The sequence below is a fragment of the Musca autumnalis genome, unplaced genomic scaffold (assembly GCF_047663935.1).
Source record: "Musca autumnalis isolate F117 unplaced genomic scaffold, ASM4766393v1 scaffold_5, whole genome shotgun sequence".
In the NCBI taxonomy this organism is placed as follows: domain Eukaryota; kingdom Metazoa; phylum Arthropoda; class Insecta; order Diptera; family Muscidae; genus Musca; species Musca autumnalis.
The window spans coordinates 146,137,495-146,209,583 of NW_027412088.1; positions in this window are offsets into that span (position 1 = coordinate 146,137,495).

A 72,089-nucleotide genomic window follows, 5' to 3' on the forward strand; every position below is an offset into this window, starting at 1 on the left:
ATTGTGCGGAGTTTCGAACTTCTTCGCCTTCATTCTGGTGTTCCCTTGGTGTGGCTCCAAATATCAAATCACCAGGCAACTTCAATTTACTTCCGAATTCAGCCCCGGGAGCAAGGGTGACATTCATTTATGTAACAACCTCGACAAACATCTCACATTCATGTTAAAGCCTGATGCTGAAGACACCTTTATATAATTACGATAATACATTATAGTCGTAAGTGTTCATTTTTATGTGTAAAAATATCCTTTATGTTATTTATTAGTCTCAATAAACTAAATTAAATTAAATTCCGAACAAAACTTTAGCTGGAGTACGAGATGTCGAATCATGAATCACAGCAAGAATTTCGGTATATGCTCATCCCAGTCTTTTTGGCCGCTGTCCACTACTTTCCGTAAATGTTCCTCCAGAGTGCGGCTAAACCTTTCCACTGTGACGACGTATTTTCACTTTGAAGCTGGGGTAGGTTCAGCGGGGCCAGGGTCGTCACAAAAATTTATTTGTTATAGGGCATTAAAGAGAGGAAAGGCACACAGTTGATTTTTCTTTAAAACGTTATAAACAATCCTTTATTTATTATTAAAAAATACACTTTACACAACACTGTATTGAGCATTATTATGACGATGAATACTTGGCAGCGATTTGGTACGGTAGCGGCCCGATGAATGTTGATAGCAGAACAATTGGCAGCGGCTTTGGCACGGCAGCGGCCCGATGAATGCTGCGGGAGAGGAATGTTGACGACAGGATAGTTGGTGATGGCTGTTGCGACGGACTCGGCACGGCGATGACCAAAGGACGTTGGCGTCAACGTGGCACCACACCGGTGGATATATGTATCTAAAGCCAGAGGCACGGTAATCCCCCTCCTGACTCCCAACACACCGACACAAAATATGTCTAAAGCCAAGGGCACGTTATAAACCCCACTTGACTCTAAACACAACACTACACAATATGCCTAAAGCCAAGGGCACGTTATAAACCCCACTTGACTCTCAACAACAACACTACACAATATGCCTAAAGCCAAGGGCACGTTATAAACCCCACTTGACTCTAAACAGCAACACTACACAATATGCCTAAAGCCAAGGGCACGTTATAAACCCCACTTGACTCTAAACAACAACACTACACAATATGCCTAAAGCCAAGGGCACGTTATAAACCCCACTTGACTCTCAACAACAACACTACACAATATGCCTAAAGCCAAGGGCACGTTATAAACCCCACTTGACTCTGAACAACAACACAATATGCCTAAAGCCAAGGGCACGTTATAAACCCCACTTGACTCTAAACAACAACACTACACAATATGCCTAAAGCCAAGGGCACGTTATAAACCCCACTTGACTCTAAACAACAACACTACGCAATAAGTCTAAAGCCAAGGGCACGTTATAAACCCCACTTGACTCTAAACAGCAACACTACACAATATGCCTAAAGCCAAGGGCACGTTATAAACCCCACTTGACTCTAAACAACAACACTACACAATATGCCTAAAGCCAAGGGCACGTTATAAACCCCACTTGACTCTAAACAACAACACAACTATTTTCTGTTTAGCCGAGGGCAACGTTATAAACCCCACTCAACTCCACAGAACTACTACTAAACTACTTCTACATTTGCCAAGGGAACGTTGTAAACCCCACTTAGCACACCAGCCATCAACAGACGACTGCCCCGACTGTCTGTTTGCAGCCTCCTTTTATACCTGTTGGGGGCAGGCCCACACACACACACAGCACAGCAACACAACTAATTGTGTGATGACGTTTGGTAATTCCGGTAATTGCCGCCAGGGTTACCCATGTTTGTTTTGCTGTTGGTTAGTGCCTCGCATTGCCACTAGGTGATCCATTTTTCCGTTAATTCAAATAATTTAAGTATTTTATTATTTCAATGGAAATACGAAATAAATAAAATACTGATTGTAGTCAAAAACGAGGCTACGACTTTTGATCGTTACAGTACCTCCCGTTTTCCCTCTGATGTTTCTGTTTTTCCAATGTAGCTATCTCTTGGCTGTTGGTATGTCAACGGCAGGAAGCCGGAATAAACCACTATGCTATTCTCGCCTCCACAATTGATACGTCATTTCGTCTGAAGTGAATTGGGTGAAATGTCAGAGGTCTTGGCAGAGGATCGGCGGAAGGTCATAACGTTGCTGTTATCTGAGACAATTATTATTTCCTCACGGTATCTTTGGAAGACGGGGAACAATGGACCCTATGGATGTGGTTTTATAGTCCTTGATGATGTGATGATCGTGGTGTATATGATACTGGGCGGTACTGTGACAAATTTCAGATGCTATTACGGTCAATCAATTTATTCGAAATATTTTTTTAAGCTATTAATATGAGCCACCCGCGTTTCGTTTCTGTTCATCCGAAGTACCACAATGACCGGTGATGTGTAACATTCCACGATAAATGGCCCTCCATATTTTGGCGCTAGTTTTGCAGCAAAATTTTCCGGTGTCGGTTGAGAAAATCTCCTTCAATTCCTGCGCTCGCTCTTCCGGTTGGACTGCTCGTGCTCCGGTGTCGGTCGTAACTTGATCGTATAACGCTTGCGGTAATCTGGGCTCTCTTCCCTGAGTTAAAAAAGCGGGGGAATATCCAGTCGATTCGGAGGCACTCGTATTAATTGCCAACATTATTTCCGGCAATGCGTCGTCCCATTTATTGTGCTGTTGTTGTGACACTTGCGCGATCATGGTTTTGACGGTTCTATTAGTCCTTTCGGTTGGGTTCTCTTGTGGAGTATATGGTGCTGTTAGATGGTGTTCTATACCCATCTCCCTCAAGAACTTTTTGAAGTGCCGGCTGGTAAATTGCGCCCCATTGTCGGTGATTATTCGCTTTGGAACACCATACCTGGAAATTATCCTCTCTCTACAACCTTTAATAAGTCCGTCCGTAGTGGCCTTTCGAAGAGGAATAAGTTCCGTCCATTTTGAGAATCGGTCCATTATAACCAGCAGCATAGAATTTCCGTGTTTGGACCGCGGAAGGGGTCCAACAAAGTCAGCGCATATGGTTGCCCAAGGTTCTTCCGGGACGCGCGTAAGCATTTCCCCTGGTGGTTTCTGCTGACTGACCTTATATTTTTGGCACAATTCACATTTTTTCACGTATCGCTTTATGTCCTGGAACATTCCAGGCCAAAAATAACGATTCGCCACCTTATGAATAGTTTTCCTAAACTGTCGTGGTTTTCTTTGAGCACTTGTTCTCGGGATGCCGTTGGTACGCACAGTTTCCATGGAGTACAGTCTTCTTCGTTCACTTGTCGAGGTAAATGTCGATACACTTGTTCGGCTATAACCGCATAATCGGGATACTTCTTGGGGTTCTTTGCAATTGCTTCTTTTAATTTTTTATCCATGGGCATGCGTTCTGTGCGGTATTTTACAAGGTAACTAACTCAAAAATTTGCAACGGCTGCCTCGAGAGCGCATCTGCTACAATGTTGTGTTTTCCCTTGCGATACTTTACTACGAAATTGTATTGTTGTAGCTCAAGGGCCCAACGTGCTAATCTTCCTGACGGACTCTCTATGGAATTTAACCATTTCAGAGCGAGGTGATCTGTTATCACCGTGAATTCGTAGCCTTCTATGTATGGCCGCATTTGACGAATGTCCCAAATAATGGCTAGGCACTCTTTTTCGGTTGCCGAGTAGTTCTTCTCCGCTCCGTTCAGGTGTCTACTAGCATAAGCTATCACCCGTTCCTCGCCATCCAATTCTTGCGTGAGAACCGCTCCTAAACCATAGGCGCTCGCATCCGTCTGCAGGGTAAATGCTACCCTGAAATCAGGACAGGCAAGTACCGGTGCCTCGGTTAGCCTGGTTTTTAATTGAACAAATGCCTCCTGTTGTTCGTTCCCCCATTTAAAATGTTTTCCCTTCTTTAGCAGGCTTGTTAACGGCTGTGAGATGGTTGCAAACTGTGGAACAAATCTTCTATACCACGAGGCCACTCCTAGGAATCGACGTACTTCTTTGACCGACGTTGGAGGTTTCATTTCGGCGATGGCTGCAACTTTATCTGGATCCGTTTTTATCCCTGCGCTACTCACAACATGGCCTAAGTATTTTGTTTCTTTCTTAAAAAATTCGCACTTGTCCACGTTTATTTTTAGCTTCGCTGCCCGCAGTCTTCGGAAAACCTCTCGCAAATTGTCCATATGCTCTTCAAAAGTTCTCCCTATGACGATTATGTCGTCTAAATATGCAAAGGCATGTGGCTCCATTTCTGGCCCAATTACGCTGTCTAGAGCTCGTTGGAAGGTAGCGGGTGCTGAATGCAAACCAAATGGCATGACCTTCCATTGGTATAGTCCTTTACCTGCCACTGCAAATGCAGTATATTTGCGGCTCTACACGGCCAGCGGAATTTGCCAGTACCCATCTTTAAGATCTACACTGCTCACATACTTCGCATTTCTCAGACGATTTAATATCGTATCCACGCGAGGCAAAGGATACGCATCTGGTACTGATCTCTTATTTAACTGTTCGGAAATCCATACACGTGCGCCAATCTCCATTTTTCTTTCGCACCAGCGTTATGGGGAAGCTGTACGGGCTTTTTGATGGTTCTACACATCCTCGTTCTATTAGGTTGTTTACCTCTGCGTCTATAATGGATTGCATGGCTGGATTTCGAGGAGCATACCTTAATTTAATGGGGCGGTCATCCGTCATGATGATTTTGTGTTCTGCAATGTGGGAGAGTCCTTGAATATTTTTGAAAAATGGTAGTTCTCGTGCAAGGAAATTTTTCACCAGTCTCTTTTTTTCGGAACATAATTTTTCATAAATCACGGTGCATTCTGGTTCGCATGTAGCAGGTTCTCCTACCTCAGCCCGATCTTCAGTAACCATGGTACAGTACTCAATTTGCTGTGTCGGTGTCGATAATTCGACGCTGAGTCCTGCACAGGTCAGCTGAGTCGAAAATCTCTTCAGGAATTCCAATCCCAGAATTATTTCATCCTTAAATTGTGGCATTATTAAGAATGGTACATCAGTGCAGTGGTTACCAAAAGAAACCTGGAGTATTGTCGATTTGGAGATATTGACGGTCGTACCATCAGACAACCTTACACTTGTTTGATGTCGCATATAATCCAGATCCTTCTTTAATCTCTCCGCATTCTCCTTTGTTATAAAACAGCTCGTGGCTCCGGTGTCGATCGTGGCTTTAACTTCACGTTCTTCGATGAGTACAGTTGCCGTTAGCCGAAGCTCCTCGCAGGTAAGCGATGTTCCATTGCTATCCGCTGGTTGTTCACCCTGCGTTGAGTTGTGTTTTTGTTCCCCATTACTGCTTTTTGTACCATAAAACATTGTTTTAGGATGGTCTACGCTTCTCCTGAAGCTTTCCTGAGGACTATTCGGTTCATCAATTGCTGAATTCGGGATACTCTCCAAGTCATCTGCCAGCTGGAGTAATGGTAATGTGGTTGAGAATTTCGATAAATACGTTCTAACTTTTGTTCTTCAGTCATTTCAGCATGATGCATCAGACTTTGTATTTCCAAAACGTACTCTTTAAAAGGTTATCGTGGTCTTTGGATCCTCTTTCTAATTTCAGCATCAAGTTTTTCAAAATACCTTGAAGGCAAAAAGAAATTTAGAAAATCGATTTTAAATATCTGCCATGAGTTCCAATGACTATTATTATTCCTTAGCCAGATCAATGCCTTGCCTTGTAGTAGTTCGGGCATAAACTTTATTAGTTGATCTAAATCCACGTTGTACATGCGTGTAAGCTCTTCCAGACGTTCCACAAACTCGATAGTATCCTTACCCCAGTCGAACTTAATGTTCCATCTATGTATTAGATCCAGAATTTGTTGTGAATACTGAATCGCATCCACACACCCGCTTCTTGACGGCTGCGCTTGAATTGGAGTTCTTTCGTGATATCCCTTAGTGAAATTCACTGCGGTAGACACTGAATAATGTATTCTTTCTGTTTTTACAGGTGATAACACTATTGAATTGTTTGAAGCTACCGTGAGCTTCGCCGGTTTAGGTTGTGATTTCTCCCATTTTTTTAATATTTCTTCTTCATGATCAATGTTTAACAATCTTGCCCATCGCTTACGCAAGTCGTCCAATTTTCCCGTTGGGTCCGGTTGAAATTCCGTAAGATACGCGAAGATACGCCACAACACTCGCAACATATTTCGTTTTTTTTTTTTTTTTGTTTACTATACACAAATATGGTTCATTAATATCTTTAAATTTTTTATTTTTCCGATTGCTGTGACAATATGTTTTAACAATCACTTATACGGTTATATGTTTCTGGTATTTTTAAAAGGAATATTTGTCACCACATTTTAACGATTGTCAACGATTTTAATATATTTTTTATGATTTTTTCACCTTTCTCTCTTTTTTAATGTCCCTGCTCGGGCGCCATTGTGACGACGTATTTTCACTTTGAAGCTGGGGTAGGTTCAGCGGGGCCAGGGTCGTCACAAAAATTTATTTGTTATAGGGCATTAGAGAGAGGAAAGGCACACAGTTGATTTTTCTTTAAAACGTTATAAACAATCCTTTATTTATTATTAAAAAATACACTTTACACAACACTGTATTGAGCATTATTATGACGATGAATACTTGGCAGCGATTTGGTACGGTAGCGGCCCGATGGGGGTGGATGGCAGAATAGATGGCGACGGCTGTGGTACGGTAGCGGTCCGATGAATGTTGATAGCAGAACAATTGGCAGCGGATTTGGCACAGCAGCGGCCCGATGAATGCTGCGGGAGAGGAATGTTGACGACAGGATAGTTGGTGATGGCTGTTGCGACGGACTCGGCACGGCGATGACCAAAGGACGTTAGCGTCAACGTGGCACCACACCGGTGGAAATAGGTATCTAAAGCCAGAGGCACGGTAATCCCCCTCCTGACTCCCAACACACCGACACAAAATATGTCTAAAGCCAAGGGCACGTTATAAACCCCACTTGACTCTAAACACAACACTACACAATATGCCTAAAGCCAAGGGCACGTTATAAACCCCACTTGACTCTAAACAACAACACTACGCAATAAGTCTAAAGCCAAGGGCACGTTATAAACCCCACTTGACTCTAAACAGCAACACTACACAATATGCCTAAAGCCAAGGGCACGTTATAAACCCCACTTGACTCTAAACAACAACACTACACAATATGCATAAAGCCAAGGGAACGTTATAAACCCCACTTGACTCTCAACAACAACACTACACAATATGCCTAAAGCCAAGGGCACGTTATAAACCCCACTTGACTCTGAACAACAACACAATATGCCTAAAGCCAAGGGCACGTTATAAACCCCACTTGACTCTAAACAACAACACTACACAATATGCCTAAAGCCAAGGGCACGTTATAAACCCCACTTGACTCTAAACAACAACACTACGCAATAAGTCTAAAGCCAAGGGCACGTTATAAACCCCACTTGACTCTAAACAGCAACACTACATAATATGCCTAAAGCCAAGGGCACGTTATAAACCCCACTTGACTCTAAACAACACTACACAATATGCCTAAAGCCAAGGGCACGTTATAAACCCCACTTGACTCTAAACAACAACACAACTATTTTCTGTTTAGCCGAGGGCAACGTTATAAACCCCACTCAACTCCACAGAACTACTACTAAACTACTTCTACATTTGCCAAGGGAACGTTGTAAACCCCACTTAGCACACCAGCCATCAACAGACGACTGCCCCGACTGTCTGTTTGCAGCCTCCTTTTATACCTGTTGGGGGCAGGCCCACACACACACACAGCACAGCAACACAACTAATTGTGTGATGACGTTTGGTAATTCCGGTAATTGCCGCCAGGGTTACCCATGTTTGTTTTGCTGTTGGTTAGTGCCTCGCATTGCCACTAGGTGATCCATTTTTCCGTTAATTCAAATAATTTAAGTATTTTATTATTTCAATGGAAATACGAAATAAATAAAATACTGATTGAGTCAAAAACGAGGCTACGACTTTTGATCGTTACACCACCATGCCGTCGGATTGGGGATGCAGAAGTGTCGTTCTGGTCTTCTTAATTCCGTATGAGTCCCACATTTCCTTGAATTCGATTCAAATGTCTACCTTGGTCGGAGTGTATCTCGGATGGAACACCATTGCGACATATCCAATTTTGGCTGAAAATGTTTACAATTGTCTTGGCTTCTTGATTTGGGATGGCATAAACCTCCGGCCATTTGCTAAAGTAGTCCATAACCACTAATACATAACGGTTCCCAGAGTCGCTTATTGGGAACGGTCCAGCCACATCCATTGCGGCATGTAGCCGCAACTCTTTCGTGTTGGACCTTTGGCTTCCATGCACCTCTCGAAATTGGGTATCCATTCCGCAATGGTTTTTTTCATACGGCCCAATAAAATCGCTGTTTTATCCTTATATCTATCCTTATATCTCCTTAACTTTAGAATTTGGGACCACAATCAGGTACCGGTTGGTTTTACCATCCTCGTTTGCAATCTACGATATAGGCAACCATCTTTTAGGAGTAGACTATTCCACTGAGCCCAATAGAATTTCAAAAGAGGGCTTTCGGTCGCTATATCTTTCTGAATAGGTCGTTGGTCTGCCCTCTTTGCCGAAATTATCTTATACAGAACAGGATCTTTTCGTTGTTCCGTTGCCCAATCTTGGTCGGATTCAATCTGCAGCAGCCGAATGTCGACGATACTCTCCTTGTTCTCAGCCTTTGAGCAATGTCTGAATTCAAAATTGCATAGTCGACGGAACAGCCACCAGCATTTCCATGTTTTCCACCCTTCCTGTGCTCGGAGCTGAAGTCGTAACGTTGAAGCCTCTCTATCCATAGTGCTAATTGAGCTTCCGGATTTTTGAACTGGAGTAACCATCGGAGAGCTGAGTGGTCTGTCCTAAGAAGAAAATGCTGCCCAAATAGGTACTTATGGTAATGATTGATGCACTCTATAACTGCCAGCAGCTCTTCTTCTCAGGCTTTGATAACGTTCGGCTGTAGTATCCATTTACCTTTTCTTGGCCGTCGATTTGCTGCGATAGTACACCGCCGATACCATAAGCGATAGCATCCGTATCCAGAACAAATTTTTGCTAGAGACCGCCATTGACGCCAAACGCTGTTTTCTCTTTATCTTTTTCGGCGATCTCCACTTGCCAATAGCCACTCTGCAAGTCGAGAGTAGAGTAGATAAATGACGTTCCGGCTAAGGTATCCACTATGTCGTCAATCCTTGGGAGCGTAAGCTGTCTTTCTTGGTGACATCATTTAATTTCCTATAGTCAACGCAGAACCGGGTGCCTCCGTCTTTCTTCTTGACCAGCACCCACTGGGGAGCACCGTGGACTTGATGATGGTTCTATCACGCCACTCTCATCCATTCCGGCTATCAGCTTCTGGACCTCGCTTCTTTTGGCCAGTGGCACACTTCTTGGAGTCTGTCGGCTGTATTTACTTATGCTTCACCACTGATGTTCTCCCTTGATGTTCTTTCTTGAACGCAAAATCAGATACATGCTTCTAGAAGAGCTGTTTGGTCTTTTTCTACTCGGAAGGTGATAAGTTGCGTATCCAATCTTTGATGTATGCTTCCAGCTGCTTCTTTTCCATTGCAGACGACTTTTCAGTTTGATTCTTTAACTTAAATACAGCTTCGGTTGGAGTACATTGTCCAACTTCGGAAAACTGGCTAATTTGAATTACGCCCTCATCATTGCTTCTTACCAAGGCGTGTGCTATTAAGATGTTGCTGCTTCTGATTTTTGCTGGTTCGACCACCTACAAATTGTCCGCTCCACAATCTCCATCCATTGGCACTAATATTATTGCTTCGGTATTTGGTGGTATTATTTCTGGATGATTAGTAGTCAGACGACTAATATCTGTACTTTTATCATATCCCACAATTAAAGGAATTTCGACGTTAGACCAGGTCATCACACCATTTTTCATGTCCACATTTTTTTTTTTTTTGTTTCGAACGTTCCCACGCCTCACTTTCCCATCCCTGCCGACCGAGGGGGCGACCTCCCTTTTACGTAGGGATCGCGTACACACCATCATCCGCATGAGAGGGAAATTGAAAACCAGCTACAGAATTTACTTCATCAGCTAGTTAGTTACTTACTAATACATTTTATATACTATTCATTCAAAAATAAAATTATGTTAGATTTTATAAGGTCAAGGCTCATGCCAAAGTCTACATTACAATACATGGAATTAAAATCTACACACATTTTGTTAATAGGATCTCCCATAGAGTAATTCGTGCGGTGGAAATCTCTAAATAAGGGTTGATAGTTTCTAATTGTTCTACAAGGAACATTTATTCTAATAGATGATATTAAGAAATCCGAGGGAATATTACCCATTAAAATTTTATGCACCATCATAGTGTTTAACATTGTGCGTCTACTTTTTAATGTAGGTAATCGAATTAATTTTAACCTGCTTGTATATGAAGGCAAGACAAAATCGCTATTCCAATGTAAACCTCTCAGTGCAAAAAGCAAAAATTGTTTCTGCACTGATTCAATTTTATCAGAATACATTGCGTATTGAGGGTCCCATACAACAGAACCATATTCTAATATAGGTCTTACAAGTGACGTAAATAGTTGTTTTGTTATATAGGGATCTGAAAATTCTTTGGCCCATCTTTTTATAAATCCTAAAACTCCATGCGCTTTATTAACAATAGACATTACATGATTATTAAATTTTAATTTTCGATCCATCAAAAGGCCAAGATCAACAAATGATGCTACAGTTAATAATTGAGAACCGTTAATATTGTATTGCCTTATTAAAGAAGAAGATCTGGAAAAACACATCTGTTTACATTTTTTTAAGTTTAAGTCCATACAGTTGATTTTACACCATTGAAAAAGGCTATTTAAATCACTCTGGAGAAGATCAGCTTGCTTTTCCGATTTATGAGTAATGAATAGCTTGACATCATCAGCGTACATTAGCAATCTAGAATGCATTATTGAGTTTGGCAAGTCATTTATAAATAAAAGAAAAAGAACCGGTCCGAGGTGACTTCCTTGCGGAACACCCGATGGCACGTCAATCGATTTTGAGACACATCTATCAAACAAAACTGTTTGTGATCTATTTTGTAAATAAGAAGATATCCATCTTACTAAATTAGTATTAAAGCCCATATAATCTAATTTATACAACAAAAGCCTATGGTTAACCCTATCAAATGCTTTGCTGAAATCTGTATATATTGTGTCAGTTTGATTATGCCGAACAAATCCTTTTATTACATTCGATGTGAATTCTATAAGGTTTGTTATGGTCGAAAGACCACTACGAAAACCATGCTGATATGGACTTAGCATGGGTTGAATTTTATGGGAAATTACAGAAGTAATTAATTTTTCGAACAATTTAGGAATTGCACTTAATTTTGCAATTCCTCTATAATTGGATACATTAGTCAGACTGCCTGACTTATGTAAAGGTACAATATAAGACTTTTTCCATATTGCGGGGAAATGACCGAATTTAAGGGAATAGTTAAACAATAGAGTTAAAGGGGTTGACAATGCAACTGAACAATGCTTCAGAATTAAACTAGGTATTCCATCGGGACCTGGACTTTTAATGGGTTTTAAACATCGCAGACTTTTGGAAACGTCTTGGTATTGTAAGAAAGGCATGTAAATTTCATCAATCTGAGATAATTTATCAGGATATGTATCTCTAATTTGGCAAGATGCACTTGAATAAGTTGTAGCAAAAAATTCTGCAAAACATTCAGCAATATCTGTGTTTTTAGTAAATTCTTGATTATTGAATTTCAATAAAGAGGGCTTAGAAGGTGTTTTTCTTTTTAAATTAACAAAGTCATAGAAGGACTTAGGATTGGACTTAAAATTTTCTTTAATCTTGTTAAGGTACTCATTATATAATCTACGAGATTCTAGCGTATACTTAGACCTAGCTACAGAATAATTGGCGTAGTCAATTGAAGAACCTGACTTTTTATATTTACGAAAAATTTTACTTTTGGAATTTTTTATAGTTGATAACTCAGGAGTAATCCATGGAAATTTATAAGAATTTGTGACTTTAATAGTTGGAATACATTCAAGCATAAATTTATTTATTATCTCATAGAATTTGTTAATTTTAATATCAAGATCAATATCACTGCTGCAAAGACATACCGATGTCCAGTTAACAGAAGAAATAAGAGAATTGAGTTTCCGAAAATCTGTTTTTTTATAATTAAGGACAGTTTTTAACACTTTGGACTGATTTTCCCCAAAGGAATGATTATGGGTCATGGTTATACATAATGAGGGATGATGAATATCTTCAGGAATAGAAATTGGTGGAATTCTAATTATTTCAAAATATTGAGTAACATTTACAAATGCTAAATCAAGGATTCTATCGTAACTATTCAGTATATCGTTTATTTGATGAAGATTGAGGTCACAAAATCGACTAACAATTTCGAATGTATCTTGATTAGCATTCGCCCGGGATGTTAGTGGTGTTAGATCTTCAGAATCTGGTAATAAGAGCCATTTAACAGAGGGCATATTAAAATCGCCCAGAACCAAAATTCGATCGGTTTCATTTATATTTCCAACGATTGAACTGATTGCGGATATATGTTTTTTATATATGTCAAGTTGAGAAGAAGGAGGAATATAGGAACAAGTTATAAATAATTTAAAATTGCCTAGTTCAATGGATATACTTAAAAATTCAATATCAGGAATATTATTTATTTCAATTAAATTAGTGGAATAAGAGGAGTCAACTGCAATAAGGACTCCACCACCTTTTTTAGCAACACGATCATTTCTGAATATTTGATATTTCGGACATAAAACTTCACTATTTAATACAGCTTTTTTTAACCAAGTTTCAGATAAAACAATTACATCATAATTAAAACCGAAGCTATCAGTATATAAGCGGGTTAATTTTGTATTTAAACCCCTTACATTCTGATAGCATATTGAAATAGATTTTTTTAGTTTTTTGTAGCTGTTCGCGGAGGCAAATGTGCTAACTTGTCGTTTCTTTCCACAAATTCTTTTATAAAAGCATTTACAGGCCAAAATTCTCTCGATATAATTTGATTAAATATTGACTGATTAGTAACAATCCTGAAAGAAGATCTACTTTCCGAAAATGCTGAACGAAGCTTGTAACATTTAAGAAAGTAATCTCCTTGAATACTTGATCTTATATAATCATAAATTTCGTCAGCCGTTGTTTCGGGAGGGAACCTTGACGCAAATACCATTTTCATAGCTGGAGGCATAGATAATGATCTTTGCACAGGTTGTTGGGTATGGCCTACATTGGCAGATGAGCCCCTTGAAGAGACAACAGGCAAGGATGTTGCCAACTCCTGAATACCTTGAGCAGATTGTGAGGTCTTTTCAAGACTAGCACCACCAGTACTCATTAACTCAGGAGATGCTACAACCTCCTTTAACTGCTTGCTTACTTCCAAAGGCTTATCCATCACAACATTGGCGTATAACTGAGCACGACCAGATTCAGTTGTATCAGAAATATTAACTGGATCCGATTGTACTACAGTATCCCGAGAAACACTAGGTTTACGACTAGAAACAGTTTTACCTGTACTCTTTTTCGTCGACCTTTTGCGTTTCTGCCCGATAACCGATGGTGACGATGCAAATTCGTCCAAATCCGGATATTTGCTAAACAAATTTGAAACTTTATCAAAACGGGAACAAATTATGGAAAGTTCCCCTTTAATTGAAACTAGTTCGGAATGTAGATTCTTTGCAAAATTGTAAAAATCAGCAGAGATTTTTCTACAATTGGGACAGCACCAACGAATTCCATCATTTTCTTTAATTATGTCAGTAACTATTACTCTCATACGAGCACACTTACAATGCCATTGATCTAAACAAAACCAACATGTAACACAAACTTCACTATCATCACGAATATTACATATTTCGTATGAACAGACCATGTTAACTATATTTCAGTTTACTAATAAGTTAAAATTTTTTGGAGATTTTGTAGCTGAATTTCTTAATCCTTTAATTAAAAAAAAACAATCTTTGGCAACTCTGTTTTGATATGATAACCAAGCTGTTACAACAACACAATAAGCTAATGTAACAGAATATATGCACAAAACGAAATAGCCAATTAGACAAATTCAACACAAAAAAGCAGCTTATTAGCACAAATGTAATTAATAACACTTCACCAATTAGCACAATATTTAGACAATAAGTTATTTAATAATTTTAATAAACTTTTAATAACGTATACACGCTAATTTAATTAAAAATTGAATTTTTTTAAAAAATGCACAGAGCACACAAAAATTTGACACTACAGCGAACAGGGTTGCCAGAAATTTTTGATTTGATTGACACCAAAGGCAATCATGAAATCTGCGCCAATTATGACTTTGTCTACTATATCGGCCACGATAAACTCAGAACTTGCTGATTTATTCAGGGTGATCTTTCCAGATCCGATCTAATGATGGACTTTGATGCGCCAGTATTTATGGTAACGGTACGTTTATCACCGTTGATGTAACCAGTGGTTGTAAGGTTGTGATTTTCCTGCTGAACTATCGCAATGAAGATTGTGGGACCATCATCGATAGGAGCCAGTTCATGCCCCGGTGGACTCGATTTAGTTTAACGGCGATTCATTAGACGAATGTGGGGTATCCTTTTTGCTGTCATTTGATGGAGGTGGCGAAGATGAACTGGACCGTTTGCGATTTGCTCTACATTCTCGTGCAAGATGTCCCGTTGCACTCTTCCTCTTAATTCCATCAGGTAGATGTTTTGTTTATGTTCGGCACCGTATTTATGTTCGAGTGCGGCCATAATATCAGCATAGTTATCTTTAGATTTAACAGGGATACTCTGTATTTTATTAGCAGCTCCGTCTTTCAATGCAAGAAGAAGTGATACAGGTTTGTCGTTGTCCTTCCGTGAATTTCTACAGGCCAAAGTCTTAAACTGAACACAGGTGATTTGAGGTTTAAAGTGTTATCAAATTCATATGAATCGATATCCATACCGAGGCGCTCGAAATCTTCCAAACGACGCTTTTGTAATTCAGCACTCCTCCGAAACTGCTTGACCTTATTTGTTGAAATTTGGTATGTGGAGTTTTTAGGTCTGAGAATAGGCCAAATCCAAGATATTTTTGAATGTATTGTTTAAAAGTTGCTTGCAATACTATGGTAATAACGGAATTGATCCTGAATGGTCATCTCGGAAGTATGACCAAATGTATGTACAAATTATTCAAATTTGTCAAAGCAAAAACGCCATTTAAACATAAGTTCTATTTATTGCGACTCATTTTATCGGCTTATTTTCACCTCAACAGGGGATTTTATAGTGATATACGCCAACAAATTGCCGATGACAAATTTTAAAATTGAAATACGCACAATATTTAGTACATATTTCAATTTCATATTTGTCACTGAATCTTGTCGGCGTAAAATCCCAAAATACTTTTAGGTTAATGAATCCTGTTGAACATGACAAACCACTCTATTTCCAATAATGTCAAAATGCTATTGAAAATGTAATTTTCAAAAGATTCATTCTCTATCACTCTCACCATTCATTCTACCGTTTGCATTCACACAAATTTTTCTGAACATGCTAAATCCGAATATTTTATATTTTTCAAAGTGAATTCTAAAATGTTTGCAATTCCCATTGCAAATTGAAGTTGGTTGACCAAAAACGAGATGTATTGGAGAGTGAATGAATATGTTTGGAAAAACTAACTGGTAACAGAAACGATACCGTCAGACATACTGGCGGGTATAGGGTAAATGCACATTTGTCCACAGCAAGATAAATACAACCATACATACATATGTATATACATATATCTGTTAGTTCATTATTTTGTATTGATGATCTAAATGATATTGGTTATCAAAAGAATGAAAATGCGTGAATGCCAGTGTGTTTGTGGCACGACTTCAAACAGAATATATGTACGTATATCTTGAAAATTTCATATGTGTGCGTCTGGATTGATTTTTATCTATTGGTTATTTTAGATGTTTCAGAAAACGAGAATGTAATTTGGCTGTTACTCAATATTGCAGAGAATTAAAAATTTGTTTTAATTCAAATGCGTTATGGACATGAGTATTAATTAGACAAACAGAAACAAATACAGTATAGTCTCGATAATCCGGGCAACGTGGTAATCCGGACACTAGAATTGTTTACATTGTAGACTCGGTAATCTGGACATCTCACATTTGGCGTACCTTGATAATCCGGACATTAATATTTTTTCCAATCTTGAGCATTATATTCTTATTTATTTCATTGACGTTTTCGTTCTTAGCAATAGCAATTGGTGTATAAAAATGAAAAATTAAGTTTTTCGAAGTTTTCGGTCCACATCTCGTCTTTCTGACTAGCCACTGTTGACTCAGTTATACAGTCAATATGGAATTAACTATTTGAATCTGTCGAATGCTGTTTCTGCTGTTTGAAACCTAGTGTTTGGTAGCCAAATTCCCTTAAAAATCGATATTGGGTGTTCCTTTCCTCTAAAGGAATTAGTTCATTAGACCTCCGATTAGTGAGAGAGTCCCTTAGAACTGTACCTAGAAATGTTTAAATTATTTAAAGTGTTGGGATTAATAGGGTCGGTAATATTAAATGGACAATTATGAATGAAAAGTTTAAATAAAATATGACAGCACTCTTCCTATAGACAGAACTTAACGACCACTGTTTTGGTCGCTAACTTACTGAACAATATCGTTAATTACCGAAATTATAAGCAACTTAAGTTTATCGATTTTTTCGGTAACGCAAAAAGTGAGTTGGAGAATCGTACTTCTTGTATAGAAATTTCAATAAATTACTTAAAAAACGAGTGACTCCTTTTATTTTCATTCTTTGATATACAAAATCACCAGCAACTACGGATTGTTGTATTGTATTCTTGTAATTATATAACCATGGTAGAATAATTTTAATTGTACCATGTTATATAACCAATAGATTTAAATTCTTGTAAATATACAACCAATAGATTTAAATTCCATTGTCTTAGTCCAGGACTATACCATTTATATAAAACATTTCGATGAGAAGGTAATGTCGGTTGCTGATGTTCATAGAAATGGCTAAAATATATTCACCATAGTGAGATGAGTGCATTTGAACTCTGAATTTATATATCAAGTCGTAAGAGGCTCATGTCCCAGGGACACTGAAAATCAATATGTGTACATGGGCAACAATGTTAATTTCTGATTAGGTAGGCGGATGTTTGAATAGCGAGGAAAAAGCAAATCGGCATAAGATTTCAAATTAGTATTGGGAATATTGGTGTTGATCGTTGTGACGAAATATAAAATGACAGTTTAGGCAATAAGCATTACTAATGATCAGATACTACTGCTGTTATCGGTCCATTTTTTAACGAATAAAGATGAAAATACTGAAAACGCTATAAATATGCATCATGTAGGCAGAAAATGTGAAATTGCAGATGTAGCTCTCCAATAATTCCAATTAGAATTCCAAACCTACTTTTGCACAAAAATCTCAATTTACCGTAACTGATAATAATCAATGGTATAAATGAGAGATTTTGAATTGTGGAGGTCGAAAGACCAATAGAACATTTTTTCCAAATACTTATGCCACGCAATGAAATTTTAGTTCTGTCAAAATAGACATTGAAATAGCAAAAATTTCCAAAAAGCTGATTTTTGGTGGAGAGTTTTATTTTGCCATTAAAAGCAACGTTCTAGAAGTCCCCACCAATCCCATGCGTGCAAAAAATTTATTCGTGGTCAAAAGTCAAATTTTGGACTTTTTTGGTCATATCTCGAAAACAATAGAATTTTCAGAATCTTACATATAAATGCTTTTGTATCTAACATATAAGTGCTCAAAAACATAATACCCTGTACGAGAGCGTAGAAAAGATATGCAATTAGATATTTATACTTGTCTTGATAATTATGAATATTCTTAGCTTATATGCGCATATGATGAATAATTAAACTGATAGAATCGCTATACATATTTCAAGAACGGAGAATATTTTAATGTATAAGAATCATCTTGATTAAAAGAACAGTTTATTCAATATCTATAATGGAGTATTTTTTCCTTCAAATTAACCGAAACTAATCACAAAGGTGAATGGAGTAAGGAGGGATACAGGGAAAACTACTCTTAAAAACCCGCCGAGTAGACTACCTCAATTGTGGTATGAAAATATGTGCGTGTTATCTATTGTGTCTCAAGAATAGTTGAAATCGTAGGGAGCACTTTTGTAGAAAAAAAGTACAATCTAAAAGGTTTACTTAAATCACTTTTTGATAAAACCACAGTTTTCGAAATAAGTTTAAAATAATCGTGCAGTGTAGAATACCTCAGATGTGGCGTGGACATATTTGGTATTGTTTGACTCATATCTCAAGAACGGCAAATCTTAGGGAGAAACCGTAAAAATCATTCTTTAAAAATGTTTATAGTCTATAACATTTTTTTAACCACTTTTTACTACAACCTACAGTTTCCGAAACAAATGTAAAATAATCGCGTCATGTTAATTTCTTCTTAGGTGACGCGGTAACAAGTGTATTGTTTGACTCGTATCTAAAGAAAGGTACCTCATATATGTTGTGACCTAAATCTTTTTGTTTTTTTGGGCATTTCTTGATGAAAACTATGGTTTTTGAAATAATAAAAAAATTGCGACAAGCAAACTACCGCATTGATGGCGTAAAATTCTATATTTCGTGGCTCATATCTAGGGAACCATAGCTACGTTGTCGATCGAAGACCAATTTCATAGAAAATTTTAAAATCTAGATCTTTTTCTTTGGCATAGCCTTTAAAGTCCTACAGTTCCTGAGACATGATCAAAAAGCAAAAAAAGTCCAAAATTTGATCTTTGTATACCAAAACATGGGCCGAACTTGACAATTTTTACGGACGCTACTCGTAGAGTGTTTACACAGACGGGCATGGCTAGATCGAATCAGAATGTTATCCTGATTAAGAATATATATGCTATATAGGTCCGTCACAAACGGAAAAACAAGCATAATTTACCTACCCTCCATACTAGTGGAGGGTATAAAAACGAATAAAATAATTATACGAAAACAACTTACTTACTTACTTACTTAGTTGGCCCATTACAGAACATTTGTTCTATAGACCGAACTAAGAAAAGATCTCCATTCCTCTCTGTTTTTCGCTTGACTTTTTGGAATACCGCGCCTTTCCATTTCTTCATCCACTTGTTTGCTCCATCGAAGCTTAGGCCTGCCGATTCTGCGTGCATCGCCATGTGGCATGTATTCATACGCCTTTTTAGCGGGTTCATCATCGCTCATTCTCATGATATGGCCTAGCCAACGCAATCGTTGCATCTCGATACGTTTAACTATATGCATGTCTTTGTATAGCTTATATAGCTCGTGGTTCATACGACGTCGATATTCACCGTCAACGCAAATCGGCCCGTAGATCTTTCGAAGAATTTTCCTCTCAAACACACCAAGCACTGCCTTATCTGCTTGCGCAAGTACCCATGCTTCGGAGCCATACATTAGCACGGGTAGTATCAGCGTTTTGTATAGTGTTATTTTTGTTTGACGAGATGTGGCTTTGTTTTTAAATTGCTTACTTAATCCATAGTAGCATCTGTTGGCCAATAAAATTCTTCTTCTTATTTCACAACTGATGTTGTTTGTTGTGTTTATGGCAGTGCCGAGGTAGACGAAGTCTTTAACTACCTCAAAATTGTAGGTACCAACTTCTACGGTTGGTCCGAGCTCTATGGACGCTTTGCGCGTCGACACCATCAATTTGGTCTTTTCGCCGTTTACCGCCAGACCCACTTTCGCAGATTCTGCTTCGACCTTCCTAAAGGTATCAGTTACTTCCTTTACTGACCGTCCCATGATGTCTATGTCATCAGCATAGGCAAGTAACATGTGGCTATTGGTGTAAATTGTGCCATTTCTTTTGACATTTGCATCTCGTATTACCTTTTCCAGCAAAATGTTGAACAGGTCACACGAAAGGCTGTCTCCTTGTCTGAAACCTCTTTTGGTACAAAATTCTTCGGAGAGGTTCTTTCCAATTTTAACTGAGGACCTAGTATCAGTTAAAGTCATCTTACAAAGCCGGATGAGCTTTGCGGGGATACCAAATTCAGACATTGCGTGAAATACCTTTGATCGGAGGGGACTGTCGAATGCTGCTTTATAATCGACAAAAAGGTGAAATATGTCGATCTGCATCTCTTGGGTCTTCTCTAGGATTTGCCGCAGGGTAAATATCTGGTCAATGGTGGATTTGCCAGGTCTAAAGCCACATTGGTATGGTCCAATTATTTCGTTGACCATTGGCTTTAGTCGTTCGCACAATATCCCTGACACTATCTTATAGGCAATAGGGAGAAGACTTATGCCCCTATAGTTTGAGCATACAGTCTTATCTCCTTTCTTGTGGACGGGACATAGGATGCTCAGGTTCCAATCATCGGGTACGCGTTCTTCCTGCCAGATGGTGCTAACTAGCTGATGCATACACCTTATCAGCGCGTCGCCTCCGGTTTTAAACAGCTCGGCTGGTAAGCCATCGGCTCCTGCTGCTTTATTATTCTTCAGCCGGTTGATTGCTGTTTTTACCTCATCTTGGCCGGGCGGTATACATTCTATACCATCTTCTGGGATTGGATCTGTGGTATCATCGTCTTCGCTACTTTTGGATACCAGCAGATTGGAGAAATGTTCCTTCCATATCCTGAGCACGCTATCTGTATCTGTTACCAGATTACCTTGCTGGTCTCTACAGGAGGATGTGCCTGTACCAAAGCCATCTGTTTGATGTTTCACTCTTTGGTAGAATTTTCGGACTTCATTCTGTCTCCTGTACATCTCGATTTTTTCACACTCCCGCTTATCCATTTCTCTCTTTTTCTTGCGGAAAAGCCGTTTCTCTTCTCTCCTTTTCTCCCGATATCTCTCTCGTGCGCTACGCGTTGCTACTGATTGTAAAGTAGCTCTATATGCCGCATTTTTCTCTTCGGTAGCAGCACGACACTCCTGGTCATACCATGAATTCCTTTGTGGAGGTCTCTGGAATCCAAGTGTGGATTTTGCGGCTGTTTGCATGGAGTGGGCAATATGCTGCCATTGTGTTGTTATGTTATCGGGACAAGGAGTGCTCGCGTTAAGCAATTGGGCTAGTTGAGTGGAATATGCTGTGGCTATCTGTTGTGTTTGCAGCTTATCGATGTCCAACTTCCGCGTTGAGTCTGTTCGTGCTTTATTTGCAACGTTTAGACGGGTACGTACCTTTGCTGCAACAAGGTAGTGGTCCGAATCAATGTTTGCGCCTCGGAACGATCGTACATCCAACACGCTGGATGAATGTCTTCCATCTATTACAACATGATCAATTTGATTACTTGTTCTTTGATCTGGAGACAGCCAGGTGCCCTTATGAATATCGAGATGATTAAATCTGGTACTGCTGACTACCATGTTTTTTGCAGCTGCAAAGTCTATCAGCCTCATACCATTGTCAGATGTTTCACTATGGAGACTGAATTTCCCGACTGTTGGGCCAAAGATATTCTCCTTTCCAATTTTGGCATTAAAATCGCCTAGAATGATTTTAATGTCATGGGCAGGGCAACGGTCATATGTTTCTTCTAAGCGCTCGTAAAATATATCTTTGGTCTGTTCGTCCTTTTCTTCAGTGGGAGCATGAGCACAAATAAAGCTGATGTTGAAGAATTTAGCTTTTATTCGAATTGCAGCAAGTCTTTCATTCACTGGGGTGAAGCTGGATACCAGATGTTTTAGTCTCCGACTAACTACGAATCCGCAACCAAATTCATGCTTTACGTCATGGCGGCTATAATACAGTGCGTCACCTTTAGGTGTTGTTGTGACGCCTTTCCCAATCCATCGTATTTCCTGTATGGCAGTAATATCGGCCTTGTACTTTTCAAGTACGTCTGCCAATGCGAAGACTGCACCTTCTCTATAAAGAGTGCGAACATTCCAGGTGCAGATTCGCAGATCATGGTCCTTAAAACGTTTGCGGGGTTCGTCAACTTTAGAGGGGTTTGTTTTTCTTTTCTTTCGTTTTTTCATAGTAGGATGTTTTTTCTAGGGGAGGGTTACTAACCCGACGCCCAAACCCAAGTTTTTAACGTTCTTATGGGTGAACGCGCGGCACATGTTAGCTCACTACCTTTAACGGGTGTTAAAGGCAGTTCCCCAGGTGACACCACGGGGAGGTCAGTGTCCACTTGAGATGAAAGAGGGACCAAGATAGATCCTGGGCTTTGCCATGTTAAAGCCAGTCAAGACCATTGCTTGGTATCATTCATCCCCTACGTCACCCGAAAACAACAGTTTGGGTATTTTCTCGGTTTAATATTTTGTTAACATTGCAGACTGTTCGATTTTCGAGTTCATTAGTTCAGCCGACTTCCGTATTGTCAGTTGCTTTGTATTCGTGCATGAAACTAGGGGTTCTTGAATCGATTTCCCCACTACTGCAATTTCACAAAATTACTCTAGTATGGAACTCGATTTAAGAACCCCCAGTTTCATGCACGAATACAAAGCAACTGACAATAGGAAGTCAGCCTTCTTTTCACACAACTTTTAAAAGGAAATTTTTCAAGCCAAATATTTAGCACGATCGTGACGTGCAAAATCGTGTCGAACAAAAAAACAGGATCACGCACGGCCAAAAAATTATTCCGGCACGACACGCACAAACTCGGTGTTTTTCGAGAATGCACCAACACGGACTACTCTAATCCAAAACCACACATCAATTACAAACATTGTATTTTAATGTTATCAGCAATTTTTGGTCCACTTCTTTTGACTTTGTTTCTTTTCTTTCACATGTTGACATTCTTCCATTGGGAGTTTTTTCCTTCTTCTTCATCGTTGTACAAACTTGCCCTTTTTCTGGTTGACATCCATTTTTTGTTCCAAGTATCACTTGACTGATTGTCATGTGAATAATTCATGTTGAGTGAAATTGTATTGTCGCTTGACATTGATGATGGCCGAACTCGCCAAGTAATCAATCTATAATGTACAATTCATGCAGTCAATGTAGTTGGTTGATAGTTCGTCTGACTCAAAGATTCATGGAATGGAGTGTATTTTAAATGTCTGATTCCGTTTCCGTAAATATATTGCGATAAATTTGAAATGGAAAGATTTTCCCTCGCTTCTAAACCGGATATATTTTTTCAAAAATCTTAATTATATGTAGGTCAAATTTAATTAACATATTGCCAATAAAACGGAAAGATTATTACATAGGACCGTGGCAAGTTTATTCAAAATTTCTTTTAATATCTAGTCTATGCATAGCGTACGCAGAAGGTCGCAGGTACAACCGCCGCCTAGAAGATCAGCGTAATGCTGTATGTCACATTTGTATAAGTGAAGTTCATTGCATTAAAAATACTTTAATATACATATATAATAATTTCGGCCTTTGTAAATAAAATTTTATTCGTTGTCAACAAAATAGCAGAATAAACTAAACGAATGTAAATTGCAATCTAATTGACATCCAGTAATTAAGAGAACTTAGAATTAATAAATTGTATGTGTATATGTGGCATAAATACACAGTTGAAAAACTAAAACCACAAATTAGTGGTATTACTAACCAGTCGATTTAGTGTAGCATCATAATGTTGTATTAACTGGAATATTAACACGGAGTAAATGCAAACAAAAAATATTATGTTTTTAAATTATCTAAATATATTACAAATAATCTTATTTAAATGGCTGTCGTTTACAACCACTGGTCATGCGGATTAATGTTGAAAGTAAGAGAGACTTTAAATTTGAAAATTTTTAAATCCTTCGAAATAAATACAAACATGGTATTCGACCGTGCACCAATAAATATCAACCTGTTTATCTGCGAAAGTTTTCTAGCTGCGGAGAAACCTAAATTTGTTATTATATAAAGGAAATTAGTGAGTGACTGAATAACATATCATCGCCCAGACGATACTGCTGAAGCTAGAAAGTTGAAATTTGAACTATTGATTGCTGTTGGTGTGTAGGGGTTAGATAAGGCTGGGTTTTTGGAAATTCGTCCTGATTAGAGGCGGGCGCGAGTCGTGTCGTGAGTAGTGCGTGTTGGTGCCTTCTCGAAAAACACCGTATTTGTGCGTGAATGAGCATAAACATTTTGGTCTGTGTTTGTGCATGTTCGTGCCTAATTTTTTAAGCATGCGCCCATCTCTACTGTGAACCTTGAACGATCTGAAAAGATTGGAGATTCTGAACGGAAATATCGAACGGCCGTCAACTTAAGACAAAGTAGTCAAAAACAATACGAACGAATGTAATGCGGTGATCGACAACAGTAGAGGGTCTGGTAACTTACCTTGACTATTTACAAACCATTGAGAAAATGAAGGACAAAAACCCTTGAACTATATTCGTGAACCAATTGAAATGATCAGCAGTGGCATAAGGAGGCCCAGATGCAAACGTTGTTGCTCTGGGAGAGCAATATCCCAAACTCGCGGCTATGTCCTAAACTTACAACTAATTCATCCCCCTCTTTCGATTTATTTTTCGTTTTTGGATTTTAAATGTAATGACGAATATTTCAATACTCTGTACCAATTGTATCAAAAAATTGTCAAAAAAGGCTCAGCTATCCAAATTTCAAATTTGTTTAATATTATTTCTATGGCAGTTATCTCTGGTTCCAAAGGAAAATGTCTCATAATTAAGGTAGGACGTATTTAATACAACAACTTTGAATACATCTTTGCATATTTCGTACATAAAGACAAATATTGTAACAAAATCAAACGAGTAACTTTTTCCATGCGCCGTTTTGTGACGTCCTAACTTTTCTAATTCGATGAAATCACTCCTCTTTGGATTTCATCCTAAAAGCACATACCCTTACACTCTCTAAGAAATATTAACGATTGTTTCACGTATAATAAAATTATAAAACATATATTATTTTCTTGCTTAGCGCCTACTAAATTTTTCGAGAATTTATTTTTTGGTCCCAGAAAAACAGTTTCTAAAACTGCGTCATTGACACAAATCCGTATTCTTCTTCTGAGAAAATTTAATAATTCAAACACTTTCACCGAAGAAAAAAAATGGATATGTGTAATGCAGTTTGTATTTTGTTTTATTTATGTGGATATTTTTTTGTTGAATTAAAAAAGAATTTTATTTGAACAATACAGCATTGTTTTGAAATTCTTAAGAATAGTGTCAAAACTTTGCCCGGTAGGAAAATTTAGGACGGTCTACGGTAAATCGAAAACACAAGAATGCAAATCATTACAAAGCGTTAGCAGTAACTTAAAATTGCATCTGTTCCTAAAGAGCTGATCTAGTATACTGCAATGTCTTACTATTTACAAACGAATAAATATAACTGAAAAGTGTGAAAAAACTAAATATAAGTTTTATATTATTTTTGTTTTTATTTTATTTTATTACTTTCTTTAATAAAGAAAATTGTTTTATACTCTGCTTTCATTTCTTTGTTTCCTCTCCGTCACCACCAACCCACTCATAGTTCACAGAAAACTTTTTACTGTGAAATGTTTGTAATGCGAAATAAATAAATAAAATCTATAAAATGCGCAAATGAGAAAGAACCAGCAATTCTTGTCTCCCCTTCATTTTTCTTTTCACTTCTTTCATTTCACCTTTAACCACAAAACCGAAACGTGGCAAAAGGAAAATGCAACGTTTGTGATTTGTTTGTTGTTGCTGTTGTAGTGACAACCAAGAAAAACAAAAACTCAGCTAGAGCAACGAGAACAGAACGGAAAAAGGACGATAAATAGCGATGTGATTTAGGTAATGAGTTTTGGTTTAACAAACTTTCTAAAGAATAGATTAAAGTAATATTTTATACACGATTTGAAATAAATTCAGCCAACACCACAGCATACATAAAGAAAAAAAAAAAACGACAAAAATAATTTAGCTAAAATGCGGTTGCTTTGTGGAAAGTGGCTAACGTAAATTACTTTACCGTCATAATTTCTTTGTAGGAAATTTCGAAAAGCAAAATGCATTAAATATTCTGCAGGGCAGCGCTAAAATGTGTTATTAATGTGAAAAATGCTAAATAATCGTTAAAACCTCTGTCAACTTATGGGGGCTATATGAAAACGTGGACCTATATTGATAATTCTTTTGTATAATATTTAACACCACCATCGAAGACTAAATACCAAATTTCATCAATTTCGCTTTGATAATAACGCTGAAACGCGAGAGACCGTTCACAAGAAGTCCACGTACTGGAGCACCTATGATTGAGGTTTTTCAGATTAACCTCCATCGGATCTAGGCGAAAACTAAAGCACTTATGGAGAATATGAAGAAAGGAAACATACATATTATGCTAATCCAGAAACATTAGACTTAATAATCAACTATTCTACGTTAGTGCTTGGATTAGGTGGAGATCGTGTATAATATGGCACAAAATCTTATTTTTCTCCGCGGAATTGTAAACATAGGACTCCACCAGAACGGAGAAAATTATCTGCCTTCGGTGTATCTGCCGTTCAACACTCTGATATTGAAGCTCCTGACATCTCATCACTGAGTGAAAAATAGACAAAGACTGCGATCATTGAGATGCCTCGTTTCAATAAGGAGATAACATATTTTTATATAAATTTTTTTCAATATGTTGAAGATTTATGCTACACTTTGAATCGACGTGGCTACAGTCCGACAATTTGCTAGAACAAATGTTCAACAAGTGTTCGAAAATATTAATTAAAAATGTCTTGTGTATGTCCCTGACTACATTACATGCTTTGCTTTAATTCGTAGTGACTCAAACCATATAACCTAATGATTACACATGCAAGTAACTTGCAGACAGTTGTGTATACATATTATAGTCGAAACTTCATTTTTTTCGAACTGACACTTGCATGTGTAAACGTTCGGAAAAAAATTGAAGTTACTTTCAAAGCACTTACATTGATTACTGACAAGGAAATTTTGTCGGCAGTGAGGTTGTTAGTTGGTGTGGCAGTGAATATGTGTGAGTGTATTGGTATTTTTCGAACTGTCACTTGCATGTGTAAACGGGGGGTTACTCAAAATTTTTCGAAAATAATTTTAATTTTTTTATATGAGAATGTAGATTCGGCCAAAGACTGAAACATTGCATTTTACCAGAATAAATAGTTTGAAAGTTTATAGTTATTGCCATTCGAATATACTCACTGAGAGGATTTCTTAGTCTATACATTAATTAGTCTATGATTTGGCTTCTCTCTGTCGAAGGTATTTCCAAGAAAATGGCTAAGAATTAAAATTAATTCGAAATATTCCTGCAGTGGAATTCTGTAATTCATTTTTCGAGTTACAGAAAGAATAGAAAAATTAAATTAAATAGAGAAATGATTTTGATAAATGTAGAACTTTCTCGGTAAAATTGCAACCAAAATGATGTAGCCGTAAAAGCCTGCGGATACCCAGTTTTAATTAAAACTTTGCGTTTTGATTTTACCATTTTACAGTATTTTGCTCCCTAATATGCAGCAGATGCTACATCGTGGCCGCCAAATAGTATTTGACAAACTGTACATCAAATAAGAGGGATTGATTCGCTGTGTTGGAACATCGGATGCGCATCATGTCATTTTCATAATTACGCGGTTTATATGCGTCTCAACTGTTATGATATTCAATATAACATTATTTTAACGTTATGCCACAATTGGAATTCCTTGTGATTTAATATAAGGTTCAAATAATATTATCCAATAGGAAAACTATAAGCGAAAAATTTGTTACAACGGAATATCATCATTATTGCGTGAAATTTTCACGAAAATGCCGAAGAACTCAAACATTTTTTCTACAACTTTTCCTAAAAACCATAAAAAAATAAAACTACAATAATATGATTTTAATTTTTTCCTAATATTTTCTTCGTATTTTTGCAAATAACATGAATACTATAGCTCCAACCTTCACAACTTAGGTTTCATTTTATTTCTCAAAATGTCTGGATGCTGTTATAATTTTTTTATATATTTTTCGTAAGTATAAGCGCTATTGTTTCAAAAATATGTTTGTAAATACGTGAAATTATTTAACAAATTTGATTTTTCGCGAATCCATTGAGACTTTGCGATTATTTTTTGCATCATCGCAAAGGTTACGAATTCAGTTAACGATAATAGGATATAACAGCTAACTATATTAAGCCGCGATTTTTTTTTAGAATTTTTTCTAATTATCATAATTAAAACGGTCATATCTTTTGCGCGCAACGATCAAAGTTAGTAACGAAAACAGATTTGGAATGCAGATTTTTTTCTTAATCTATGTACCAAAAATCATTGATGTAGTATCAAAATTGTTTTTTGATTTTTTTGAAATGGAAAATACAATTTTAGACATTTTTCCTGATATGTATATTCACCATTATTATTTCAAAAGCCACAAAAAATATTTGTTTGTATCCGAAAATAATAAAATTCTGGGTAAAACTCGTAAAAAAACCGCGACCGGAATTGAAAATAACTCGCCGATTTCAGTTGCTGAGCAATCAACAATATTGTGAGTTACCAAGACTTTTATTTTATCCTAATTGCAGAAAAAAATAACAAAATATGAAAAGAAAAAAGTGGAATAAATTATGTAATTACATACCTAAATAAGAGAATAAACAGTAAATAGTGAAATCTATCTATATAAATGAGCTTAGTGAGTGAGTGTCTTATTTACAGATCATCGCCTAGAAAAAACGGCTGAAGATAGAAGCATGAAATATTCAGAGTGGGTTGTTGTTGGTGTGCAGGAGTGAGATAAGGCTAGGTTTTTGGAAATTCGAACTACAAGGGTACGAAAAGTACTAAAAGGCACAAAATAGGGTACCATTTGTATTAGGCAAACGAGGAGAGCTAGAATATGAAATTTGAAATGAGTGTCACTGATGGTACAAAAGGGTTTTTGGAAATTCGAACTATAACACAGTGCGCCTTACTAATTTTAAATGAAAGGTGCTTACACCTGGAAAGTTTTTGCAGATTCGGAAACTATAATGCTCATAGATGAGAAATATCAAGAAACTAAAAAAATCGCCGGAGGGATTTTCAAATAAATCGCGATTTAAGTTCACATTTTTAGGGGTTCTTTAGGTTTTCACGATTTTGCTTAGAAACCGCGAGTCCTATGTAAATGGGTCTAACGAAAATAATATAGCTGTGAAAATCTAAATTTACCGTTTTTTGAGATCTAGAAATTCAAATTGAGACAATGGATTGACTGTATCGCCTGCTTATAAAACAATGTCATTACTGTAATTTCCCAAATTAAACATATATATCTTGGAAATCAGTTGTGAAATACGAAGAAGAATAGTGTTGGCTAACAGATGCTACTTTGGGCTGAGTAAGCAGTTTAGGAATAAAGCCACCTCTCGTCAAACAAAAATAACACTGTACAAAACACTGATACTACCCGTGCTAATGTATGGTTCCGAAGCATGGGTACTTGCTCAAGCAGATAAGGCAGTGCTTTGTGTGTTTGAGAGAAAAATTCTTCGAAAGATCTACGGGCCAATCTGTGTTGACGGCGAATATCGGCGTCGTATGAACATCGAGCTGTATCAACTATACAATGACATCAATATAGTTGAACGAATCGAGATACAACGATTGCGATGGCTAGGCCATGTTATAAGAATGAGTGATGATGAACCCGCTAAAAAGGCGTATAAATACGGGCCGCATGGAGGTTCTCGCAGATCTGGAAGGCCAAAGCTTCGTTGGAGCGAACAAGTGAAACGAGATATCACAAAGCTGCATATCCCAGATTGGGAAAATACAGCAGCAAACAGAGAGGATTGGAGATTTTTTCTTAGTTCGGCTTATGGAACAAATGTTCTGTAAAAGGCCAGCTAAGTAAGTAAGTAAGTAATCTTGGAAATGGTACAACCAAGGAAAAAATAAAAAAAATCAAATCTTGTAGAGAATTTTCACAGCTTCAACATTTTCTTTAGTCCCATTTTGATACGACTTGCGGTTTCCAAGCAAAATCTTAAAGACTTATGATAAAAACCTACAAAATTGAACTGATCCTCTATATCCCAAAAATGGTAAAACCTACGAAAAAACCTAAAGGTCAGTCTTGTTGAGAGTTTTCACAGCTTCAACATTTTCTTTAGACTCATTTCGATACGACTTGCGGTTTCCAAGCAAAATCGTGAAAGCCTAAAAAAACCCTAAAATTGTGAATTTTGATCGCGATTTATTTAAAAATCCTTCCGGCGATTTTTTCTGTTTTTTTTTTAATTTTGCTTATCTATGAACATTGCTGTTTCAGAATCCGCGAAATCTTCCCATATGTAAGCGGTTTTCATCAAAAGTTAGTTAAGGCTCACTGAGCGTGATATTGTTTTATAAGGAGGCGATACATTCAGTGCATTGTCACAATTTGAACTTCTATATCTCAAAAACGGTAAAACCTACAAAAATATCATAAAGGCCAATCGAATTTTAACAGCTACAACATTCTCTCTCTACAACATTCCCATTTACATAGGACTCGCGGTTTCCAAGCAAAATCGTGAAAACCTAAAGAACCCCTAAAAATGTGAACTTAAATCGCTATTTATTTGAAAATCCCTCCGGCGACTGTTTTTGTTTCTTGATATTTCTCATCTATGAGCATTGTAGTTTCAGAATCTGCAAAAACTTCCCAGGTGTAAGCACCTTCCATTTAAAATTGGTTAAGGCACGCCGTGATAAGTGTACGAAAAGTACAACAAGTTAATTCATTTGAAACCAATTGTATATTTTGAACAAATATAGCTAGAAAATTGCAATCTGGTATGGGAATCAAGTTTGGGAAGTGGTGTTGATATAAGGAAATGGTTTCGGATATTCGAACTAAATTTAGTACAACTTGGATTTGGATGTACGGGTGGAGCTGAAATCTTGAAATTTGGAATTAAGATTACTTTTGGAGTGTAGGTCTCAGTTATGGAGGTAGTTTGGGAAATTCTCTCTTATGTGCACGAAAAGTACTATAGTACTAAATTTAGTGCAATTTAGATTTGGAGACCTGATATAGCTGGAAATCTGACATTTGGAATTAAAATTACAGTTGGAGTTTAGGATAGAGATATGCATGTAGTTTTGGAAATTCGTACTTGGGCGAACGGATAGTGATGGAGACCTGAAATTTAGAATTAAAGATACTGTTGGTGTGTTGGATTAATATATGGAGGTAGAAATTCGTACTTATGTGTACGAAAAGTACTAAATTTGGTACAACTTGGGTTTGTATGAACAGATAGAGATGTAATCCTGAAATTTGGAATTATCTATTGGAGTTTAGGATTGACATATGAAGGTAGTTTTGGAAATTCGTACTTATGCATACTAAATGGTACAATTTGGATTTGGGTGAAAGCATCCATGTGAAATACTCAAATTTGGAATTATGATTACTGTTGGAGGTTACGATTGAGATATGGAGGTAATTTTGAAAGTTTGTTCATATATGTACGTAAAGTACTCAATTTGGAACAATTTGGATTTGAGCGAACGGACAGAACTGGAATCCTGAAATTTGGAATTAAGATTACTGTTGGAGTGTAGAATTGAGAAAGTTTTGGAAATTCGTAATTAAGGGTAGGAAAAATACTAAATGGTACTAAATTAAGTACAATTTAGATATGGGTGAAAGGACAGAGCTGGAATACTGAAATTTGGAATTAACATTACTGTTGGAGCGTATGATTGGGGAAGTTTTGGAAATTCGTACTTATGGGTACGAAAAGTACTTAATTTGGATTTGAGCGAACGGATAGAGCTGGAATTCTGAAATTTGCAATTAAAATTACTGTTGGACTGTAGGATTGAGGAAGTTTTGAAAATTCGTACCTATGTGTGCGAACGGTACTAAATATGGAACAATTTGGATTTGGGTGAATGGATAGAGCTGAAAACCTGAAATTTAGAATTAAGATTATTGTTGAAGTGTATGATTGAGATATGGTGATTTGGAAATTCGTACTTATGTGTACGAAAAGTACTAAATTTGGTACAATTTGGATATGGGTGAACGGATAGAGGTGGAATCCAGAAATTCGGAATTACTGTTGAAACTCGCACTTTCGTACGAAAAGTACTATAAATAGAGTACTATAAATAGAGGTGGAATTCGGAAATTTTGTATTATAGCCGCTGTTGGTGTGTATGGTTGAGATATAGATGTGGTTGTGGATATATGTACGTACCATAAGTGTACGAAAATTACTATACGGTACAGAATTTGGTTATTGTGTAGAGCTGAAATTGTGAAATTCGGTATTAGTATAGCAGTTGGCGTTTAGAGTGGAGATAAAGAGGAAGTTTTGGAAATTCGTACTTATACGAAAAATACTAAATCGCAGTTGGGATATAGTTTTGGATAAAGAGATGTATCTTTTGAAATTTATGTATTGCTTATTTGTCAGGTTCACTGTTAGAAGTCGTACACTAAGTTTATTAGAATTTTAAAATAATACTAAATATTGAAGCACTGGTATTGAGTGAATCGGTAAATGAAATTTGTTATGAGGATATCTGTTGAGATTGGATCAGAATATTTAATAAAATCCGCCTTTAAATGTATGAAAAGTTTCGTCATGTAATACAATTGGCATTGGGTGAACAAGTAAAGATAAAACTGTAAAATTTCAGTTAAGGTCCAGGATTTTAAAAATTTTAGTGAATAGTGTAACATTGGTTTTATGTTAACACGAATTCTGTTTCTAAATAATGCACTGAAATCAAAACTTCAAACGTATCTTTTTAACAAAATTGTTTTTCATTTGAAAAGGAAGATTTATGCGGCTAATATTTTTGCACAATGAGAATAAAAAGGCCTAAAATAAAATGTCTCAAGAAATTAACTGTTATATAGGATAACATCTTTTGAATAAAGGTTTTCCATATTTTGATATCACAAATTCCAAAAATAAAATCTTCAAAATGTGAATAAAATCGTTCAAATAAAATATGGACCAGAATTTAAAATATTGGTTGCTGGTGAAGTGCAGGGGTGTGATAAAGTATTTTTTGAAATTTGAACAAAAGGTGTACGAACAGTACTTAAATTAAATTAAATATCAGTTCAAATAGGTATTAGTACATCAAAAATTTCAGTGTTCACCATTTTCATGTTAATTATTATTTATTTAGATTCACTTTGGCAATTTTCTTGTGATTTGTTGTTTTTAAATTTTAAAAACAACAAATTTTTAAAGTGGGTGCAGTTAAAATTGATTTACTTTAGGGAAATGCATAGAAGACTAGTTTCGTCCAACGCCACTTGGACTCATCAGTACTGTTAGTTCTTTGTATTTTATGACGACTCGAGCTCAAGCATAAATGTGACCGACGAATTCGTTTTAATGCGAATTCAACAGAAACATTCAAAACCTCTCGTAGCCGCATCACAGAGGGGAAACATAGGCCTAAAGTTGCTCAAAACTCAAAATATGAAAATCGTTTTTTTATGAAAATAATGTTGATAAACGGCAACCTGACTCTTTTCTACATTTGCTATAACCATTCTCGACTTTGTAAGATTAACCAATCCGATGCAGCAGTCGATTGAACAAAGCCATACTGAAAACAAAAAGTACATTTTCGAAAACTAAGAAATTAGGTGAACATTAAAATTACATTATTTTCGCGAAAATTTATATTTTTCAAGATTTATTGTTTTTGTACAGTCTACGAACAAGATTAGCATTTAAAATTTTCAGATTGATCTTACATCTTTGCTCTTTAATAATGGTGATACATATCCTCTTTACGAAAATTTTTTATGATAATTTTTAAGATTACTACAATTTCAGTAATGAAAAAGTCTATTTCCCCGTCGTTTCCCGACCATAGTTTGTTCTAATGTTTTATGCGCTTGAGTCTCAAATATCAGATTCAATCATAAAAAATTGCGCATATTTGCGCCATTCCGAAAAATCTGATTTTTCTCAACTAAAATATGAAATATTTTTATATGGAATTGCAAGGTTTACTCACATTAAATTTTGTTCCGCCTTATAACCGGGACTCTTATTTATCATACTAAACCAACACCTATCGAATGTGTTTGCATTATTCAGAAATCTTCACGGCTTTTCTTATGTGAATTGAGAAAAATTTAATTTAAGTAAGTTTCAAAAAATAAAATTTGTTATGAAATATAGGTATATGGGACTATTTATACATCTGCACCGACTTGTTTGAAAATTGGCTCAATGTTTTTTAGGCTGGTTCAGGTTGCATGTGTCAAATTTCAGTGATTTTGCTGCATTTTTATCTCATATCAGATGCGAATATATCTGGATGCTGCTTCCAAATCTGGTCCGATTTTCATTATTTTCTATAGGATTAATCCTTGTACAGAAGATATGCTTTGTGCAAAATTTTATATCAATCCAACTATAAATAAGGGCTTTTGATCAAATTTTAACACAAATTTCCCCTCTGTGCGCATATGCAAACCAAATTAACTACTCAAACTGTTATTTGCTATTATTTGTAGAAAGTAGCGGGCTTTTTGGAAGTATTTAATATACGGTTGTTTTATCATTTATTTCTTTATGCTTCGTCAAAGATAAACTCTTTATTCTCTTGCTCTATAGTATGTATGTTATTATTATCAAAATATGATATAAGGATACGAGGTTGTATAAAAGTCATCACAATTCTATCTTTATTTGCTTCGTTCAATCTTTGCTGCAACAGTCTATTAATCGGGGTCGATACTTGCACCTGGGATCGTCCTCAAGTCCCGTACACTCGATGAGGGCCATATTTTTGTCACAGTACGATCTACGTATATCAAGATGTTTCAATAAATGGTGGAAAGTCTATAAGCATCATTCCGTTGTGGCCTAATTTTTCCGACATTGTGCCCACAGTTTCCAATTTTTGTATTAAATTCGCCTAGAATCATTTGTATGTCATGTTAAGGTCGTCGGTCATATGCTCTTTCTATGCGCTAGTAAAAAATAGTTTGTGTGGATTTTTACCCTTTTAGATGAATTCTAGCTTGTCTTTAATTAACCGGTTGTGATTAGCGGTAGAGTGGGTTACTTACTCAACTTCTTAACCCATGTCTCATGGTCAACTTGGAATTGGATGTTCAAAAAGTGGTAGGTACTGTTATAATTATCCAGTCATCTTAGATTGGTTGTATAAAGTATAACCCATTTTTATGCTTAAACTAAAACCCAGATACTAAGATATTTTGTAACTTTGGCTATCAAAGGTTCCCAGCAAAATGTTCGATGCCAAAGATGCTATTCAAGAATGGGTGCAAGTGAAATGGAACGTCATTTTTTTAGCATCTTCACTCATTCTTTTTACAAGAGCGTGATCATTTTCAGATCCTAACACGTCATGTTCCCTAACCCGGTGGAATGGCATCTTCACCAACTCTTTGGCATGACATCTTTAACAACCCTTTGGCATGGCATCTTAACCAATTCCATAGAATACCATTTTCATTAACCCTTTGGCATGCCATTTTCACCAAGCCTTTGACATGTCATTTTCACCAACCCTTTGACATGTCATTTTCATAAACCCTTTGGCATGACATTTGTGTGTTTTTGTGTGTGTGTGAAAAATGGAAAATGTTGTATTGAAATATAATTCTTTATTAATTCAAAGGAATTCATGATATAACTATAATTTAATTATCATCAAAAAGTTTACATCCTAAATTGCAGTTTTTTGTTATAACAGTATTTTATATGGTTGTTATTGTAACAGTGTTTATTATTATGTTTGTATGTTCGTTCCTCTGTTCAATCTGGCTCTAGGGTTCTCTAGAGCAGGCAAGGAAACTTTTATAATACCAAAGAGTCCAGTCCGACTCTTTTTTTTGCTAAATGATTGGGACTTCCATAGCTTTAAACGTATTTATATAATTAAAAGAAAATATACATGTGTATAAATAAAAACACAAAATGTATCTCTATTAGATCGATGGAATGGGTTCAAATGCTGATGAAAAGATCGGATCTATCACGACTTCCTTTGAATTGGTTCAAATGCTGATGAAAAGATCGGATCTTTCAGACTTCCTTTGGATGGGTAAAAATGCTGATGAAAATATCCGATCTATCACGACTGATGAAAAGATCGGATCTTTGACGACATCATGTAAACCAATGCAAAAGATCCAGTGAAATCATGGCATCTCATGGAACCACTTCCATAAAATTTTGCTGGGTTTATATCGACACCTCCAAATAATAGTATGCTAAGTCTAAAAAGTGAGTGTTGCAGGAGAAGCTATCAAAGTTTGGAAATTTTTTTGAACTTCAGTAATATACTAAGTCAATATTTGTTTATAACTTCTGTTCGGATTGACCGATCATTACCAAAATTAGACAGAATTTAAGTTAAAGGACGTTCGACACCTCCAAATAATAGATTGCTAATTCTGAAAAGCGAGTTTTGCAGGACAAGCTCTTAAAGTTTGGAAATTTCTTTGACCTTCAGTACTATGCTAAGGAAATATTTGTTTATAACTTCTGTTAGGATTGTCCGATCATTACCAAAATTTAACAGAATTTAAGTAAAAGGACGTTAAATATTACAAGTAAGAAAAGCGTTAAGTTCGGTCGGGCCGAACTTTTTATACCCTCCACCACAACTTTCAGCCATTTCGGTGGATTAATGTGGCCACAACCTTCAAAATACCGAAATTCGGAAGGTACCGTTCTATGGGGGCTATATCATGGCGTGGACCTATACCTAAAAATTTTGCGGTGAAAGTTTTATAAGCTTAAAGAAGACTACATACCAAAGTTCAGGCATCTCAGTGTGATAATGAGGCTAAAACGTTAAAAATATAGAAAATCGGGAGATATTGTATTAGGGGGGCTATATCAACACGTGGACCTATATAAACATTTTATGGTAGAAAGTTACAACCGATTCTGTGGTCAAATGGGTCTAATACATTCAAAATATATTAAAATGATGCGCACTTTATATGGGGCCTTATATGGGGGCTATACCAAAACGTGGACCTATATAACCCAACTTTGGTAGGAATATTTTTTGGCCTCTGGAAACACAAAGTACAACCAATTCGGTGGTAAAATGGGCGAAATATCTTAAAAATTCCTTAAAACGACGACGCGTCACGCGTCATTTTGTATGGGGGCTATACGAAAGCGTGGACCGACATAGCCCGCTTTCAATACCAAAAGTCCTACGTAAATATAACATATTTTCCCAAAATTTCATCAACCTACGTCAATCCGTTCGGACGCTAGAGTGATTTCCACAGACGGACAGACGGACGGACATGGCTATATCGATGTAGAATTACACGCTGATCAAGAATATATCAGGAATATTGTCAATTATTTAATATTCCATTTCAGAAAAAAAGGATAAATTTTTTTCGCGCTACATCAACGATTTTTGATATGTAGGTTAAGAAAAAAATTCCCAGTACGAATCTGGTCGCGAGCCAATTTTTGATGTGTTCGGACAAAAGTTATGGCGGTTTTGTTTCGGCTTTTAAAAAAGAAAATATTATAAAAACGCTAATTATTTTAATGAGCACAATTGTTAAAAAAAATTTCTCTAGAAGTGACTTTAGCGAGTAGATTGCATAATACCTGCAAAATGTTACACAGAATTCGCGGAATGTACATAAAATTGATAAATTATAGAATATAAGTCTACTTTTTTTTCAAAATTTAGGCCCATTTAGTGGTCATATAATTACATAAATAAATGTTGTGGATCCAAACTTCACGTCGAATCAAATGAGACTGCAATCATACAGATTGGTGTTATAGTTTGGATGTTACAGCCAAAATAAGCACATATTTTGGTCAAAAAATAATTTTTTGCTTGAAAAAATATTTTTTCACATGCATTATGTAGTAGAAAATTTTGTAAAAATTTATAGGAATATTTCCTTCATTTTGCTTAAATCTCCCAACAAAATAGACGGATTTTGTTTTATTGACATTCATATTAAAGCTTTCCCATTAGGGAAGCTAATTGGGTTGATGAGGATATATGTCAAAGCTTCTGAAATGGAAATAGAGGTCAAATAACACATTTTTATTTATATGCATTTTAAAATACGTGTAAATCGCGTAATTATCAAAATCATTTTGTCCGCATGTGATTTTCATGTACAGCAAGACCATATCTGTTAATTTGTATATATTTTTCGAAATTTAATTTGGAGGCTAAGATGTAGCATCAGCTGCATCTTAGCATTAAAATACCTATAAAATATCGCTAATTTGCGCAAAGTGCATACAATTTTTGTCCGCATCCGATTTCAATGTCCACCATGAAAATCTACATCGATATATATATCTATTCCAAGGCGATCAATTAAGAACCGTGGATGTAGCATCACACACTATTTTTTGGGATAGAATGAATGTAGCTCCCTTATCAGTGAAGTTTTCAAAACTCTGTTTCCGCTAAAACGAAGATGCTGCACTAGTTTTTTCATTGCAGTGAAAACGAACCGCAGAAAACGCGATAAAATACGCGATATTTCCAAAAACAATTTTAGGTGATTTTTCAACTTTGGACTTTCTTGCAACTCGCGTTTTAGTGGATGGATTTTCACGGGGAATAATTTATTAGATCCGGAACGTAAAACACTAAAATGTGCAATCAAGTACGAAGAAATCGAATGACAATTGTAAAAATTAGGCCCGAATAATATGTTTTTTACAAAAAAGTTCGTAAAAAATTTCCGCATTTGGATATACATTTCTATGAAGCTGTGCAGACTACATTCACATTAGTCGTATCAAATAACTCAGAATCGCAAGTACTACAATCCTATATATGATTTTTTGAAAAACCTGTTTGCGGAATGAAATTAGAAGAAAATTTCAAAAAACACTGTAAATCTGGCTTCAAAATGTCAGCATCATTTAATGGTAGAAGCAGATAAAATTTTGAAAAGTAATACATTAGTGAGATGTTCCTTATTTAGTTTGCTTCTACTTTTACTTTGACAGGAAAATCGAGAGAAGTGTGGTTTACTCACAAATCGAGAGAAAACAAAAAAAGACATGGTGGCTTCAACCCATTTTTGCCCATTTTTTAACATAAATATAGCCACAGCTTCCACACAAATTATCTTTTAAGGCCAATATTTTTTGCCGCGTCCAACAACATTTCATTTTATCCAAAAATAGTTAATTTGTATAATATAGAACCACAAGTCGCGTATTCTAAAAGGGTAAACCTTGGCTTCAGCTATGTTAAATTTTCAAAAATATTGGTGATATATACTTTGTGGTGTCTACAATGATTATTTCGAGTAGTTACAAACGTAGTGACAAACTTAATATACCCCCATCCTATGGTGGAGGGTATAAAAATGTAGAGAACTTGAAAACATGCTAAGTCGACTTAGCATACTATTATTTGGAGGCGTCGATATAGACAAAAAATAGTTAGTATACAATTTTTTCTCACCTTTATGTGTATGTACGTACCGCACTCACATGTCTACGTATGTATATCGTAATCTTTAAAAGTTTAACATATCTTTTTTCCAATTCAAACGCAAATAATTTTCTACTCATCTGAACATCAGAATTGTTTGGATATTCACTTTTGTTTCACTCTCATTCGAAATTTGTGTGTCCAATTCAATGTTTACGAATATTTCCATTTTTTTGTTCTGTCTCAATGTTGTTTTCGGATTCGTTGATTGTATTAATCACCCTAGGAATGGATATGAAACTTGCATTGTTTTCAACTGCACCGACAATAACGAAAACAAAAGTAGTTTATACAGGATTTTTTAAAACCAAGCGCAAAACAACTTCATAAAATTGTAGGAAAATCCATTGACAAACGAATAAGTTTTGAAAAGCCTAAGTACACACAAAACATCACACACACACTCACAATAATAGTTAGGCCGAAAAAAGACAGAAGAAATATTTGTGTTCCGCCCCATAAATTGTTCCAGAAAATCGATTTGCGATTTTTGTAAGCATTGTGAGTAAACTGAGCCTTTTCCTGAGATGTTCTACTAAGTCAGGCAACCTACCCAGAACGAAACAAAACTATATTTGCACTAACAAATGTAAACAACACGGAATAGAGTTGTGGATACTGTTTATTCCGTTGACCTGTTTTTTTACCCTCAGCACTTATGCTAACTAGGGTATATACGCTTTCATACGGGCAAAATGTGTCTCATCGAAATAATGGCTTGGACGAAATCCGTTTCAAATAATTTGGAGTTGATTTAGCCATGTCTGTCCGTCTGCTGGCTGGCTGGAGCGCACGATAACTCTCGAACGGATCAACCGATTCGGTCCAAAATTTGGCTTTCGTAATATTTTGTCCAAACTTAGTTTATGTTTGAAGATGGGTTATATCGGTCAACTCCTTCCCGTACCTCCCCCACAAAAGTTGGAAAATGTTCGGAAAATTTGTGCGCACTATATCTCTTGAAGGGAGTAAATGATTTGGTCCACACTTTGCACAAGGTCCACTCCTTCGGGTACCTCCCACACAAAATATCGGAAAATTTCGGTTTAGGACCTGCTCTCGGATAGCTTTGATTTTTGTTTTAACAACTTGTATTCACCGCCTCCTACACGACAGTACAAGTTTTATGAAGGGCAAGTCCATACTTTCTGAGAAAAAAGCCTGAAAGTTGTAAAAAAAGCAACCTTATGACATCGTGTGTAATGGTTGGAGCGCAAGATAACTCTCGAACGGATCTGCTAATTTGGTCTAAAATTTGGTATAAATGAGACATTTTTAATTGTTGAGCTCGAAAGACCAATAGAACAATTTTTCCAAATACTTATGCCATGAAATTTTAGTTCTGTCAAAATAGACATTGAAATTGCAAAAATTCCCAAAAGTTCCCATCGATCCCATGCGTGCAAAAAAGTTATTCGGGGTCAAAAGTGAAATTTTAGACTTTTTGGTTTTTTGGTCATATCTCGAAAACAGTAGAATTTTTAGAATCTTAATCCCAATTTACATTGGGCGAGTTTACTTGCGGCAATTGTCATTTTGTAGGAGAGAGAGGTGAGGCATATGGTAACCCTTTGCCTCTCAGCACCCTCTCTCACCTACAAACTGACAATTGCCGCAAGTAAACTCGCCCAATGTAAATTGGGACTATCATATAAATGCTTTTGTATCTTACATATAATTGCTTAAACATATAATACCTTTTACGAGAGCCTAATGTAGGTTATAAATATATAGAAAAGATATGTAATTAGATATTTATAGTTGTCCTGATAATTATGTATATCGTTAGCTTATATGCGCCTATGATGCATAATTAACTCATAGAATCGCTATACATATTTCAAGAACACAGAATATTTTAATGTACAAGAATCAAAACTACAGTTAATTCTATATCTATATTGGGGTAGTTTTCCTTCAAATAAACAAAAACTATTCACAAAGGTAAATGGAGTAGGGAGGGATACAGGGAAAACCACTCTTAAAAAAACAAGCCGAGTAGACTACTTCAATGGTGATATGGAAATATGTGCGTATTATCTATTGTATCTCAAGAATAGTAGGTCTATTGTAAAAAATTTTAAAATCTAAAGGTTTACTTTAATCACTTTTTGATAAAAACCACAATTTTCGAAATAAGTTTAAAAGAATCGCGCAGTGTAGTATACCTCAGAGGTGGCTTGGAAATATTTTGTATTGTTTGACACATATCTCAAGAAGTGCAAGTCTTAGGGAGAAACAGTAAAAATCATTCTTTTAGAAATGTTTATAGTGTATAACCTTTTTTCAACCACTTTTTACAAGAACCTACAGTTTTCGAAACAAGTGTAAAATAATTGCGTCATGTTAATTTCCTCTTACGTGACGCGGTAACAAGTGTATTGTTTGACTCGTGTTTGACTTGGTCATAAATTTTGTGACCAAAATTTTTTCTTTGAGCATTTCTTGATGAAAACTATGTTTTTTGAAATAATAAAAAAATCGCCACATGCAAACTACCGCTCATATCTAGGGAACCATAGCTACGATGTCCATCATTTAAAGACCGATTTCGTAGAAAATTTTGTAATCTACAACTTTTTCTTCGGCATAGCTTTAAAAGTTCTACAATTTCTGAGATATGATTAAAATTCCAAAAAGGCCCAAAATTTGATCTTTGAATACCAATTTTTTTGATCTCGCTCTAGCTCAATTTTTACGGACGCTAAAGTGATTACAACAGACAGGCATGGCTAGATGGACTCAAAATTTTATCCTGATTAAGAATATACATATATGCTTTATAGGTCCGCAAATTATTATTTCAATGCGTCGCAAACGGAAAAACAAACATAATATAAACACCCTCCATACTATGCTGGAGGGTATAAAAGCGAATAAAATAATTATACGAAAATTACAGTTTGGGTATCTTCTCGGTTTAATATTTTGTCGACATTACAGACTGTTCGATTTTCATTAGTTGTTTTCACACACCTTTAAAGGGAAATTTTTCAAGCCAAAAATTTAGCACGATCGCGACAGATAGTTTCGTGCAAAATCGTGTCGAACAAAAAAATCTCGCACGGCCAAAAAGTTATTCCGGCACGACACGCACAAAGTCGGCGTTTTTCGAGAAGGCACGAACACGCACTACTCACCGCACGACACGCGCCCCCCTCTAACTTGTTGTGTGATTAACAATTTAAGCTATCTGTAGCATTTGTTATACCCTCCACTATAATACGGAGGGTATAATTAAATTTGTCATTCCGTTTGCAACACATCGAAATATTCAACGGAGACCCTATAAAGTATATATTTTCTTGATCAGGGTAAAATTCTAAGTCGATATAACCATACGTTCATACGTTGAAATCAAGATACAGCCCGCAATTTTTAGATAGAGCTTTTTCGTTTGGTAAAGATGTTTCTATTAACCCTAGGATGGTTGGTATTGCAAATGGGCTATAAAGATCTACGTTTTTATATACGGTCCCACCCGATTTTCGGTATTTTGAAGGTTTTAGCCCAATTACCACACCGAAATGGCTCAAATTTGGTACTTAGTCTTCATTCGAGTTATAAAACTTTCCCCCATAACCTTTTCGGTATAGATCTAAGCCTTCATATAACCCCCATAGAATGGTAACTCTCGATTTTCGGTATTTTGAAGGTTGTGGCCACAATAATCCACCGCAATGGCTGACATTTGGTATTTAGTCTTCAGTTGGGCTATAATGGCTGGTATTTAGTTTTCGTTGGGAGTTCTCAACTTTCCCCCCTAAATTTTTCGGTAAAGGTCTACGCCTTTATATAGCTCCAATAGAAAGGTACCTCCTGACTTTCGGTACTTTTAAATCGCTGAAAATTGGTATTTAGTTTTCGTTGAGATTATAAAACTTTGCGCCTGAAATTTGTAGGTATACGTCCACGCCTTCATATTGCCCCATAAAACGGGACCTCCCGATGATCGGTATTTTGAAGGCTTTGGCCACAATAACCCACCGAAATGACTGAAATTAGGTATTTAGTCTTCGTTGGGGGTATTCAACTTTCCCCACTAAATTTTCGGTAAAGGTCTACGCCTTCATATAGCCCCCATAGAACGGTACCTGCCGATTTTCGTATATTTGAAAGTTGTGACGTCAATATCCCACAGAAATGACAGACATTTTTTATTTAGTCTTCCATGGTGTTATAAAATATTCCTGAAGAGAATTATGAGTATAAGTCAACGTCTTTCTGTATCCCCCATAGAAGCTTACCTCTTGATTTTCGGTACTTTGAAGATTTTAGCCACATTATCTTACGAAATATCGGAAATTCGGTATTTAGTCTTCTTTGTGTTTAAAAACTTTCCGCCAGAAATTTATCGGTATAGATCGACGTTTTGATATAGGCCCCATAGGACGGTACCTCCCGAATTTCGGTATTTTGAAGGTAAGCCACATGGTTTGTTCGTTTTTCGAATTTCTCAGGAGACTTCAGGCAAAAAAATTGTAGTGTACCACTCAGAATTAACCGTCCTACATTTCTCAAGGCGTATAGTCGCCACGCAGTCAGTTTTGCTTAAGAATCAGGCGACCATTTGCTTCGAAGTGCTTCCTACATGAACAACTTTCGTTGGATTTGGCTTCTTTTGAAGACTCGTAGTCTGTGACGATCCTTTAAATGTCTTTTGGCGCACCGTAATAGTTTTTATTCATAGTGTCTTTGCACCAATCCCCAAGTGCCTCTTTTGAACGATTGTTCAATTTTGCTGGATCTAACGAGAAATACCAAATGTTAGTCATGCAATACCAAATGTTAGTTGAAGGAATAAATGCCCAAGGTTGCCTCTATCATGCGGTATTTAACACATCTTGCATTAGCCGTTCACACACGGCTTAATTTTTTTCTGGCACATCGGCTTTTTTTGCGACCCTCACGACCTTCGTTTTTAGCGAGTGTCGGCCACGATTGAATTCATTAAAGCAGTTGTTCATTGTGCTTATGATGACCCTTTATCGACATACCAAGATTTAATTTGATAGATGCACTCTTGTCGTGCTTCCCCACGTCGAAATTTGTGAAAAGTGATTATATGAAAATTTTCGCAAGTAAATTCCATTGTTTTTGTAAAGTGATTTTTTCAAGTCTTACAGTGACAACACAACACATGTCGTATGTCAAACTGTCCTGAGTACGTTTAGGCTTCACACTGTCAAACTTTCCAAAAAATGTCAAATGGAGTCTAGCAAGACGGCGTGTTGCTTAGGGCAGAAACTTTTCCAGTTCCTCTCGCATATACTCTACATGTTCACAAAAACATAATTTCCAATTGCTCTCCTATCGATAGATATAATGGTATTTGTATGCAAAATTGGTTGGTTTTATTCAGATGAAGCGGATTGTATGTAGGTAATATTTGTTAGCAATATGGGGACGAAGAAATTGAAGGAATATTAACCCATTAACGTCTGTTTTAGAATGATAAAAGAAATAAACATTTTCAGCAACAACTTTTATAACTCTGTGCAACAAAATGGAGGTGAAATTCTGGGGCACGGAAAATTCCTCTTGGGGAAGAAAGGCCTTGGTGAGTATTGTAGTGGTGAAAATTCTCTACAAGATTGCCCTTTATGATATTTTCGTAGGTTTTTTTGAGATATAGAACTTCAAATTGGAAAAATTCACTGACTGCACTGTCTCCTTATAAAGAAGTAAAAAAGCATTAAGTTCGGCCGGGCCGAACTTTTCATACCCTCCACCATAAAATATTCTGAACTAAAATGGAATAATTAGCTTTCATTCCTGTCCCCAACGGTGCCTATATCTAACGATCTGAAAATGTAGCTAAAAACGTCAAAATACCGTAAATCGGGGGTACCGTTATATGGGGGCTATACCAAAACGTGGACCTATGTCCACAAGTTTTGTTATATAAGTTTACTGACACTTAATAACCCTAAATGTCACATTATAGATAAATCGGTCTGAAAATGTTGGTAAAAACGTCAAAATACCGTAAGTCAGGGGGTACAGTTATATGGGGGCTATACCAAAACGTGGACCTATGTCCACAAGTTTTGTTATATAAGTTTAGTGACGCTTGAGAGCCCTAAGTGTTAAATTAGAGCTAAATCGGTCAGAAAATGTAGCTAAATACGTCAAAATACCGTAAATCGGGGGGTACCGTTATATGGGGTCTATACCAAAAGTGGACCTATGTCCACTACTATTGTTATATAAGTAATTGACACTTAAGAACCCTAAATGTCAAATTATAGCTAAATCGGTCTGAAAATGTAGCTAAAAACGGCAACATACCGTTAATCGGGAGGTACCGTTACATGGGGGCTATACCAAAACGTGGATGTCCACAGCTTTTGTTATATAAGTTTATTGACACTTAGGAACCCTAAATGTCAAATTATAGCTACATCGGTCTGAAAATGTAGCTAAAAGCGTCAAAATACCGTCAGTCGGAAGTACTGTTATATGGGAGCTATACCAAAACGTGGACCTATGTCCACAACTTTTGTTATATAAGTTTATTGACACATAAGAACCCTATATGTCAAATTATAGCTACATCGGTCTGAAAATGTAGCTAAAAGCGTCAAAATACCGTCAATCGGGGGTACTGTTATATGGGAGCTATACCAAAACGTGGACCTATGTCCACAACTTTTGTTATATAAGTTTATTGACACATAAGAACCCTATATGTCAAATTATAGCTACATCGGTCTGAAAATGTAGCTAAAAGCGTCAAAATACCGTAAATCGAGGGGTACCGTTATATGGGGGCTATACCAAAACGTGGACCGATATACCCCATCTTCGAACTTGATCTTCCGACGGCTAAAAAAATGGTATTCCCCAATTTTCAGCGAAATCGGCCAACAAATGCGACCTGTATGTTGCGAACGGACGGACGGACGGACATGCATAAATCGACTCAGAAAGTGATTCTATGTATATCCCTAGAAGGAACTATGGGTCTATCTCGCTTCCTTTTGTATGTTACATACAAATGCACTAACACATAATACAGCTTACCACATAGTGGTGTAGGGTATAAAAATGTCATGACTGCAATTTCCCAACTTAAACTTATATAACTCAAAAATGGTACAACCTAGGAAAAAATTACGAAAGCTAATCTTGTAGAGAATTTTCACAACTATAAGATTCTCTCTAGACCCATTTCGAAACGATTTGCTGTTTTCAAGGAATATGGTGACAACCTAACAAAAAAACCTAAAAGTTTGACCTGAACTTCTATATCTCAAAAATGGTAAAACCTAGGAACAAATCATAAAAAAATCCTCTAGAAAATTCTCGCAACTACAACATTTTCTTTAGCCCCATTTCCATAGGACTTGCGGTTTCCAAGCAAAATCGTGAAAACCTAAAGAAGCCTAAAAATGTGAACTTTGATCGCGATTTATTTAAAAATCCCTCCGTCGATTTTTTCTTTGTTTTTTAATTTTTCTCAGATATGAACATTGTAGTTTCAGAATCCGCACGAGCACCGTGTAAAAACATTTATTTCGTTCATACCCACTTTTAATTCATCATATTTCAGAAGAGCATATACATTAGACTTTACAATAATATGACCGAGAATGTCTTCCGTAAAAATAGTTCAACGAATTTTGTTGGTTTCTTTGTGGACTGCACTTACTGGGTGGGTCCGATTTCCATCCTCTTTCAATTCGACAAAATGGATTAACTCTACGTCAATTGTTTTCTCTTCGACTTTGAGTATTCGCTTTATTATTCCGGAAAAGTTTTGAAGCGGGTTCACTGTCATCTGTATACAACATATCATCTTTATATTCTACTTCTATATCTGTGTTCAGCAGAGAAGTGACTTCGTGTTCATATTCACTGGCATCGGAATCTGCGTCAGTTTCAATCCCCTCAATTCGAGGAACCACAAAAATATTGGTCGTGTTTACCTATACCTTACCTTTCTATGCAAGATCGTCTAATATTATTGATACAGTCAATGTAAAAATTAAAGCATAGATTGAGTAACCTGGCTGCATAGCGTCCGTTTTATCGGACCCTTTAAAAATATTATTTTTTTCTTTATTAATACAAACAAAGGCAGAAATCTTTAACTGGGAGAGGATAAAAATAGTAACGTGCGCAAAACAAATATTTTATGACTTTTATAAAAAATTTAATGCTATTTTACTAACCTGCCGACTAATTGGTTCGATTTTTAATATTTTTCTAATTTTTTTGCAATAAACAACCATTATAGACTTGAAATTTGAAGGGAATCACTTCATAATTATAAATAAAATAAAGAATTGCCGTAAGAAATAAAAACGTCAGTTTAAACGGACGCTGTAAACTAACGGGTTAATAAAAATACTCTAACATTTTCGGTTTCAATTTTGCTGTTTGTTATGATTTCCTAATGCAGTTAGAGTCATTTTTGTTACCCCTTAAAAGAGTAGAACACCCACTAAAGTATACAAGGATAAAGCAAACAGCAACTGTCTTACCCGCATTTGAACAGGCAGGGCCATTAAGCATTCACATCACAGCAAACACATATTGAGTTTTAAACTTTTTCCCTTCTGTCTTGTTCCGCATTAGGTCACAAATTTTTGCTCTCAATGATCAAATTTGTTAAAAAAGTAGAACGAACCTTTCTTCATTAGACCTTCTGACAAAAAAATAAAAATAAAACAAACAAGCGAATAAAAAAAAAACATCAAGCATTGGTAGTTGATTTTAAAACCGAAGCTTTTAAAAACTAACAAAGTTAAGAAATGTTGGGTTATGCTTAAAAAAATTTGTGACAAAAAGTCAAGTGGGCAAGTAATCTAATGAGATGTGGGCACATGAGAATGTTAGTTGATGAGATAAACAAGTTGGACGGGTAGCATTCCACTTTACATTGCTTTTGCAAATTTTCAACGTCCGATTTCATGTTATTGAAGTGAACTATGGAAATTTGCTATTGGCAAATCGATAACAATGCGAAATCTTTTAATCATCATATGAAATTGGTTTTAAATAAAAAAACAAAAAATTCTATGCAAATGACAGTCCATCAGACTTTCATTTGTTATTTTTCAATAAAGACTCAGTCGCGACAAACAGATTCAGTGACAATAACTGTTTTTAATATAAACATTACACAAATCGGTGTTGTACTATTTTAATCGAAAAATTACCATTCGACAATACATTTGGATTTGTCTGTGATGACAACAGTATTTGAAAGTCAACTTAACGAGATGAGATTAAGGGTATTTGTATAGCTTAACATACATTAGAATTTTGAATTATTTTAATATAATTTGATGATGGATAAATATTAAACAGAGATATCAACGCTTTACTTGCTCAACCTCGGATCTTAAAAAATGCGATTTTGATTTTTCATATCAAAAGAATGCTACTTTTGTGTTTTATTACTCCAACCACTTATTATTTCAATATGTTAAGAGGTGAATTGGAAATGTGTACAAATATATACGAAAAGTATTAAATGGGACTAAATTAAGTATTATTTGGCACTGAGTTTTCAAACAAAAGTGGAAAACATACATACCCAGCAAAAAAATCCTCCCAAAATCATGGGTTTTGTAAGGGATTTTTGGCAGCCGTAACTACTCACAAACCCCCTTTCTTCCCCATTATTTTTACAAGGGCATGTCGTACTCAGTTTCTAGTTATTTTATGACCACTAGAATAACTAGTTATTCTGTGACCACTAGAAGTTAAAAAGTAAGGTGAAAACAAGTAGAAAAGCGTTTAGTTCGGCCTGGCCGAACTTTTCATACCCTCCACCATAAAATCTTCTAAACTAAAATGGAATAATTAGTTTTCATTCCTGCCCCAACTTTAAGTGGGTACGTTAAAATGTCAGATATTGTACATAAAATTCTTCATTCGGGAGGCCCTTTTTTATGGTGCCTATATCTAACTATGTATGTTGACAATTTTTGGTGGCCTAGAAAGTGGGAGGTACCGTTATATAGGGGTTATAATAAAATATGGACCTATGTTGACAGCTTTTGATGGGAGCCTTTAATGTCAAATAACTCCTAATTCTGTTAAAAATTGTAGATAAAATCCTCAAAATACCGAAAATCGGTACATAACGTGGGAACTTCAAATGTCATTAACAGCTAGTTCGGAGGTACCCCCATATGTGGGCTATACGAAAATATGAACTTAAGTGAACAATTTTTGTTGGCTCTTAAATTTCAAATTACGGGAAGTTCGTCCAACAAATAAAGCTAAGGTACGGAAAATCGGGGCTATACCAAAACATGGACCAACGTTCGATTAAACATTTTAAGTAAAATCCTCAAAGTACCGAAAATCGGGAGGTATCGTTATACTGGGGCTATGTTGAAAATTGTTTATGCAGATGTGTGGTGACCACTACAACCTTCAAATGTCAAATTACAGTTAGTTCGGTTAAAAATTGTAGCTTAAATTGCCAAATTACTGAAAATCGGGAGGTACCGTTATATGGGAGCTATATCAAAACATCGACCTTTCTTGACAATTTTTGGTGGAGAGGTGTGGTGACCGCTAGGAATTTCAAATGTCAAATATTCAAATTACAGATAATTCGGTTAAAACTTGTAGGTAAAATTCTCAAAATACCGAAAATCGGGAGGTACCGTTTTATGGGGCTATACCAAAACATGGGCCTATGTTCATAATTTTTTCGAATATAAGTTTTTGGTCAGTAAGAACCCTAAATATTAAATTATAGCTAATTCGGTCTAGAAATGTGACTTAAAACGTCAAAATACCTGAAATCAGACGGTAACGTTATATGGGGGCTATTCCAAAACATGGACCTATGTCCACTAGTTATATAAGTTTATTGTCATTTAAGAACCCTAAATGTCAATTGATAGCTAAATCGGTCTGAAAATGTAGCTAAGAACGTCAAAATGCCGTAAATCGGGGGTACCGTTATATGGGGGCTAAACCAAAACTTGGACCTATGTCCACAACTTTTGTTATAAAAGTTTATTTACAGTTAAGAACCCTAAATGTCATTTTATAGCTAAATCGGTCTGAAAATGTAGCTAAAAACGTCAAAATGCCGTAAATCGGGGGTACCGTTATATGGGGGCTATACCAAAACGTGGACCGATATAGCCCATCATCGAACTAGACCTGCCTGCAAACAAAAGACGCATTTTCCCAAAATTTCAGAGAATTTTGGTGGAGAGGTGTGGTGACCACTAAGAACTTCAAATGTCAAATGTTCAAATTACAGCTAATTCGGTTAAAATTTGTAGGTAAAAATCTCAAAATACCGAAAATCGGGAGGTACCGTTATATGGAGCTATACCAAAACATGTACCTATGTTCATATTTTTTTCGAATATAAGTTTTTTGGTCACTAAGAACCCAAATTATAGCTAATTCGGTCTAGAAATGTGACTTAAAACGTCAAAATACCTGAAATCGGGGGATAACGTTATATGGGGGCTATTCCAAAACATGGACCTATGTCCACTAGTTTTGTTTTATAGGTTTATTGATACTTAAGAACCCTAAATGTCAATTTATAGCTAAATCGGTCTGAAAATGTAGCTAAAAACGTCAAAATACCGTAAATGGGGGGTACCGTTATATGGGAGCTATACAAAAACGTGGACCTATGTCCACATGTTTTCTTATATAAGTTGATTGGCACTTAAGAACCCTAAATGTCAAATTAAAGCTAAATCGGTCTAAAAAATTTATCTAAAAACGTGAAAATACCGTAAATCGGGGGGTACCGTTATATGGGGCTATACCAAAACGTGGAACTATGTCCACAACTTTTGTTATATAAGTTTATTGACACTTAAGAACCCTAAATGTCAAATTATAGCTACATCGGTCTGAAAATGTAGCTAAAAACGTCAAAATATCGTAAATCGGGGGGTACCGTTATATGAGGGCTATACCAAAACGTGGGCCTATGTCCATAAGTTTTCTTATATAAGTTTATTGGCACTTAAGAACCGTAAATGTCAAATTATAGCTAAATCGGTCTGAAAAATGTATCTAAAAACGTCAAAATACCGTAAATCGGGGGGTACCGTTATATGGGGCTATACCAAAACGTGGAACTATGTCCACAACTTTTGTTATATAAGTTTATTGACACTTAAGAACCCTAAATGTCAAATTATAGCTAAATCGGTCTGAAAATGTAGCTAAGAACGTCAAAATGCCGTAAATCGGGGGTACCGTTATATGGGGGCTAAACCAAAACGTGGACCGATATAGCCCATCATCAAACTTGACCTGCCTGCAAGCAAAAGACCCATTTTCCCAAAATTTCAGCGTCCTGTCTCCATTTTTGTGGATGCTAGAGTGATTACCACAGACGGACGGACGTGCACAGATCGACTCAAGAATATATATGGTAAATTTCAAATTTCTTTTGCAATTCCAATGGAAGAAATTTTAAAAATTTTTTTGCGAGCACATCCGCAATTTTTGGAACATAGGTTAAGAAAAAAGTCGTGGTTTCAAATCTGTTCGCGTTCACAAAATTGGATGCTGCGCTCCAAAGTTATGGGGGGTTTTATTCCCTTATAAAGAACAAATATTTAAAAATTCCGTTTTTGCTGTAATAAGAAAATGTATATATAAAGCGTTAACAGCATTTATTATCTATCCGTAGATGCCTAAATATTTACTAAATGTATTTCTATTTTCGCGGAAAATCAAGAAATGCTAAAAAAATCTTGGAGAAAATTTAATTTATTCTAATTTAGAGTCCAAATAAAACTCGAAAAAAATAAATTAAAAATACGTACAGATTCTAGACAACGCGTAGAAAAATATGAGACCAACGATAGGATTTATAACTGCCATATTACAGCAACAACAAAAGACGAAAACTTATTGTTGGAATATTATTTCAAAAATATATTTTTTTGTTTAATACGAAAAATAGAAAAAACATTTTTGGGAGTTATTCTACTATTTCGCTAAATTTCGATGCAAGGACTGACGGACTTCGCTGAAACTTCTTGAGGGAAAATGCGATGATAAACCCGAAGGTGTATTTGCTTACTTTTATAAACAATAGGATTATGAAATAGAAAGTAATATTGAAATTACAACCAAAGAAAAAACATAAAAGTTAAAAAACGTATAATTCGCGAATTCGTTAAAATCAGTTAAGGCGCATGCGCTTTTCAGATACAGCGAGTGCATCTCTATCAATATGTAGCGATTTTTCCACTTCTCATTCAGCGGCCAAAGTGTGCCGTCAGCTGCATCTTACTGTTCAAAAAACCTTTATGTGGGTAAAAATTGCGCGATGTACATAAGATTATAAGGCGCATTCGATTTCAGTGACCGCCTATAAAAAATACGTCATTATAACAAATTCGTCAAGAACCGCGGATGATAGCGGATGCTATCAAATTCTTTTTTATACGAAATACGAATATTACTCCAGAATCTCGGTAATTTATGCCACACGCTTTTGGAAAATAATATAATCGCGTATAAAGGATTCCATTTATGTAAAGATAACCAAAGAAAATCGCGGTTCAATGCGCGGAATCATCAAAATATAATTTTGCAGAATTTCGTACTTTCAAGGTATCTATAACCGCCGTTTTAGTCGATGGATTTGAAAGCGGAAGGGTTCATTGGATCTGGCGCGTAAAAAAACTAAAATCACGCGGTGTTCAAGGGTACCTGAGTCACAGTTGTAAATTTTGAAGCCAAAAAATAGGTTTTTGAAGAAAATTTACGCACAAAAATTTCGACTTTGGACTCCTATTACTAGGAAGCTGTATGAAGCACACTCATGAGATATACATCAAACGACGTGGAATCACGAGTTTTACAATCCAATAAATAGTTTGGGTAATTATCTGGGTAATTATCCTATTATAAGAAAAATTCAAAAAACCCAGATTTCAAAACTCCAAATTGTCAGCATCGATTTTAGGGGGATGCAGTGTATATATCGAAAAGTCATACATTAGAACCATGTTGTCCAAGGGGTATTCTTCAATTCTATCTTTGAGCTCAGGTCTGAATTTTCCGTGGTTTGGCCAGAAATCAAGAAAGAACACAAAAAAACTTGTAAACTTCAACACATTTTTACCCATTTTTTAATGTTAACACCAACACAGCTTCCACATAAATTATTTGTTATGGTTCATTTTATGCGACCCCGGCTAAAACACTTCAATTAATATAAATATATTCATATTGGTTGAATTATTGTTGACCTTTGGACTTTATTAACTCTTGATTTTGTTTGGCTTTAGGTCAGAAAGAAAAACAATAAGATTTTGTTTTTTATTTTGGTTTTATTATTCCAATATTTCGACCCTCTCCGAAGGTCATCATCAGGGAAATTGACTTTAAAAGAAACAATTAACAATTATTTTATAAATATTAAACAAAAATATTTTTAACAATAATTACATTTTGTTTTCTTAGTGACTGTCAAATATGCACATCTTGTATTATGCACGAGTATTTTACAACTAAACTAAAGCTTTTTTTATGTTTCTCTATTGCATTCCTATAAATTTGTGCACAGTGTTCCGTATCCATTTTGTAGTTTATACGATTTTCCACTGGCACATTTATGATGTGAAGCATCTCTAGCATATATCGTCGTTTATAGTTTCTTTCCTGTGCTAATATTTCAACGTCTTTAAAATTAGGCGTGTGTCCTGTGGTTGCACAGTGTGCTGCAAGGGCAGTTTTTTGTTCTGGTGGTTTGCCTTTATTCTTCTGGTCCGACTTGTGACCACTTATTCTAGTTTTCAGCTTATTTTTTGTTGTGCCAACATATACCTGAGGGCATATGTTGGACGAGTCCCCGTTGCATCTTATTTTATATACCACGTTTGATTTTTCGTCCTTTGGAACCTTCGTTTTGGTCCGGCTAAAGAAATTATTGTTTGTGTTGTGGCTTTTTAAGGCTAATTGGTATTGTTTGTTGTTGTATAGGTTTGAGTGAGAGAATCTCTCTGAAAAACCAGGCACATAAGTGAATCTCTTATATATTTTGGCTTCTTTTTGGTCTTTGCTCTCATTTCTTGTGTTTGTTACATGTTTCATTAGTTCGTGGATTGTGTTGGGAGGGAAATCATTCATTTTTAAGATGTTTTTAATCTTGGTTTTGTTTTTGGCATGAAATTGTTGGTCGCTTATGTTCAAAACTCTTCTTATAAAGTTTGTTGCAGTATTGATTTTTATCCCTCGGGGGTGTTTAGAGTGGTAATTTATAAGTCTGCCCGAGGCTGTTGGCTTCTGATACCAATCTAGGAAAAGCGTGTTACCTTTTCTATGTACAATGGAATCCAGGTATGGTAAGCAATTGTCAGTTTCACTCTCCATTGTGAACTGTATTTGTTTGTTATATATGTTTAATATATTCAGTGTATTATTAACTTGGTCCTTGTTAATAATGCAAAAAATATCATCGACATATTTTGTTAAAATCCTTGGTTTTACCTCTAGTTTTGCCATCGTTTCATCTAAGAGCTTTTCCATGACGATGTCTGCTATAATTGGGGATATGGGAGAGCCCATTGGCATTCCTTTCAACTGTTCAAATATTTTATCTTCATAAGTAAAGTATCTGGAGTCCTTAATGCACATAGTCAGAATGTCTATGAAAATGCTTTGTGGGATTTTTGTGTGCTCTTCTATGATGTTCCACTTTTCTTTTATGGTTTGTATAGCCAGGTTTACTGGAACACTGGGAAACAGAGATACTACATCAAACGATATCAGCATCTCAGAATCCTCAATGGGTTGGTTGTTAATTCTGGATCTAAATTCAACTGCATCCTTTATGTTGTATTTGGAGTCTAGTGTTAATACTTTTAGTATTGATGCTACGTATTTGGAGAGTTCATAAGTCGGTGAATTGACAAAGGAGCATATCGGTCTTAAAGGAATGGCTTCCTTGTGGATCTTAGGAAGTCCATATATTTTTGGTGGTAACGAGGTTTTATTTATTAATCTATTTTTCCCTAGATCATTGATTATGTTCAGCTCAAACAATTTAATAATTAATTTATTACATTTATCTTGTAATGCCATTGTAGGATCTTTTCTCAGACGTCTGTAGGTGCACATATCTGTAAGGATATGGTGCATTTTTGTTTCGTAGTCTTGTTTCATCATAGCCACTGTCTTCCCACCTTTATCAGCGTTGAGTATTAAAATGTTTAAATGACCATATGAGAAACAATGTGTTGGGAAAAAGAGATCGCTTAATTTTAGCTACAGTGGGGCAAACAAATAGGTTCTTAAAGGAAAATAAGGATATTTTAATACTCAACGCTGATAAAGGTGGGAAGACAGTGGCTATGATGAAACAAGACTACGAAACAAAAATGCACCATATCCTTACAGATATGTGCACCTACAGACGTCTGAGAAAAGATCCTACAATGGCATTACAAGATAAATGTAATAAATTAATTATTAAATTGTTTGAGCTGAACATAATCAATGATCTAGGGAAAAATAGATTAATAAATAAAACCTCGTTACCACCAAAAATATATGGACTTCCTAAGATCCACAAGGAAGCCATTCCTTTAAGACCGATATGCTCCTTTGTCAATTCACCGACTTATGAACTCTCCAAATACGTAGCATCAATACTAAAAGTATTAACACTAGACTCCAAATACAACATAAAGGATGCAGTTGAATTTAGATCCAGAATTAACAACCAACCCATTGAGGATTCTGAGATGCTGATATCGTTTGATGTAGTATCTCTGTTTCCCAGTGTTCCAGTAAACCTGGCTATACAAACCATAAAAGAAAAGTGGAACATCATAGAAGAGCACACAAAAATCCCACAAAGCATTTTCATAGACATTCTGACTATGTGCATTAAGGACTCCAGATACTTTACTTATGAAGATAAAATATTTGAACAGTTGAAAGGAATGCCAATGGGCTCTCCCATATCCCCAATTATAGCAGACATCGTCATGGAAAAGCTCTTAGATGAAACGATGGCAAAACTAGAGGTAAAACCAAGGATTTTAACAAAATATGTCGATGATATTTTTTGCATTATTAACAAGGACCAAGTTAATAATACACTGAATATATTAAACATATATAACAAACAAATACAGTTCACAATGGAGAGTGAAACTGACAATTGCTTACCATACCTGGATTCCATTGTACATAGAAAAGGTAACACGCTTTTCCTAGATTGGTATCAGAAGCCAACAGCCTCGGGCAGACTTATAAATTACCACTCTAAACACCCCCGAGGGATAAAAATCAATACTGCAACAAACTTTATAAGAAGAGTTTTGAACATAAGCGACCAACAATTTCATGCCAAAAACAAAACCAAGATTAAAAACATCTTAAAAATGAATGATTTCCCTCCCAACACAATCCACGAACTAATGAAACATGTAACAAACACAAGAAATGAGAGCAAAGACCAAAAAGAAGCCAAAATATATAAGAGATTCACTTATGTGCCTGGTTTTTCAGAGAGATTCTCTCACTCAAACCTATACAACAACAAACAATACCAATTAGCCTTAAAAAGCCACAACACAAACAATAATTTCTTTAGCCGGACCAAAACGAAGGTTCCAAAGGACGAAAAATCAAACGTGGTATATAAAATAAGATGCAACGGGGACTCGTCCAACATATGCCCTCAGGTATATGTTGGCACAACAAAAAATAAGCTGAAGACTAGAATAAGTGGTCACAAGTCGGACCAGAAGAATAAAGGCAAACCACCAGAACAAAAAACTGCCCTTGCAGCACACTGTGCAACCACAGGACACACGCCTAATTTTAAAGACGTTGAAATATTAGCACAGGAAAGAAACTATAAACGACGATATATGCTAGAGATGCTTCACATCATAAATGTGCCAGTGGAAAATCGTATAAACTACAAAATGGATACGGAACACTGTGCACAAATTTATAGGAATGCAATAGAGAAACATAAAAAAAGCTTTAGTTTAGTTGTAAAATACTCGTGCATAATACAAGATGTGCATATTTGACAGTCACTAAGAAAACAAAATGTAATTATTGTTAAAAATATTTTTGTTTAATATTTATAAAATAATTGTTAATTGTTTCTTTTAAAGTCAATTTCCCTGATGATGACCTTCGGAGAGGGTCGAAATATTGGAATAATAAAACCAAAATAAAAAACAAAATCTTATTGTTTTTCTTTCTGACCTAAAGCCAAACAAAATCAAGAGTTAATATATTCATATTGTATAAAATATATTGACAGTTCGCGACTTATTAAATGGTGAACCTCAACTTCAACGATTGTAAAACATTTTTGAATATTACCATATACTTTATAGGGTCGCAAATGAGTATTTCAATGCGTTACAAACGGAAAAACAAACTTAATATACCCTCCATACTATGGTGGAGGGTATAAAAACAAAAAAATTCTATGCTAATGACAGTCCATCAGACTTTCATTTGTTATTTTTCAATACAGACTCAGTCGCGACAAACAGATTCAGTGACAATAACTGTTTTTAATATCAACACTTACACAAATCGCTGTTGTATTATTTTAATCGAAAAATGACCATTCGACAATACATTTGGATTTGTCTGTGATGACAACAGTATTTGAAAGTCAACTTAACGAGATGAGATTAAGGGTATTTGTTTAGTTTAACATACATTAGAATTTTGAATTATTTTAATATAATTTGATGATGGATAAATATTAAACAGAGATATCAACGCTTTACTTGCTCAACCTCGGATCTTAAAAAATGCGATTTTGATTTTTCATATCAAAAGAATGCTACTTTTGTGTTTTATTACTGCAACCACTAATTATTTCAATATGTTGTCGCGGTTCTCTACATATTAGTAACATATATTCTCGTATCTCATTCACTTCTACTTTCGTAACTTCGTCAAACTCGTATCTTACTACCAGGCGAAACAGCGGAAGCTAGGATCTTGAAATATTGGGTGAGGGTTAGTCTTAGAGCGTAGGTGGTCGATTTTTCTGGATTTTTGAAAACTCGTGGTAGATGGGTTACGAAAAGTACTTAAATGTTCTAAAATTTGTAACATTTGTCTGACTTACTGGCATTTAACACCGGCCAAATCTAGAATCTTAAAATTCTGAATGAGGGTTCCTATTGCAATGTAGGTGTATTCGTAAGAGGTGAATTGGAAATGTATACAAATATATACGAACGGAGTGATCGAATAAAAGTGGAATACATACATATGATTTTTTGTCTCCTAATAAGTTGTATTTTTTAGAATACGAGGTTAAAGTTTTTATGGCTGAAATACTGAGGGAATGTAAACCGACATTTCACTGAGGGTATTTGCCACCACCGAAATTTTGGATGTTGTGGTCAGGGATTGAAATACAGACCATCTGAGTGCAAGGCGGACGTGCCTACCATTGCACCACTGTGGTTCCCAATGCCTATACAATAGTTACCACAAAAGCAGGCGGTCTTTATGGTGACAAGTGGACGATAAAAGTGGAATAATGACACTCAATATTTACGTCTCTGATTTCGTGTTAGCAAAACCAAAAAGAGGAGATACTTGTGTCTACGTTTGTCGCTATCAAACGTGTTTTTATAAAGTGGATTTTCCAGAAGCAAAATCTCACCCAAAAGTATATACAACATTTAGTTGTACACCGATGTATCAAAGATAAATTGTTGTTTGTGTCTCCTAAAAAGTTGTATTTTTTAGAATACGAGGTTGAGGAAGTAATGCATCAAAATGTTATTGAAACAAAATACTAAACAAGTCAAAAAGTGTAGCTCATCATTTCGTATTAGTATTATTATGATATTTATCATACGCAACATTGTTCTTCAGCAAAACAAGAAATAGAGTCAAACTTCTCTATAAAGAGGCTATTTTGTGTAAGTTTTTATATTGTTGCTTTATAAAACAATTCGTTATTGGTACATTCTTTATGTTATAGGGGAGTTCGACTATATTTTTAATAGCAGCTTAAATTGCCTTTAAAACAATTTCAAAAGAGAAGCAAACTTCAAACATCAGCTCGTAACATTAACTCTTACTTTCTGCTTTGTTAAGTTTCTAATTTATAGTTGCACAACATAGCTGTTACACCTTTTACAATATTTTAAAGCAAACGAACGACAGCAGAGAAGGGCATGGAATTGCAACTGCAAATTCAGCACAGTATTTAACCACTATCTGTATATATTTTGTAACTGGTTTTACTGGTCAGTAAATAACATTCTACGTAGCAGAAATGATTTAAAGCCACAGAGCAAAGGTGTAGCCATGCATCATCCTGCATGTAGGGATACAGATAGTACAACTTCAGAAAGGAAGTTCTTTTAAAATTGGTTAATATTATGTATTTAAGCATGAGATTTCAAATACTTAAACATTTTAAAACAAACCAGCTGGTCTTTTATAGATGTTATATAATTCTCCTCATGCTGACCTTTTAGGAGAAAAGGACCTTTTAGGAGAAAAAACACAAGTAAAAACGTTCTGTTCGGCCAGTTCGAAATGTGTATACATATATATATAAATATTCTGAACTAAAATGTAGAGTTGGGTTATCTAGTTCCTAGTTCACCGTACTAGTTCCAAAACGTATGAGCGACGTCACAAAATCTAACGTGCGAAATTACGTATACTCAGTTTTTTCATAGAAATGATGTGGGCCATTGGAACTGGGTTGTGAACTAGATTGTTCCACATAGTTCATTTGGCACAACTCTACAAATATGGAATAAATAGTTTCTACAACAGATACCCCAAATGCCTAAATTACGTCAGCAAATTACCACTAAGAATATCAAATGTCATAAAACTGTCGCGACATGTCAGTAAAAATATGTAACTTAAATTCTGAAAATACCAAAAATCCGTAAAACCGTTATATGGGGGCTATACCAAAACATGGATTTACGTTGACTTTTTTGATGGAAAAGTGTTGTGACCACTGGCAATATCAAATGTTAAAATATCGTTATTAAAAAAAAAAAAATCTGCTTAAATCCTCAAAATACCTAAAATCGAAAAGTACCGTTATATGGGGCTAGGCGAGAAGAATTGATCTTCTGGATAGCAGTGTATATTACGCCAAAATACACCAAGACCATAACAATGTCTATTACAGAACCGTCTTTAATGGTGATTTTTTACCATAATTAGGGAATACAAAAAAGTATAACTGTGTCTATGGTATGGAGGGTCAGGTACTATGGGCAGGAGAATCATGTTTTTTTTGTGGTTGAGTGTACCATGCATACATGCCGTTTTTACAACGTCTAGAGGCATTGTTTCCAATATTTAGAACCAGTCTCCTTTACAGTTAGGAACATAATGATTGATTGTCATAGACGACGTAGATCAGAAATCCATCAACCATAAGGTCAAAACTCCAAGTAACATCAACGAGAAACCAAAATGAATATCAACCATTTATATTAAAGTCCAAATTAAATAAAGTTAATGCTTTTTAAAACAAAGTATCTAGATTAAAGCATACAAACTACAAACTCTTCAAAAATCGAATGAGGATTATTTTCGTAGAGCATTTAGACCTTCTAACTCGCTTCCTTCAATGTCCTTTCGTCATTTATTCTAAGAACTGATAAAAAATACCTCAAGATATCAAAAATGTCGCTCAGAAAATTTTAGGTACGACTCTCATTGACAACTAATCAATTTTGTCTCGATTTCATAGTCATTTTTGAAATTTACCCTGTTTCGGCTCACAAAAATATATCAGAATATGGTTAATAATTTTCGTGTTGCACATTATAAAAAAAAATATTGTTTTTTTTTCTGAACAAAAACCGGGTAAATGCACAAACGTGCTACGAAAACGCGACAATATCGATAAGTTGTAGTGAGAACCGTACCTAAAATTTTCTGAGAGACATTTTTGCAGAATATTTCCAAACTGAAAAACGTCATCCTGTGGTACTTTTACAGCGGTTCTTAAAATAAAGTACGCAAAGGACATTGAAGGAAGCAAGTTTGAAAGTCGAAATGCTCTACGAAAATAATCTTCATTCGATTTGACTGAAGACATGTCATCTCATAAATAAACTAAAACAACAGTTAACAAAGACATAACTCTAATTTCAGATACCTTACAGGATCTGTCCTTCGGGATTCTTAATATACTTACCAGTAGCTTTCATCCCCAAAAGGAATTTTCTCTGCCCCAGATTTTCAACTCCATTTTGTTTCACGGTGTTATCAGAATTGAAAATACAAACATATTGGTTTTCTGAACTACAGGAAAGCTTTCTTATAGTTCCCACGTCAGTAATGTCCCAACGGCATTTTTAAAAATCTTCAGCCTGATATGGTCCTTATGGACGCATTATGATAAACATGAATTTTACATATTCATATTGATGTGTTTTATGCAGCATCATGAAAAGGAAGGCTAGGAAGATCATGAAATTTTCATATAACAAAATGACAGAATTCTGTACTCATAACAGATCGGGATATCATAACTGAATTGCAGCCTTGTATTCGCTAAAAAACAGATATTGATATGTTTCCCTTGGGTCTCCTTGAGTGTTTTTTTTTTTTTTTTTTTTTTTTTGAAAGGTCGTCTTCTGGTTAATAGCAAGCAGGACCATTCCTTTGTATCTATTGCACCCTACGTCACCCTACTTGAGCAGCATTTCTCAACAATTGTTGCATATGTATCCCCTATTAACTGTCTTGTAATCAAAGAGATTATTAATCCGAATTACGTTATTATTATGAAATGCAGTGCATGTGTCCAATTAACATAACTTAAGAGATTACTGCGTGTCTCTTCATTAATTAAAACGGTTACTACATCAATTTTCCACGAACGCATACCCACACACCCTCCACATACTTGCGGTCCAATCAATGTAAAACGCCGTTATAATTCAATTATGCATTATTCTACACAAAACTACTGAAGCTATTGACTCCACCAATTGTTAAATTGTGCATGTCTGAGTTTCAACAACAAATAACTTACACCATATTTGTGGTTGAGTTATGTAACAAGAGATACCGACCTACAATCTGCAAACACACTTTCACCTAATCCAAATTAATTTATTTCGAGCATCACAAAGATAAATGATTGCATGAGATTATTGCATAAAAGTTAGTAAGAACTACGAGTACTGTCAATCCCACGGCAGCGGGTTCTCTCGTGCCAGACTGACCTGGAATCACACAGCATCAATGTTCCGATCAGCGGCTGCCACCGCAGTATAAATGTGTTTGTATTTGTTTCGTTTTTCTGTGTTGGGATTCCTTTGGTCCGTGCCGGGACGGAAGAAAACCCGGGACCAATATATTTGTGCTCGGTTTGGCACATCCGCATCTTCACCTATATCTAAACTTCGGTGAGATGCAATATATGTCAGGAGTGGGTGTATCTATGGGGTTGCTCTGGACTTGTCCACGCGAGGGACTGCGACAGGGACTATGTTGCTACATGCTGCGCGAACACAGCCCCCTGTGGGTGGTCGTCAGATTACGAAATTCCTTCATCGTCAGATTACAAATCTCCCCCGCAGTCCCTCAACGGCAACCGCACGCGCAGCATTTAACACCAGCCGTTGTTCTTCCAGCCGTTGTTAATTGCAATTGACTCCAAGGTAAGATCGAAGAAATAGTGGAGTTTATGAATCGGAAGAAGATCAAAGTCGCGGCGGTGCAGGAAACCTAGCTCAACAACAACTGCAGCTTACAGCGCTGTGATGGTTACAACGTCCCAGCAAAATGTTCGATGCTATTCAAGAATGGGTGCAAGTGAAATAGAATGTCATTTTTTCAGCATCTTTACTCATTCTTTTTACAAGAGCGTGACCCCCAAAAGATGCAATTCATTTTCAGATCCTAAGCTTGTCATCTTTACTAACTCGATGGAATTGCATCTTCAACAATTCTTTGACATGGTGTCTATACCAATCCCTTGGCATGTCATCTTAACCAGTTCCCAAGAATAGCATTTTCACTAATCTTTGGCATGTCATTTTCACCAACCCTATGGCATGTAATTTTCACGTCTTGTTCGGAAAATGCTGTATTGAAAAATTATTTTCATTTTTTTTATTTTATTAATTCAAAAGAAATAATGAAATAACTATAATTTATTTATCATAATAAAGGAGGGTTGGCGTTTTTTTGTTTGGGATGACGACTTCTATTTTGTTTTTCAAAATAGTCAGGCTTAATCCCATAGTCGTTGTTTTAATATTTTATTAAAACAACTTTAATTTATTAGTGGGAAAAAATTGGCGATGTTTACCAAGGAGTAAGGCAGGGAATACTATAGTTTGAGCTATCAATTGACACTTGGGTATAAAAAGTTTCTTGTTGAAAAACAAGAAATAAGGGAACTGCTGAAGATCTGTGGCGAGATCTGAAACTATAGTATTCCCTGCCTTACTCCTTGGTAAACATCGCAAATTTTTTCCCACTAATAAATTAAAGTTGTTTTAATAAAATATTAAAACAACGACTATGGTATTAAGCCTGACTATTTTGAAAAACATCATAATAAAGTTTACATCTATAATTGCAGTTTGTTCTCGTTGTTGTAACAGTAGTTAATATGTTTGTGTTCTCATTTTCCTGCTTAATCTGACTCTGGGTCTTTCAGTCGTAAGAATGTGGCAATTTCACTATTTATATTTTTTGTAACCACAAAGCTGCAAACTTAAGTTTCTTAGCAGGATTGGTAGAGCAATTGAAAAGGAGCAGTGTGTCGTGGGGGCCTGTGCTGTATGCTGGGCAGATGTTTTCCACGGTGTCATCAGTACTTGCCCTATAGGAATTTTGACGGCTGCACCATCCCGAGCGTATTGACACAAAACTACTCTGGTTTGTCTTGACAGCTGGCGCTTCTCAGCTGCGATAGATGGTAGATGTTCTCAAAGGACCGCATTCACACGATAACTGTTTACTGCATTCGTGTGAATGCTACTTAAACCTGGTTGAAAGGCTTGTTGATCTAGGGGTTCTCTTTTGTAACGTTAGACTTCTAGATTATGAGCACGGCTTGCTCTGAGTAAGTCCTCTGCTAATATGGAGATGGAGATGGCCTTCAGCGCAGTTGTTGTGCTGCTTACGGATCCTATACTATTGATCAGCAACTGGAAAGTTATTTCTGATGCTGGAAGAACTATAGACACAAGGGTCCTTGCTACGGGCGACAAAAGCGAAATCGGTTTGTAAGATTCACCTTTGCTGGCATTCTTTTCGTGCTTCAGTAGCTGGCCTATTTTCCAGACTTCGGGAGCGATGTGTTTGGTAAGCGACAGGTTGTAAATTTAAGTGAGAAACCACCACCATCGCTGCTCGCAACAGAGTTTAGTTCCTCCGCAACAGGTTTTGATTCATCTTACAAAAGGATTTTACTTCCCATCAGTGCAGTGCAGATTTCGACATTGACTCCAACTGCAGATTACTATTTCGTGAATTTTATTTTACAACGGTTTGGAAATTTTTGTTGTTTTCTAGGGATCTACAAATCGACTTGTTGAGCAGGGTTCTCTAGAGCATGCTAGGAAACTTTTATAATTGGTATGTTCCTTTACTTTTACAAATGGTAATTGTTGCAAAAATGGTAAAAGTGGTGAACTGCTCTCATATAAATTGTATGGTTTTAAAAGTAAGGAAACACTTTGCGGGTAAAAACTGGTAATCCTAGGCACCAAAGAGTGCCGACTCTACTTTTAGCTCAATGATTGGGCCTTCCTAGCATAATAAATCTTACATTGCTTTAAACGTACATATTTAGAAAAATAAAACAATATATGGGCAATATTATTGAAAATTTATAACTCGCGAATAGTGATTCGATATTGTACAATTTAAATGCTTTTGGATAAAATGAAATGTTTTTAGACTTGGCAAAAAATATTGGCCTTCAAAGTTGATTTGCGTGGAAGCTGTGGCTATATTTATGTTAAAAAATGGGTAAAAATGGGTTGAAGCCAACGTGACTTTTTTTTGTTTTCTCTCGATTTGTGATTAAACCACACTTTTCACGATTTTCCCGTCAAAGTAAAAGTAGAAGGCAACTAAATAAGGATCATCTCACTAGTGCATAACTTCTCAAAATTTGATCTGCGTCTACCATTAAATTATGCTGACATATTGAAGCAAGATTTTAAGTGTTTTTTTTTTTTAATTTTCTTCTAATTTCGTTCCGCAAACAGGTTTTTTAAAAAATCATATATAGGAATGAAGAACTCGCGATTCTTATTTGTTTGATATATGTGTCTTGAATGTAGCCTACACAGCTTCAGAGAAATCTGTATCCAAATACGAAAATTTTGTGCGAACAAATTTCTAAAGATCATATTTTTCGGGCCTAGTTTTTACAATTGGCATTCGATTTACTCGTGCATGATTGCAAATTTTGGATTTTTACGTTGCGGATCTAATAAATCATTATTCGTTAAAATCCATCTACTAAAACGCGAGATATGAGAAATTCCAAGGTAAGAAAATAACCTTATATTGTTTTTTAAAATATCGCGCATTTTATCGCGTATTCTGCCAGCCGCTTGCACTGCTATGAAGAAACTAGTGCAGCATCTTCCTTTTTGCGGAAACAGAAATTTAAGAACTTCACTGATAAGAGAACTACATTTATTTTATCTCAAAAATAGTGTGTGATGCTACATCCACGGTTCTTGACTGATTGCCTTAAATTAAATATATATCGGTGCAGATTTTCATGGTGACACTAAAACCGGATGCGGAACGAAATTGAATGAACTTTGCGCAAATTAGCGATGTTTTATAGGTTTTTTAATGCTAAGATGCAGCCGATGCTACATCTTAGCGTCCCAATTAAATTTCGAAAAATATATACAAATTAAAAGATATGGTCTTGCTATACATGAAAATCACATGCGGACAAAACGATTTTGATAATTACGCGATTTACACATATATTATTAATGCATATAAGTTAAAGCGGTTTATTTGAACTCTATTTCCATTTAAGAAGTCTAATGATTTATTTCAACAATCCGATAACTTTCCTCAACGGGTAACCTTCTATGTAAATGTAGATGAAGCAAAATCCGCCCATTTTCTTGGGAGTTTCAAGAAAAATAAAAGAAGTACTTCTATAGAATTTTTCCAATGTTTTCTACTATAGAATGCATGTGAAAACTATTATTCCAAACCAAAATTTGGAAATTTTTGTTGTTTTCTAGGGATCTACAAATCGACTTGTTGAGCAGGGTTCTCTAGAGCATGCTAGGAAACTTTTATAATTGGTATGTTCCTTTACTTTTACAAATGGTAATTGTTGCAAAAATGGTAAAAGTGGTGAACTGCTCTCATATAAATTGTATGGTTTTAAAAGTAAGGAAACACTTTGCGGGTAAAAACTGGTAATCCTAGGCACCAAAGAGTGCCGACTCTACTTTTAGCTCAATGATTGGGCCTTCCTAGCATAATAAATCTTACATTGCTTTAAACGTACATATTTAGAAAAATAAAACAATATATGGGCAATATTATTGAAAATTTATAACTCGCGAATAGTGATTCGATATTGTACAATTTAAATGCTTTTGGATAAAATGAAATGTTTTTAGACTTGGCAAAAAATATTGGCCTTCAAAGTTGATTTGCGTGGAAGCTGTGGCTATATTTATGTTAAAAAATGGGTAAAAATGGGTTGAAGCCAACGTGACTTTTTTTTGTTTTCTCTCGATTTGTGATTAAACCACACTTTTCACGATTTTCCCGTCAAAGTAAAAGTAGAAGGCAACTAAATAAGGATCATCTCACTAGTGCATAACTTCTCAAAATTTGATCTGCGTCTACCATTAAATTATGCTGACATATTGAAGCAAGATTTTAAGTGTTTTTTTTTTTTTTAATTTTCTTCTAATTTCGTTCCGCAAACAGGTTTTTTAAAAAATCATATATAGGAATGAAGAACTCGCGATTCTTATTTGTTTGATATATGTGTCTTGAATGTAGCCTACACAGCTTCAGAGAAATCTGTATCCAAATACGAAAATTTTGTGCGAACAAATTTCTAAAGATCATATTTTTCGGGCCTAGTTTTTACAATTGGCATTCGATTTACTCGTGCATGATTGCAAATTTTGGATTTTTACGTTGCGGATCTAATAAATCATTATTCGTTAAAATCCATCTACTAAAACGCGAGATATGAGAAATTCCAAGGTAAGAAAATAACCTTATATTGTTTTTTAAAATATCGCGCATTTTATCGCGTATTCTGCCAGCCGCTTGCACTGCTATGAAGAAACTAGTGCAGCATCTTCCTTTTTGCGGAAACAGAAATTTAAGAACTTCACTGATAAGAGAACTACATTTATTTTATCTCAAAAATAGTGTGTGATGCTACATCCACGGTTCTTGACTGATTGCCTTAAATTAAATATATATCGGTGCAGATTTTCATGGTGACACTAAAACCGGATGCGGAACGAAATTGAATGAACTTTGCGCAAATTAGCGATGTTTTATAGGTTTTTTAATGCTAAGATGCAGCCGATGCTACATCTTAGCGTCCCAATTAAATTTCGAAAAATATATACAAATTAAAAGATATGGTCTTGCTATACATGAAAATCACATGCGGACAAAACGATTTTGATAATTACGCGATTTACACATATATTATTAATGCATATAAGTTAAAGCGGTTTATTTGAACTCTATTTCCATTTAAGAAGTCTAATGATTTATTTCAACAATCCGATAACTTTCCTCAACGGGTAACCTTCTATGTAAATGTAGATGAAGCAAAATCCGCCTATTTTCTTGGGAGTTTCAAGAAAAATAAAAGAAGTACTTCTATAGAATTTTTCCAATGTTTTCTACTATAGAATGCATGTGAAAACTATTATTCCAAACCAAAATTAGTTTTTTGTAACACAAATAGGTGCTTATTTTGGCTATAATATCCTAACTACTATCCCGATGATTTGGTCTCATTTGATTCCCCCTGAAGTCTCTATTTAAAACTATTACTTTTTTTGTAATTTTTGACGGGTAAATGGACCTTGAAGCGGATCAACTTTAAAATACCATGAACTATTTTATTTTTACTTTATTTAATATGTTTACTTTTCACTGAATTCCACTTATGTACATATTTTATTTATCATAGTCTAAACACTTACGTTTTCATTTAGCATTTACATATTAAGAATACAACCCTGATTTAAATATTAGAATTTAGCTAAAAAATACAACCATGTACATATTTTGTAAACATTACTATTAATTTACATCTTTGATCCTACTACCTTTTGTATACAACCAATACTAGTTGACTTACTCGCTTCTCACGTTGAGTACTTAAACGATCCTAAATTTCAATAAAGTCATTCTAACTTGTTTAGCCAACATTGAAAGTTTATAATCTACCACGCTTGCCCAAGTTGATGGATATAGATTCATAAGCTGGAAATAAACACTAAACAAAGAGTAAAAGTATTCATTCAAAAGAAATCTTGTGTTGTTCTTTCGTATGAAGCCATATCAGCTACGCTCACAAGCTGCTTTATTGACGCACCAACGTGGAGCACAACAACAAGCTGCTTTATTGACGCCCAACGAAGTGGCCACGAACAACGACACCAAGATTGAAGACGAAGAAAAAACCAAAGCAGATAGCGACGAGTACGTGTCAGGCGAAGAAGCAGAGATGGCGCAGTTTACAGAAAGCCAATTCAAACAACTGATCCAGGCAATGCAAAACAATAACCGGACGGGTTCGTTTTCGCATTGTACTACGCGTTTTCGGGGGCAGAGAGATGCCGCCGCAGTTGAGGAGTTTGTAACAGCCATATCGGTTTACAAAGAAATTGAATCGATCTCTGACGCCGACGCAGTAAAAGGGTTGCAGTTGCTTTTTGAGGATTATGCTGCTAACTGGTGGATAGGGGTGAAAAACACAGTGACCACATTTAGCGAAGCAATAAAACTCATAAAAAACACATTTTCTCCGCCACTACCTGACTGGCGCATATTTTCGTCGATTTATGAGACCAGGCAACAAGCAAAAGAGCACACAGACACATTCATTTGCAAGAAAAGGTTGTTGTTTTCGCAATTGAAAGTGCCTATCGCCGAAGAAGTCCAATTGAATATCGTGTTTGGTTTGCTCAACACGAATATGCGAGAGCGTGTGCGTCGAGAAAATGTGAAAACATTTGAAGAATTGTTGTCTGCCTGCGGAGAAGCAGAATTAATGTTATTAGAAGCGCACACAAAAGAAGAGAAGCAGAAAAGCGAAACAAAATCTGTCCGTTGCAATTTCTGTCGAGAAAAATGCCATACAGTGAATGCTTGTGTGAAATTGAAGAAACGGCAAGAGCAGAAACAACAACAACAGTACTCGCAGCAAGATCAACAACGTCCGCAGACGTCAGCTCAAAGTGTGCAGCAGAGAAAACCAACAGTTGCTTGTTATGGATGTGGTGCGCCTGGTGTTTACAGGGCGAATTGCACTACATGTAGCAACAACAACAAGGACAGCCCTCAGCCACTTTCATTCAACACCATTGCCGCTGGTACTATTAATTACATCTTTGATCCTACTACCTTTTGTATACAACCAATACTACTCGCTTCTCACGTTGAGTACTTAAACGATCCTAAATTTCAATAAAGTCACTCTAACTTGTTTAGCCAACATTGAATGTTTATAATCTACCACGCTTGCCCAAGTTGATGGATATAGATTCATAAGCTGGAAATAAACACTAAACAAAGAGTAAAAGTATTCATTCAAAAGAAATCTTGTGTTGTTCTTTCGTATGAAGCCATATCAGCTACGCTCACAAGCTGCTTTATTGACGCACCAACGTGGAGCACAACAACAAGCTGCTTTAACCTATATTTTCAAAAAATTCGGATTACATTTAAAATTTTGTCAATTTTTTGTAATTTCCGCGAATGCTGAGAAACATTTTACAATGATTATGCAATCTACTTAATGACGTCACTTCGTGATAACTTTTTAGTGACAATTGTGCTCAATAAAATAATTAGAGTTTTTATATTAATTTTTTCTTAAAAGCAAAAGTAAAACCGCGATAACATTTGTCCGCAACAACCAAAAATTTGCTCGCGAGCAGATTTGTACTGGGGAATTTTTTCTTAACCTATGTACCAAAAATTGTTAATGTAGCGCGAAAAGAAAAAAATCAATTTTTTGGAAATGGAATATGAAATAATTGGCAACATTTCCCATATACATGTGTAAAAATAAAAACACAAAATTCATCTCTATTGTATCGATGGAATGGGTTCAAATGCTAAGGAAAAGATCGGATCTATCACGACTTCCTTTGAATTGGTTGAAATGCTGATGAAACGATCGGATCTTTCACGACTTCCTTCCAATGGTTTCAAATCCTGATGAAAAGATCGGATCTTTCACGACTTCATTTGAACCAATGCAAAAGATCCAGTGAACTCATGGCATCTCATGGAACCACTTCCATAAAATTTTGCTGGGGTATTAAGGAAGGATCGCACCAGAAGTGGAGGTAGGGGACTAGCTTTCTTTTTGTACCAGTTTCGCTTGAGCCTGGCTCTAATGACCCGTACATGGAATGTAGCAGTCAGGTGTGGAACTGCCGAGATAGAGTTGCTGAACGTATACATTCCGCCGAGAAATAGCTGTACCTCAGATTACGAGACCGACATTAGCCCGCTTTTGGAAGGTCATAACCGTCTGGTCCTGGGGGACTTTAATGCGCATCATGAGATGTGGCATTCGGCCCTCGGAAACGACCAGAGGGGTACAGCGCTGGCTGAACAGATTGATAGCTCTACGTTTTGCACGGTCAATGAGGATGCCCCTACCAGAATTAGAGGAGAGTGTCACAGTTCGCCAGACATAACCATCGTGTCACCTGGTCTGACAAATGCCGTTACCTGGCAACCGTCAATTCCCTTGGATCAGACCATCTCCAGCCGCTCGCCATATCCCTGCTGGTCGAATACCCGAAATAAGACCAAACTACACAGCAGAGACGATGACCACAGAGTCAGGGAGGGACGAGCATAAGCGGAACAAGTGGTTAAATCAACTGAAGAGTTGCAGCATTGGAGCCGAATCCTGGAAGAAGGGAAGATAGGTCCTCAGTCACGTTTGTCGACGTTACGTTGATTGACCCGAAGAGGTTCGCAAGTTATTTCAATCGACAGTTTGTCGAGCACCCCGAGAGTGAGTATTAAGAGTATTACGTCGCATTAGATATCTTCCTGCCGAGGATGAACCACCACAGTTTACAATGGATGATGTTGCCAATGCCATCAGGAACGCTAAATCATCCAAAGCGTTGGGCCCTGATGGAATCTCCATGGTAATATTGAAGCAGCTG